Source organism: Perna viridis, chromosome 4 (assembly GCF_037379345.1).
Source record: "Perna viridis isolate PV_CMFRI_1.1 ecotype Kerala chromosome 4, ASM3737934v1, whole genome shotgun sequence".
Lineage (NCBI taxonomy): Eukaryota > Metazoa > Mollusca > Bivalvia > Mytilida > Mytilidae > Perna > Perna viridis.
In genome coordinates, this window is record NC_142448.1 from 27,432,158 (window position 1) to 27,504,246 (window position 72,089).

General features: G+C 31.0%; 2 protein-coding genes across 8 annotated transcripts; one reads left to right on the plus strand and one right to left on the minus strand.

The window, feature by feature from the left end:
- Window positions 1–3,593: 3,593 nt before the first annotated feature.
- On the minus strand, window positions 3,594–40,680 carry LOC148619567 (putative E3 ubiquitin-protein ligase HERC4). Of its 6 annotated transcripts, XR_015921615.1 has the most exons (30): window positions 40,515–40,666; window positions 38,149–38,404; window positions 37,561–37,723; window positions 34,212–34,288; window positions 32,050–32,239; window positions 31,170–31,201; window positions 29,274–29,365; window positions 28,693–28,823; window positions 27,620–27,866; window positions 26,350–26,415; window positions 24,915–25,045; window positions 24,106–24,162; window positions 22,514–22,622; window positions 21,887–22,076; window positions 21,069–21,118; window positions 20,470–20,529; window positions 19,038–19,229; window positions 18,460–18,549; window positions 17,727–17,894; window positions 16,818–16,865; window positions 15,864–15,959; window positions 15,232–15,350; window positions 14,438–14,485; window positions 13,206–13,272; window positions 12,541–12,623; window positions 11,799–11,907; window positions 10,632–10,706; window positions 8,828–8,930; window positions 7,082–7,282; window positions 6,071–6,306 (listed from the first exon to the last, which is right to left on the minus strand). XR_015921615.1 is itself a non-coding variant. In XM_088579630.1 (29 exons), the coding sequence occupies exons 2-29, from the start codon at window positions 38,384–38,386 to the stop codon at window positions 6,098–6,100; spliced, it is 3,231 nt and encodes a 1,076-aa protein (XP_088435756.1). In that variant the 5' UTR covers window positions 38,387–38,404; window positions 40,515–40,666; the 3' UTR covers window positions 3,594–6,097. The 6 variants fall into 6 exon arrangements, 4 of the variants coding, with proteins under 4 accessions (XP_088435756.1, XP_088435755.1, XP_088435758.1 ...); XM_088579630.1 differs by lacking the exon at window positions 7,082–7,282 and having other exon boundaries at window positions 3,594–6,306; window positions 19,038–19,220; XM_088579629.1 differs by lacking the exon at window positions 7,082–7,282 and having other exon boundaries at window positions 3,594–6,306.
- A 233-nt stretch (window positions 40,681–40,913) lies between these two features.
- LOC148619568 (uncharacterized) lies at window positions 40,914–53,204 on the plus strand. Of its 2 annotated transcripts, none has more exons than XM_088579634.1 (7): window positions 40,914–41,172; window positions 43,717–44,404; window positions 46,011–46,199; window positions 49,012–49,116; window positions 50,372–50,539; window positions 51,454–51,579; window positions 51,980–53,204. In XM_088579634.1, the coding sequence occupies exons 2-7, from the start codon at window positions 43,730–43,732 to the stop codon at window positions 52,262–52,264; spliced, it is 1,548 nt and encodes a 515-aa protein (XP_088435760.1). In that variant the 5' UTR covers window positions 40,914–41,172; window positions 43,717–43,729; the 3' UTR covers window positions 52,265–53,204. The 2 variants fall into 2 exon arrangements, with proteins under 2 accessions (XP_088435760.1, XP_088435759.1); XM_088579633.1 differs by having other exon boundaries at window positions 41,033–41,172; window positions 50,372–50,548; window positions 51,980–52,412.
- Window positions 53,205–72,089: the final 18,885 nt, after the last annotated feature.

Here is a 72,089-nt window from a genome sequence, read left to right on the forward strand (position 1 = left end):
GGTTTAGGTTACAGACCACCAATTCAACCAATGAGCATTTGGAACGTACGCAAAAATAGTCCTACGCAGAAATTACCCCTGTTCCTCATAGTGCTGTGAAAAAAGTTCTCATCTCATTTGAAAAATTTAAACGTTTTCTGAAAGGAAAAACATTTCTGTACATTTTATAGGTGCATTTTGCTTCTTGTGATGTGAAGCCTAATCTCCATAATGATTTCTAAATATACCCCTATCATGTGAAAACACTGGGATTTCCCATGCTATTTATAGACACTTCACTTCCGCTGACCAGTACTGCACTGCAAGTCTGCTAACCCCACATGCCATTCTGAGGATTGTGAGCTGACATATGTAGAATCATGCTGATATATAGTCCTCTGCAGGTTAAAGTTAAGGTAAAGTCCAGAGAAGCTATTGAATATTGTGAAATTAGCATAGAAGCCTATGGGAAGTGGAATTAGTGGTTTTTAGCCTTTAACTTACCTTAACAGATAACTTTCCACTTCCGGTTTAATATCGCGTTAAATGATACACTATATCTTAAAGCATCTTCGGCATGACATGGGTTGTGTCCTTATAGTACAACTTGTAATGTACCGTGGTTTTCAACCCAGCATGGAAAGAATTGGGGTTGAAATTATATACGAATTGTTGGTTTAAACTGGTCTGGAGCTGGCTTGTCAGTTAACTGCTACATGTATATACATGTAGTAGTCAGTTTGTGCAATTGTGCAATGTATGATTATTTTTATTTATGTTTTAACAAGGACTCGGACCGTTTTGAACTGATTTTAGGCATGTTAATTGTTTAATATTTTTTTCCACAGTGGCGATCTTTAAAAGGATTATGATCACGCCAAGTTACTTTCACCACGTCGCATTTTTGTGTCTGTCCCAAGTCAGAAATTTCTGACCTCCGTACGTCTTGTTTTATTTCCACTTCCAGTTCACTTTATATTGTTGGAGTATATAGAGGCAATTTTTTCAATTTTTTACCTGCGTATTATGTTTTTTTTTTGTTTTTGTTTTTTGTGGGGAGGGGGGGGGAAGCTGCAGCTTTTCAGGTTTTTGACACGAACGACCTTTACTTAGGGGTTCCTACTTTGTGTAATCTGAAACTCAAAATATATTGAACTGTAAGTTTTCTTAGTGTTTTATAGATATTGAAGATACACACCTCCTGTTAAAGAGAAATTGTCCTATATTTTCTGCGTGTTGAACTTAGCCAATGTTTGCAACTTAATGTTGTTTACGGTAACTACTTTGTATAATCTGTAACGCAGAAAATATAGAAACAATATTATCTAAACTTTGCACAAAGTTAATGTACATATTGAAGATGTGCACCTTCCACTGCAGTGAAATTTAACAAATGCTTTTCTCCATTTTCAGCACATTGAACTCGGCCATTTTCGCCGCTGCATAGTGTGGATGGTACCTATTTTTTGTAATCTTAACTCAAAAATAGGACCAATATTACTTAAAACTTCCATTGTTTAAACTACGGAGGTAAGTAAGCATGTTAGAGACACACTTTTATTTCTTTATTTTGCTATATATCAAATCATTAATTTAATACATTATATATAGAATTATTAATTGTTAATTTGTTATATCAATGATTTTTAGTTTGTTATATCATATTGATATGTAATCATAAATTATACTTCAGTGACTTGTTTAATGGACAAATGCTCCCTCCCTGACCCGGTGGGGAACGCGTTCATTTTTATATGTATTTCTAGTAATCCAAAGACATAGGGGATAATACTAATCACGGAAGCGTATAAGAGACAAGCTTTTCTTTTCTTTAAAGATATTTTTCCAAATTTGCTGCCACCATTTATTACATATATTATTATAAATGTAGTAAGTCAACTTGCATTAGAATATTTTGTATCATAAAACAATTTACAGAGATAATTTTTGATTGGTGAGAAAGTACTGAATGTTGCAGAGGTCAGTAGCAAGAGGGAGGGCAAGGGGTGTGAAAAATATTATGTTGTTGACATCCTAGTCAGGTGATGGTGTAAGGGGTATTATAAAATCCTGACTACATGCAAAAAGAAATAAAAAATTAAAAAAAACTTTTCTTTTCTTAATTTATTATATCAAACAACGAATTTGTATTATCAAATTACTAATTTGTTAGTTCACATTACTAATATGTTATTTCAAATTACTAATTTGTTACATCAAATTCCTGATTTTTTTTATCAAATTACTTATTTGTTATGGTTATCAAATTAATGATTCGTTATATCAAATTAATAATTGCTTTTACCAAATTACTAGTTTGCTATATCTAAATATTAATTTGCTATATCAAGTTATTAATTTGTTATAACAAATTGTGTTTCTCTGAAACTACTGGACAAAATTCAATGAAAGTTAGCATGAATGTTCCTTATAAATAACTGCTTCAACTTTTGATACATCTAAATCACGGGCCAAATTACTTAAGATAGGATATGGGTTAAAAAAGCCGACCCAAAGGGCCATATTAGCTTTTTAAATCAATATGTGTCCATTGTCCATCCGGCCATCATTTGCTGTCGAAAACTTTTTCAAATATCTTCCCCACTTCGTCCATTGAAATCAAACTTGACTTCATGGCTTTCTATGGTGCCCTATGTCGAGTTTTGATTTGGCAAAAAACATTGCAGCCATTACTAAATATAGGATAAAGGGGTAAAATACCAGATTTTTGCAAACAAATAGAAAAAAAACATATTGAAAGCTGACCCCAACTTTGAATACCACGGACTGGCTCCCCTGGGCAATTTGCATGGAATTACACCAGGGTTTACCTTATTGAACATTGAACATTGTCAATGAACATGACACATGATTCATGTCAACATTTACTGAATTCTGCTGAGTAGTTTCAGAAAAGAAGTAACAGTTAATGCAAAACATGTTGAAAACCAGAGGACAGACAGACAGACAAAAATGGTGATTCACATGATTTAGATCAAACCTTAAGCTAGTAAAATTACCAACATTTCTACCTGAAAATATATGTAATGCAGTCTTGGATAGGTCTTATAGTGATATAAAGATCTAAGAGAAATCATAATCAGTATACCAGGCATAGTATATACAATATCTTAATTTAACTGGAAAATGATTTGATATATAATGTAAAGTGGCGGATCCAGGTTATTGTCTGGACATCAGGAAAATGCCTTTTTCTGGCCCCATTTTGGCCCTTATTCCTTCAGGTTTCATTAAGTCTTATCCTCCGAAATCAACCCCAGTCAGACTTTTGTGGTATACCAGTAATATTTTGTGGAACAATGTTAAAAGCATACATATGCTTTTATGTGAGCTATATACCAGTAGGTAAAATTCTATGAAATGCAAGTTTTGGCTCTAATTCCATGTGGTTTGGGCCATAACCACAAAATCAAAAGCAACCTTCCAATTGTGGTTTGGAATCCTGTAAAATTTGACAAGATCAACCAACTAATATTCAAATTATCCTATGACCAAATGTCTACAGAGAATGACGACAGCGCCATATCATTATTCAACTATAAATTTGTGCTGTGGTATATAAACATTCCACTCTAAATCAAAAGAACAAAAACCTGATTTCATTTTTATTCAAGTTGAATTTGAATAAAATAAATATTCATTGCAATAATACACTGGAGCAGAAAACCAAACATACATCTGTAGATAAGTAAGAAAACAGAAGTAATCATAAATGATTTTTAAGTACCAGTCCATATAAAAATCAGACACCATCATGGCAGAAGTGATTGGTGGTGTAAAAAAACCCACCAAACAAATAATGCTTTTTTTATCTACATATGCTTAAGTTTTACATAACGATAGTACTTTCTATATTCAGATCTGCATTTTTGAGAAAACCATACATAAATCTTCCCCTTATACCAAGCAAATCAAACAAAATCAAGAACAGTAACTCTTTAAAAGTTATTACCACTTTTAACGTTTCCATTATTTTACATGTTAAAAAAGTAATTTTCAAAGTCTCACTGTGAATTCCCAGGACAAATGACATCTTAAAGTTGCATACCGTTGCGAGGCTTGGAAAATATGGCTTCCAAAATCATTATGCTAATGGTACGATGATAGTAGAAACTCTTCACAAAATTTACTTGAATAAATAATACTGAAAATCCACATTTTTACCTGTTCTGCTAACTGACAGCATGGAGGCAAATTACTCACACATGTAAACAATATTCATACACTTTTGTAGTTAATTACATATATGATTTTAAAGTACACATTCTCAGCTTCATTTTGACTATTTTTAATCATAATACACACAAATAATGCACTTACAATGCATATGTCTAGGTTCAGTGTGTTTTTGGTACTACATAGGGGGGGTGGCCATTTGACCCGGAAGTGGTTAGTGAGACCTATACACAATCTATTTTATTTTTATCTTAGAAGTGCAACAGCCCAATGACAAACTATGACTGGTTATCTGGCCTGTAACGATTTCTGAACTAGAAATAAAAGTAAATATGGTGGATTTTTGACTTGCATGAATCACCTCATATCTGATTTTTGTAGAGACTACTACTTACAGTAATTACTGACAATGAAATTACCATAACAATGCTTTAGTATTTAGATAAAACTTAACAACACATGCAGTGAATAAAAAATAACAATAAAATCTCGCATTAGACCACTTTAAAAATAACGCTTAGCCAATACAGAATACAACTTACCTTTCCACAATGGCATAACAGTAGATTGTAATTTGAATATCTCAATTAGTACAATAGATACTTATTCAAAATGTCACAAAATACCATACAAGTGCTTTTATTTTGGTGAAGACACAATTTGCGCTTAGCGGTAAATCTTGTAATGCAAAAAAAAACAACATCATATATTACCAAAAAAAAAAAAAAAAAAAATTAGGATTACTTCTCATTATGTGTATGTATAAAATAAATTACTTTATGCTAAAAAAGAATCACCCTTATCAACAACAAAAAAAAAAAAAAAAAAAAAAAGAAATGAAATTTTCCACATGCTAAAAAATAACTTTTATGGTATTTAGCACTCAAGTTTTGGTTTGATTTTGATATTGTCAGAATCTTTTATTTTGTATATCAGTGATTTAGTCATTTAAATGAACATTTAGTTTTAGACTACTTGGTCACTCAAAATTGTTGATGTGTGATGGCACTTTATTCAAAATTCTAAAAAAAGATCTGATCACAATCACTCCTAATGTTTTGAAAGATATTTTTGAATATCTTGTCATGTACAAGAAATACAAAAAAATCCTTCCACAAGATAGAGGAAAAAAGTATAGATTACTAATAAATAGCTTACATAGATATGGTCCAGCTGAACTCATAACTTCTTAGATTTACATGTATATTAAATGTATATTATGCCACCAGTACTTACCTTTAAGTACATGTATCTCATCCATATGTCTGACAGTTTTCAAATGATGTCAACTAAACTTTCAGAAATCAAAGAAGAATAGTCTATTAAGATAACAAGAAAGGTTCCTGTAGGTTTGACAGTAGAATTAAGGCATTGTCACTGTCTCATGTGAGATTTGTTCTTTACAATTATTTAGTATTTTTCACAGAAAATATAGTTATTTTAACCAAAAACCTGATCTTGTGGGAGTCTCCCCCTAATGTGGGGAGGTTAATAGGTATGGTTTGAATGTTTCATGAAACATTGTGAAAATGATTTTATAAATCACACTGTGTGAACAAATTGTGTAATATCCTCCAAATTGCACAAACAATTACACCTTTAAATTAGGCCAAACATACCTATATGCATGTTTGATGTTCCATTAGCATGGGTAGGTAGGTAGGAATAAAGTTTTATCTTAAGGACTGACACCCCAAGTACTGAAAGTTCACTACAAATTGAGAATACAAGAGATTTAAATCATGGTCAGAAAATAAAATAAATTGTATTAAATAGCCAGTGAAATATTAAGTATGGACCTTTTTAATGTGCAGGTATGGGACAGCAAACAAGCATACTTTTAGTTTAGGCCTTATCAGTCTCATCCGAACTTCAGTTTAATAAAAACATGATAGTCATGACACATTTATTGCACACAATATCACACTATACCAAACCCTTGTGTATGTTCTATTGCTAACAATAATTTGTCTTTGAGAGTCTGTTTCTCTTTATACATAGGGAGATCTAGAATGTTAAAACATGTGTGAGCCACTGGAAGATACTTCACCCCACCCTGTGTTGGTTGTATTATCAGTTTAATAGTCTCCATTCCTAATATAGGAATTCTATCACTTCCTGTCAAAAATACTGAAAAATATGAAAATAAGACAAAATAATCAAAATTTTTAATTACAAAATAATTTTTTAGGATAAATATTTAACAGCTTCAAATACAAAAAAAACCTCTAAATTAAACAAGAAATATTCACAAAAATACATCCTGATCCAAGTGCTCATGTCATATTCTTTATTTGGATAGTTACAGTGACCTGTTATAAACCATTTTCATTCACACACACACACACACACACACACACACACACACACACATCTGTAATGCCTAAACATCCTTCTATTCTTTATTAAATCAGTTTACACAGAGTTATGCCAACAAATAAAACCCTAAGTTTAACTTTATCACTTCAGTCAGGATTTTTCTCTATGTACAACTATAAATGATACATATCCTTCTAGTAAACCTTCTCCAAGGGCCATTTAGTGATTTAGGGAGGAGTTGGGATTACATGTACATGGAATTTGGAAAACCAGACTGACTGATTCCTTTCTGTCCAAAGCTTTGGAAAGTTTAAAATATATGACCTACTTTAATGGACTACTAAACTCATACATTGTGAGTTTTGCATATCTCGAAAGAAGGCTAAAACTTAAGGAACTCATCAATTCTTTCTGAGTAACTTGTTTGTTGGTAGGCATGGTAACATATTTGAATTATATTTGTATTATGATCAGAGTATCCTAGATGGTCAGATGATTAACATTACAACTGTTTATGAATAAATATACTCTACATTCAGTTTACTTTTATGTTGCTGGAGTATATGGGGCAACTGTTTTGCTATACCTGTTCTTAATGTTGTTTTGAGGCCAGCTGTAACCTGCCTTGTGGTGTGAGGGTTTCCTAATCATTCATTGAAGACACGTGGGCGGCCTTGAGCTGACATATTTTATCTCAGCAGAGCAGTGTTCTCCCCAGAATTCTTGGATAGCGCTGTATTCAGCATGTGTGACACAGCATAAGATAGTCCCTTGTCTTTAAGTGCCACTTCATATTTTATGTATTTTTAAAAAAAAAATATCTGTGTATTCAAAATGTTCTTTGTTGTTTATGTTTATATATGAATTATTCATATTTTACCACTGCAGTCGTAATGACTTCAATAGTTTTTTATTTGTTATGTTTAAACAAATACATGTATTATAAGTAATTCTTCATAAACATTTCCCCTTATTCATACACACCCAGTGCCCAGTGTTCTTCATTGATGTTTTTCATGCAAATTTTTGTTGACAGCAGACCCATTGGAAATTACAACTTTCTATTTGTTGTGGGGCCTTTTATGAATGAGATATTCACTTGATTAAGATCATTCTCTATCAAACCCTTCTTCTAGTCTTTCTGACTTTCCATATATTCATAGATTTAGGATTATCTAACAGGTACATGTTGCCAAAATTTCAGGTAGTCAAAAGCATAAATCTTATTCATGTTATTTAAGGTCGACACATTAGTTGTTTTGTTTTGTTTTTTTTATTACTATTATGTTAAAATTCAGGACTGAACTTTCATCACACCTGTGGTACTATTTATAGACTTGGGAATTTTACTATCTATTTCTTAACTGATTTTCCCACCAAAAACATGTGCGGATGATACACGACAACATGGCAATGTAAACAAGCCCGCCATTTCCCTCTTTTCAAAGAAGAAAGTGGAAGTATCTGATGGAATAAATAATGTTTTGGAATTTAATACATTCTTTTATAAACTTAACCAGTTTCTTAATGTTGAAAACATCTTGTGGTTGTGCAACATTCAACCTTGCATTTATAAATAGCCTACTGCTATTTGTTGAGCTAATTATCTTGTAGGATGCCATACATGACCTCAGGGCACACACACTTCCTGTCATTATTGAATTTTTAATCCTCATGTTAAACTTCACAGCACAGTGCTGTACACAGGTCAATAGCTCAGCGCTCAAACTTGATAGCGCTTTAAGGGCCTGGGGAGAAATTGAAGTGTTGTAGTCTCCTTGACATATTCTCCGCAATCATATTTGTTAAATATATTCTACATTCAGTGTCATTACAATATTTTTACACTTGAGAGAGTAGAAGAGTGCATAAATATTGTATATTTTATATAAGATACAAGTCTGTCATTATACTCAATACTTCTACATACTGTTTCTATATTAAACTTTTTTCAATGGGTTGAATGTGAAGAAAATACACCTCATCATGGCAGAAATTATAAATTGATAACTTATTTGAAAAAAAAATTATCCCAGCTCTTAACTACCTCATATATACACAGGTATATACATTTTGTTTCTTATAAATTCTCTAATTACATTAATGTTAGTTTCATCAACATTTGATAGAAAAATGTTAAATTCCTTAATAAATAGTTTGTATGAGTGGCGACTACAATAGTCAGGAAAGAAACTCGAATACACTAAATACCTCAGGGTAAATAATAAGACTTGATAAAATCATTTCAAAAGAAAAATGGGAGGTTCCTTCAACACAATTGTTGGTCCTTTCTATAAAAGGCTTGTAAATCATCTTTCTATGAAAAACTTACATAGGAATTTTTTCTTTTCCTCCAGTGAGAGATCATGGAAAACATCCCAGAAAAACTTGATTGTTTGATGATATCTATGGTATTCACCTTTGTATTCTGTATTCTGAAAAAAAAAACAAAACAACAAATCATACCACCATGAAGCATAAACTGTCTAATAGTTGATAAATAATGCAAAACAATCCTTGTCGCGTTGTTTTTTAGTCGTTGGTGAAAATAAATCCATAAGTAAAATAATACAATTCAGATTGGTTATATTTGATGCTTTGATCTAAGCTATGTAAAGATCTACCTATAAGTACTTTCTTGCTGCGAAATCGTAGCTCTTGATCTTTTTTTTTTTTGATTTTGCGATATAACGTTAAGAAAATACAAAAAAATAGTTAGAGCTACGTTTTGCAGCTAAGTACTTTCTGGATGTCATATTTTGTACTATTAAGATATAATACAATGCTCACCATGTGCTGCTTGATATGACAACAGAAGTTAAATCCTGAAAAGCTGGTGCAGTATGGTTACTATATTTATAACTATATGAAAGCAGTACCCAAAAATAAAAAATCTAGATATGTAAGATTCTGCATATCATAGTATCTAAGGAATTGCAACCTAATGGTAAAATTGTATTGAAATCCCTAGATTTCTAATATCTACAAACTTTTTAAAATTGCACAATGACTCAAAATATTATTATATCAATGTAGATAGAACTTCCTACATAGTAAAACTAGATAACAACAAACACCCATACAACAAATTTATGCTTACAGTGAGTTTTCTAAAAAAAATCCCTGACATACCGGTAAATCATTAACAACACATTAATATTAGGAAAGCATTGACCTTTAGTGTGAGTAAAGCATAAAGGACATGTTTTTCTTTTCAAGAAGTAGACATCATGCCATTTATCATATTTGCAAATTTGATTAGGATATTTTCATCAGTTGGAGCTGTCCATGGACATTCCAGATATCTGTAAAGTTATCATTCAAATAGTTCCAGGTTTGGCATAGAAAGCAGGGTTTCACAACAAATTTCTTTAACAGGAGGTAGCTTTTTTTTCAAAATGTCTGAGTAGTTCCTATCAATTAACACTGATGTCTTTTTTTTATAGGTTACGTTTTTGACATACATTTGTAGATTGTGATGTTGTGGTCTGCCTTGACTAAAGTTTTTTGTTCAAGTGTCTGTATGATGAATTTTAACACATTTAAGAGCAAGCTGCTTGTTTATAAATAATTAGGTTATAGTGATTTTGATTTCATCAAATTTTCTGATACTGCAAAGTACATCCAGTAACCAATAATTAAATGTATTTGTTGGGTATAGTAAGTTTTTATTGCTCAAAAGGAAAATTTGCCACATGCATATCAAAAGGTTGAAATGACTAATTTAAGGACGATATGTTTTCATAACAATAAAATAGTTAACATGGTTTAGAAATTATTGTGTATTAGACAGACAAGCTACTGTTTAGGAGAAACTTGTTCCTGCTTTAGACCAAATAAAAAATTTTTTTTACCAGAAATGAATCTAAAGTTTCATTAATAAAGTCTAAAAATATTTACCAGAAATGAATCTAAAGTTTCATTAATAAAGTCTAGGTTAATTTTCCCTTTGACATATTGTGCACACAATTAAAATATTTAATACATTGTTATGAAAATATTGTCTTTGTCACATAGTCTTTGCCATGGTCACTTTGTCAAATTAACATTTTCTACTTCTCTACACATCTCTTACTATGAATTTGTTATATCAAATAATGAACTTTGCTATGATGATACTCTGTTCTGTATATTACCTTTTCAAGAACATGAAAATCATAACTTTCATTTCCCACAACCATTGATTGTAATTCTATGGGTTGGAAAAGCTCCTACAACAGATATGGTATAGATACATTCAAACTGAAATTGTTAAGTGATAAATGAAAATCCATCCCATTTGTGCGTTTCCTGTACTAGCCTAAACAATATTAAGTTGTTGTCAGCAAATCTGGAAAAAGAGTTTTTCAGTGCTGGACTTGGATCAGGTATATTAAAATCTTCATTTCCAGTTTGCCTTCTTCATTAAAAGTTGTTTTGTAAATCTGCAAAGTTTTTGCTACATTTTCTTCCATGTATTCTGTGCATTTTTTCAATTTTTTTCTCTGCTTCAGGAGGGGTGAGTGGTATACACCAAATTAATGAGATCATAGATTTTTTTCTGGAGACATTTCAGGAATCAGAACCGAAGTTGTTAACAAATAACAACATTGAGCCATATTTTATTTTTGAGAACAGTTTTATATGAAATAAACAATGACATTTTACTGCTACTCAATAGTTCAGAATGCTATTTTCCTGCATTTCATAGTATCTTCAAAAACCATGATTAGCTTTTTATTTTTCTCTCAAAACAGGCTTCATCTGTATGTGGTGTGTTCTACACATTAATTGCAAACCAAATTCTAGCAAATTGACAAAAAAAACCAAAAAAACAATTCTATTGAAAATATAATTGGCAGAAATTGTTATGAAAGAACTAGTGAGAAAATAGAGTCAGTTTGCCAACAGAAAACACATTTTTAAGCCTTAAGAAGTAAATGTTTTAAAATTATTCCTAGTAATTGAAACTTGTGGGAAATATTTTTGAAGGCAAAATCTATGATTCTCCTGAAAGGTATAAGAACTATTCATTGCAGATGTAATAATTTGCTGTATTTTCAAAAGTTTGTGGGTTTTTGAATTCATAAATGCTTCTTAAACCATGAATTTCTAATGATTTCTTTTAATAGCAATTTAAATCTGCACATGCCACATAAAAAAAACCCCATAAAAATTGGTATTTTATTAGCTGAAGTACCTATCATAATATGACATGGAAGACTAAATGAACCTTTGAGTAATACTTACCAACACTTTACTATCACAGTCTTTAAGAAATAATATTACATGAAAGACTAAATGAACCTTTGAGTAATACTTACCAACACTTTACTATCACAGACTTTAAGAAAACCATCATTAAAGGCTTTATATTGTTTTTCTATTGACTCATTGAAGACATAGTTTATATACAAGTCTAAGTATTCTTTCCTGAAAGGCAATACATGAACAATATTTAATCCTTCACAATATTGATATCAACAATATAATAATGTTGACTTGAATTGAACGACCTACAGATGAAACAAGAAATCATTTAAAGTATAAGGCTTTGCATATTCCCTTATAAGATCAATCTCTATCCTGTATTTATTGTATTCAACACACAGTTATTGTGTCTTCATGCTGCACAGGTCATCATTTCTGAAATTTTATACTTCAATAGTAAGTTTCTGTATCCATCAAGATTATATTCATTTAAATTTAAATATAGAACAAAGTAGTGCATGCCCGAAATGTCATGCGATGTCAGCCACTTAGTTTGGTCAATAGAACACTAACTGCCAACTTTTATATAAATATAAAAGGGATGTTATTCAAAATTTATTGATAAAGAAAAGTGGTCTTTTAATGTGGTTTTGTAGGCAGAATATTGTTTTACTACACTTAAAAAAATTTAATCAGAACATATAATGATCAAATATAATTTCTTGAAACTTTCTAAATTTTCAATTCAGCTTTTTTTCAACACTGACAATTTCTAAAGCTGTTAAAACTATCTGTTGAAAGTTATAAAAGCATATAATTGATTAAATTACTAACACATTATTTGCAATACATTACCTATTACTTTTAGTGACTGTTTTCTTAGCACCATCTTTAATTAGTTCAATGTGCTTAACTTCTCCAAAACTTTCTACTGATATCTATAAATGGGGGGAAAAAAATGAAATTTGATGTCTCAACTTCCAGCACTTGCAGTATATACTTGTAAGACAACACTATTTGGAATGAAGTTAAATTCAACACTACATTTTTCATGTATCACCTTTGTCGTAAGAAAAACAGAAAAAAATGCCTGGGTGAATACTTCAAATGTATGATCAATTTGAACCTTTCTTAAAATACACTGGAAAGAGAAGATTAGGTGCACATCTTCAATAACAGCTTCAATACAACTCTGGGGAGTTCCAGGCATACCATAAGTGTGATCGATGAATGGATAGACAGACAAATAAACAAATAGAAGGATAGGTGAATGAACCAATTCTTATACCCCTTTCACCTTACAAAACAAAGAAAAAATGAAGTGTTAGTATTCCAGCTTGGCACAGACTTGTTACAAATAGTGCAGACAATCTTAACTGGTATAACCTAAAGATATAAGATTATTCCATCACAATTCATCCAAAAATAATAATTCCATCTTCTTAGTTAATAATCATATAAAAACCTAATTTGTTCTCCTACATCAAAATAACATATAACTATTTAGCTTCAGAGATTACCTCAAAATTCTGACAGAACACATCCTCAAAATCATCCTCATTGTATTCCATCATCTGCTCCAGACCTCTGGAGAATAGAACATAATGATAATGGTGATTTCAATGGAATTTGTGTAGGTTTTGTAAGCATCAGGCAAAATGAGAAAAATCAGAAACAAGCATGTAAAAAAAAATAAAAATCTGACAATATAATTTCATTCAAGGATGTTTTTCTAAATTACTGGATTTTCTCAGAATTTTTCCATAGAATGTTAGAAAAATGAGATTTTTGACAGATATATCTGCCTTTGAAATGTTAATTTTCAATGCATTTCAATGAATTTATAATTCAATTTAACAAAGTGATATGGAATATGTTGTCTTTTTTCTTTGACTCTGATGGTGCAAATAGTCAAATTAAACTTTCAAAAAATTAAGATTTTTCTTCATACCATGTTTCATCAACTGCCTGATTCTTGCAGAGACTGACACTTAATGATATACACACTGGTAGTTGTACATTCACAGTTGTAAAATGATTGTTGTTCCATGAATATTGGGAAATATTGATTTGAGTAGAATTTTATATTGCATGAACTTGAGCGTGCAATATATATTCTAGGACAGATAATATTTCCCAGCATTAATGCAATAACTCTTTTTATAGCAAATGCTAAAAACTTACTATATATGTGTCTTTGTAGTTGACAACATAATGATGGGAATATATTGCACACTTACCTTACCTTGCTTTCTATTGGGAAAATATACTGTTATATGATAATTGTAGTCATGGAGTTTTTCATTATGATACAAATTTAATGTACAGAGTAGTATTTAATACTACATGACCTTGTGAGTAAAATGTATATACCACAAGGTATAAAATAGATGACCTTGTGAGTAAAACATATATACCACAAGGTATAATATAGATGACCTTGTGAGTAAAACGTATATACCACAAGGTATAAAATAGAACTTCCAAAGTATCCATTTTCCTGTTTCATGTAAATAATATCAGTTTTGAAAGACTGTGATAATAGTAGACAATCAACACTGTGTCACATACCAAAATGTGATTAAAATATGTAAAGACATTGTTTCTGCAAGACTTAAAAAAATAAAGTTGAATATTTGACTCATGAATGTTGTATCTGCTTTTTGAAGTGACCATCAAATACAAGACAAAAATTTTACATTAGTCTCCACATCCCATTAAACAGACAAACAAAACACAGATTAAAATTTACCTTCCTAACTCTGGCATAAGTTCCTTTAAATCTTCTATATCTAGTTGCCTAAAAGACAGAAAAAAATAAATACAAGTGAATATTTAAATGAATTAGCAACTGAGACATATTCTATAGCAACCCAAGTAATAACAGAAAAAATATTTAATTACGGCAGATAGTAAATATATTGAGTAAAAGTTCTAGTGTTCAAGGCAATATCGAGTCGTTTATTTTAAAGTTGTGGACTAGGCACAGTAATACATAGATAAGTATTTGATTTTTTTTAAAACAAAAGCACATGCTATCAATGCAAATGACCAACTCATCACAATTTATATCATAATATTTACACACATACATAGTTATCACCAGGTAGTATATTTTGAATTACAGCATATATGATTTTTCAGTAGTCAAAAGACAATTAAAAGTGTAAATTCAAACTTAACATGGATCAGTGGCATTTACCCTAATTTTTGCTGCTTTATTTTAGAGGAACAACTTGATTTTTAAAACAATCATTTCAGTTTCAATAGATGCTACAAAATAAAAAAAAAAACATTTTTGTAAGTTTTGCTAAATGAAGTGTTTTAAATTTTTACATTAATGTAAAATACAAGCATATCTTTTTGGTTAAAGTTACTTTATTTATCTGTGAAAAATACTTGATTTTAACATCAAAAATTTGTTTTTCATGACACATTATCAATAGGGAAGTATCTCCCATGGGTTCAGTTCCAAAAGTTTACAGGTATGACCCTCTTCAAAATCTCTGGATCATTGGACTATACATGTAAGTAATATCAAAGTACCTTCTCAGTAATTTCTTGTAGAGTGCTAGGGGAAAATTTAATACTATGATTGTTGAGTTGTAAATTGCTAATCCACACAAACATCCAATTAGATAGAACATCACAGGCTCTTCAAACGACTATAATGAAAAATATATATTTAATTATAAACAATATAAAAAGAAACAATTTATTTATAATAGTGTATAATATACATGTCCATCATCATATAGATTTTTTATCATCATCTGTGAGGGATTTAATTCTAGTATTCAGGTGTTTACAAATTTCATTCCCATGATTAAGTGCATTTTTATTGACTTCATTTGAACACAACAGTTTTCAAAAGCAATCCCCTCAATGTCTTATGTTTTCAGTCATATCCCATAATTGGCTCTTACCACAGTAGTTCAATAGGAATGACAATAAGTAAAATTGGAGGTATGAAAAGTCAAAGTTGGTAAGTTCATTATAATGGAAAAGGAAAGCAGTCAATAAATGGATCTTTAATATTACTGTAAGCATTGTGACCCTCAAACTTAACTCTCAGTGAAACCTAAGATAAAGACCTTAATGTAAGTAATAAATTTTAGAGAGTAAATGTAGCTTATAAGAAACTTGTATTACTTCTCTATAATCATCTTTGTACTCACATCAGGATTAAACCAGTCCAGTCTAGAGTCTTGATAGTGTTTAAACATTCCATACTTAGGATCGAGTATTTCTCTCAATATCAGCAAGAAAAACTCCTGTAATACATGTATAATGAATTAATTCAACAAACATAAACCTAGAAAGTAAGGTATTTATAGGTACAAAATGTAAAGAAATTAAAAGTTTTTCTTGTTTCTTGTAAATTTTTAATCTGGAATTTAAGAATACAAACTGCATTTAAGGGGAGAGTCTATCATACAACTTTATTTACCTTTCTACGAGAAAGCTTAACTCTGAACAGCAACTTATGATCCATGTGTTAATTTTAATACTCCAAATTAACTAAGAATATAGATTATAAAATTTTCTTACTTCGATGCTTGTGAATATTTATAGAGAAGCAGAGGTTTAATGTTTAATTTATTTGGTTCTTAATATGTGCATTTATTATGGATATGTTGTCAATGTCTTCTTTGGTTTTCTTGATAGAATCATTAGAAACTTGAGAATTATATCCTGATGACAAATATTTTTTTATCAGCAACTTAATTGTTTTCAATCTGCCTGATATTTTGTAACTCAAGACACTGCTGTAATACTATAAAATGTTGGCAATTTTCAATGACAGTGTTATGTTAAATTGACTGTGACATTGCCAATAAATAGAATAAATTCAGTTTGACAGAACATCATATCTCACCCTATCAGACTTACTATGATATTTTTGTCATGTCTTAAAATTGTTGCTATTCTTTAATAATTCCATAACTTTGTACTTCTTCAAATGTTCTTCTTTTCATAAATAACATTAGTAGTTTCCATTGACAATGTAACAACTGTGCTAAAGCAGATCAATTGAATAAGACTTCAAAACAGCCATTATTATAGATTCATTCATATCATGTAACCATCATATCAATACTCCTCAAGGACAACATATAGTTATTTAATACCTTTCTAAGACCACCCTCGTCTATTGCCTCTTCTCCAATAAACACAACCTGCAACACATAAACAGGTAGTAGACACATGTGAGATTTCAGAGCAAGATATTTCACTTGTCCTTGGTATTACCAAACCAATTTTATAAACAAATGGAAAATAGGATTTGTAAACCCATATTTTGGAAACTTGTTGGCGTAACAGTTGTAAAAGAAAATATAGTCCAGTTTTAATCAATTTTAGGACATGATGAACACAAATCTTACCCTGACCTATCCATTTCAATATCACATTGAATTCCTGTCGTAAACTTTAACGGAATATTTTATAGGACAGAAATAATCAATGTTGTCATTTTGTTCATAAAGAACTTGCTGTGATATAAATTTTAATTTTTCTCTCCTACTATTAAAGCTAAATGTAATTTACTACCATATTAAGCAGTTATATGATTCTAAGTTTTGCCTATGAGTGGTGGAGCTATCTGTACTCAAATCACATTTTCCTTTATTGATAATGCACCATTAAGTTGTTAAATTGCTGATGTCACGATCAACAGGAACATGTGGGACTTCCTATAAAACTTAGGTACTGTTAGAGTACTATTGTTCATGCGGTACCAATTTTCGTGGTTTTTGTTGGTAAACCAAACCACAAACTTTGGTTCCCAACAAAAAGGAAAATCTAATTAAAGATGTATACTGAAAACCTAAAAACTATGAATTCAAGAATTTGTGAACTTGTGTTTCTAATCCATGAAAATTGGTATCCAGGAATTAAGGTACTTTTACAGTGTGTCTGTCTTAAATAATTGCATCCTAACTGAATATATCAACCAACAGAAAGACTTTGAGTCATTCATGTTTTTTTGACAAAGGATCTACATAAGTAGGACATCGCTCATGCTCTGTCCGTATTACCTTGAGTGGTTTTTTAAGATCACCACTTCCCTTGGTAGCTAACTGTTGTATTGTATCTCTGACTAAGTTATCTCTGGTTATATGGAGAATCAACAAGGGGCTCACTGGGTCTATGTTTGGTAAGAAGAAACTCTGTATATTTCTTCTCTCAGCCTCTTCCAACGCAGACTACAAATCAATATAGAAAAGTAACATAGGGTTATTGTATTTGGGAATACAGCCCCTAGTAATATTTTGTATAGTAGAAGCTTGCAAATGCTATTTGTCAAGCAAATGATATTATTCTTTTATATTCATGCAATAATCCTACTTATGTATTAAATTTTCAATGATGTCATGAATTCAAAGCTATTTTTTGCACTAGTGCAATAATTGATTATACTAATGCTTGGTTGCATTGTAGTGTAAAAATATAAAATAAATACAATGTTTATATGTTTTATTTTCATTCCAAGAACTACCTGTAGCCTCTTGGTTATGAAGATGAATAAAACAAAAATGACGAATAATAAATTTTCTGAATACTGATCCACACAAGATCAAATTGTGATTTTTTTTCAATAATACATCACAATATCTCACAGACTGACACAAAAGAGTATATGTTTTTTGTCATAATGAAATAATTTAGCCGAAATTAATTGTTCAGTGCAATGCATCATTGTTCATAAATGCATTATAATATAATTTATAAGCTCCTTTATATCTAAATCATCCTACAACCCAAACATACCCTCATTTGCATGAATGCATCTGTTTCCAACAGCATTGACTTGGCAGGTCCATCAAACACAAAGGGGTAATCACAGAAATGCATTGGTGGCTATCACAATAAGGAAAATAATAATGAGTGATTAAAGTCAATAAATATTTTTTAACACTGTAACATTTAAGTACCATAAAGGTATTAAAATTTCATGGTATACTAATTTTAGTGCTGGACATTTAAATATAAATCATAGTACCTGTGAAATTAATTTTTAACACAATGAAACACTGACAATTTTTTTCAAAACTGCAAAAATTTATCACTTGTCACAAAGCTTTTTTCTTGTAATAATATTAAAAAATTCACACTTTGTTAATATAGAACATCCCCAAATTATCTTCTCTTGAAAGAGGCTTGTTCTTTTCAAATCATTTGAAGGTAATTTTTTACATCATTTCCATCACAATTTGCTCACTGAGAACAAACTTCTGTATCATTTTGCAAGATGACAGAAAAAAAGCCCTGCGTAATAGGTACAATATACCTCTTCCATTCATTTACATTTCTTTACCATCTTGAGTATGTAGTAATTATAAACTTACAGAATTCATCATTCTTGATTGTTGAACCCAAGCAACATAATCCTGACGAATGTTGACTTTATTCCGTAATTCAGGAATGTAGAAATGATTATATGGAATTATCTGTGAGTTTTGTTCATTTACTCTGTTCAGTTTCTTCATTATTTCCATAGCTAACTTGATATGTATATTTCTTTCAAACATCTGAAAAGGCTATTGTAAAGCTGATACCTTGTTTTTGCATACATTACAGAAATTACTTTAATGAACTTCTTTATTTTGGTCTATGAAGAAATAACATCAACCATGTGGTGCACATTACCTTCAAATTAATTTATTTTCAAGTGTACACCATGATCACTGAATTTATTTCAAAAGACAGAGAGCATATATCAGTTATTTCTTATAATTAAATTGAATAAGTTAATCCTCAAAAAAGGTTCATGATGTCAAAGTTATGTAGAATATTATGTCTATGACATGAGTGAAAAATGTGTTTACCATGAATTGATGGAAAAAGATGATAAAAATTCTAATAATTGATGACGATGTATGAAAATTCACAACTAGTTTCAAAAAGCGTCACTTTAGTAGTAGATCTCCCTGATATAATATGAAACTTGATGAAGAGGTTCTATTTATAAAGTTAACTGTTGTAATTGTCTACACATATGTTGAACCTTATTTATACAGCAATATTTGAGCAACCAAACTGTGTTGATTGTATATGTATTGGTGATATACAGTATATAGAACTTTGGCCCTGCCTACTTTATTTTCTTTTGCATGAAATACCTGTTCATCGCAGTGTCACCATCAGGGGCCACAAGTAGGGAAGAAATGTAAAAAAAATAAAAATGTAACTTGATTTACAATGATAAGGATTACAGTATAAAGAAAATAACTGTATATTGACTAGAAATAAAAACAATATACGAATTCGGCTTGAATCGAAAAAAAAAAAACGCTCGTTGAGCCTTGCATTTTATACCAATTCTAAACCTCATCCATATATTGTTTTTATTTTTAGTCAATACACATTTATTTTCTATACAAAAGAATGTTTCCATACTAGTCCATTCAGTGGCTGGCCATCCCCAACCAGGGTAACTTACTGGCCTAATACAGAAGTAAAAGTCCTCATAAAGAATTCACTTGTACTGGTGAGTTTATTTGTTTTAAAATGATTTTTAGTAAAAATAAAATTAACTGGAGGCAATTAAATAAGAAATTATTTATATTTGCTTTCATTTAAAAAAAAATAAGAAGAGAAATTGTTGAGGTTTGACATACCTCTCTGTGATTTTGAACTCACTTGTACTGGTGAGTTTATTTGTTTTAAAATGATTTTTAGTAAAAAAAAATTAACTGGAGGCAATTAAATTAGAAATTATTTATATTTGCTTTCATTTTTAAAAAAAATAAGAAGAGAAATTGTTGAGGTTTGACATACCTCTCTGTGATTTTGAGGTTGAGGTAGCTGGAGAAAATATATCACAGTCTGTTTATATAACTGGAAAAAAAAATAGATATTAGAAATTAATTCTGACTTGTAACGAATTGCATGAGAAAAGATTTCTTTATGTAAATTAAGATAAAATGACTTCAGCTAAGGAATATTTAAGACCATATCTTAAAAAACTGCAAAGAGAAAAAGAAAAAAAAAAAACTGATTTTTTTCAAATTTTAAGTTTTGACATTTATGATAATGAAAATTTTAAGAACTGTTCTAAATAACAATTCAACATAACCTGTATTTTATGGTACTAAACAACTGTCCAAATTTCAAAAATATCCATTAATCCTTCTCAAGTTATCACATAAAACCTTACCACTTTCAGGTATGGGTATTAAAATAAGAATATGTAAGCTTTCCAACCATGTGTTACTGTTTACATAATTCTTAGGTGAAGTGTTACTTAAAATAACTCACAGTATGGCAAGTTATCGCAATGAAATAGGAAATATCAAAACTGTTTTTTTTTTATTTCCTCTGCCTTGAACATGGTCAAATAATTGTGAAATAGTGTGGATTAGTTTTATTTAACTTACATTCAAAATTCTGCTGAAGTATCTTGCTTTTAAACTTCCCCACCAATAATCTAAAAAAATGCATCTATTAGACATATACATGTACCAGGTATTCAAATTACAGAATACATTTACTGCAGATGAAACATTAGTACTCATATATCAACATCATTTCTTCTGATTTAATGGTTCAATTTTTGATATTGGCAAATAAACCTGAAGTGCAAACAATGGAAGGATAAAAAAAAAAAAAAACGCTCAAGTCCAAATACCTGATACATGGCCAGAACATAAAAACAGGAAACAAAGACCATTCACATACACAATGTAGCAAACCGTATTAAATAATCTACATATAAAATCTGAAAATAAGGAGATAAGACATAATATGAAAAACTTAAGCACTAGCTAAAACTAGGAGTGACATCAGGTGCTCTGAAAAGGTAAGCATGTCCTGCTTGACTAATTAGAAAAAAATTAGGAACAAATTACGGTAGATAGCAGCCTTTTGATGAAATTCTGAATAAAGAAGTTTTAAAGGTTAATCTTGTTTCCATTTCTGTTCATGGTGAGTTTTCTAACTTAGTTGTTTAGTTTCTACAAATTAAAATATATTAAAACTGACATGAAAGGACTAAAGACAATTTCTGGTTTAGACAAGTTTCCAGTGTTACTGAGGGTTAAGACAATTTCTGGTTTAGACAGGTTTCCACCGTTACTTAAGGTTAACTCTGAGATGGATTTCATTGCATAAGTAACAGCCATGAATATTACAGGCATTTTAACTTGAACTATTCATAAATTCTACAAAATATTTTTTTCTCTGACTCAGGCCTTACCTAATACTTTGGATCCGGGTTTATCAAGATTTAAAATACTGTTAGCAAAGGGACCCAACAATGTACTGTAGTGTTTAGGTTCCTCAAACATGTGGAATTCTGGTAGTATAAGATAGACTCTCAAGGCCTCCACGTCAGGTGGTGATTCTGGTAAGGACGGTATTAATACTGTATCTAAACAATTGGTTATCTGCAACAATAAAGGGTGAAAAACGATGTATAATTGATTAAATAATAAGCAAAGAAGATTCAGTATTTCTAATTTGTTAACAAATGACAATGTACAACTCATCTTGCAAAAGCACCAATAACAAAATATCATATTCTGTGAGATTAAACCTGAGAATTGCACCAGGAATCCTTGTTGTATGAATAGAAAAGCATGCTCTAACAGCTAACAAATTCTTTAACCAAGTTTGAAAGAAATACATTTAAAAAAAATGGAAGTGCTATTCAATGACAACTCAATTTTAATATTTTTACCCAAGTTCCCCTTGGTCACCCTAAATGGATTTCTGTGGAAATTAATCCAAAGTAACACTTCAATCTAGATTGAAGAAAATGACACATAAATATATTGTAAAAAGCATAAAAGCAAACACAAAATCTGTTCACTTTGAATTTTACCTTTTGTATGGAAGCAACATTTGTAACTTGAGACAGCTCACCGAAAAATGATCGAACATTTTCCATGTTTATCCCATGTTTCTTTGGTGAGGTAGAAAAATGTTCATTTCTGGAGGAAAAAAAAAAACAAGGCATGCATTTAAATTAAAATATGTATTAAATTCTTGTAGTTTGATTGAACATACATGTAGTAAAAATATCCAGTATTCCTATACACTTGTAGGCAGGGCTAAAACAAGGACTTTGAAAAGAACTATGTTATTAAAAAATCAATGCTTTGTTTCATATTTGAAGTGATAAAGAAGCACATCTTCTGTAAATTTATTTGGTAGACAATAAAATTTATAAAAATAGTAACAAAATATGTTTATATTTAATTGTTATATATTTTAGTTTTGTTACAAGTTGTGAAAGACATTACTTTCAACTTATGAAAATATATGAAATCAATATAGTAGGCAAAAACCTCTGTTATACATGTACATCTTCTCACACAGTCAAATTTACATTGGTACAGTCGAACCTTGATGTGTTGAACTCAGATTAGTGAAATCTCGGATAACACAAACTAATAAAAAAGTCCCAGCAAAACTTCCCTTACTGTAATACAATTTTACCTGGAATGACTCAAACTCGGATGAATCACAACCTCCGATAACACATAATCAATCAGTTCCCTAGATAAGACTTCAAGGTTAATTAACAGTGATGTCGCGAAATAAACTAATTAGTGGGAAAACTGATTGCTTTATTACAAGCCATGATCGAAGTGGGTTTTTACATTGACAAGCGTGGCTTCTGAAATTAATTTGTTGATACTCTTTATGGCCTGATTTATGTATTTATTTAATTCAAAATTGTGTGTGTAGTGAAAAAAAACTAATTTTATTAATTACAGATTGGAATTCACACTAACAGTGATATTAGATACTTTGATATTTTGATAACTTAAAAAAAAAAGTACCAATGGATTGTAATGGTACCTGACTATTTAACAAAACTTAAAACATGTTTCACTAGTGAATTTGAATTTTATCGTAATAATGTAGAGCACATGGTTTGATGACACTCTTGATTGTGAGTCAAACAAAGCAGCATGTTATGAAATACGTTTTCGATTGTAGAAAATATAAAAAATAAATTTCACAAGAACACTCAGTGTCGTTCAGTATTTTAAACATGATATACAACATACAAAATAAAATATCTTCCAATATGAAACGCAATACATTACGAAGTACTGTGTAAAGTGAAGTACATGTACATGTACAAGCACAACAAATGATGTATATGAAGAAACAATCATTGACCAAACTACTAGTATTTCCGGTTTATCCTCGACCTCAGATTACTCGAACCTCGGATATCTCAAACATTTTTGCATGGTCCCTTTGACTTCCACTTAACGAGGTTTGATTGTAATTCCAATACACCATCCACTTGTTGAACTTGGGGTGTAACATGAAAAGATAGCCTACATAGTCTCTGATAAATTATGGATATAACAGCCCCCTAAACAAATATTCTTAGCTTTTAAAACTATGTCATGGTTAAGAATCATATATTTATATTTTGGTTTTAGCATCACTTACGATGACAGAAAGGAAGCATTGAGACAAGCGGCAGCAGAAAATATCTTCTCCATCTCTCTGTAAATTATAGTTAATAAGTACAATACAAACAAAAGATTATTAATTTAATTTATCATTGATAAAAAGTAAAAACAACTACTAAACAAATAGATATACTTACCATTAAAATGAAAGAAAAATAAATGTTTCACTTCAGTATTTTAATAATCCATATAACATCAACTTGATGCTTATTCCATTTCCAACTGGCTTTACTTATTTTGCATATATCGCTAGTTATTGTTAAAACTTGAAGACCATTCAAAGTTATAAATAATTTCTTAGTTAATAGGACCATTGTTCATGAAACCCAATTAGGAAGGGAGAGTTTTCTTTTTACTTTTTTGCCCCCTTAAAAAGTGACTTGGGTGCTCTTCACTTTTTATCATAGACAAAAAAATTTTTTTTTATTAAAATGCCAAAAAAAAAAAAAAAAGGCAAAAGGCACCCTAACAAAGTGATGTTAGCACTGGAGGTTTTTGAAAATAGTAACAGACATACACGGTCAATTTCAAAGATTTGAAGTAAAATAAAACTGCAATCATGTTTAAACTGAGTTTTAATCTTTAATACTTTCAAAGAAATGACCTGTAGATAAATAGTCTAACTACACACTCATTTACTAATTTTGTTTTATTTTCCTCTTCATAATTTTTTAAACCTGTCCAAAAATTAATAAATTTGTAAAAAGCCAAAAAAAGGGTTTAAGAACCAAAAAAATATTTTCAGTTGCCCTGAACAGGGAGATCATAACTAAAATATCTACTCACATTTCTAACTCGTGAGGAAGACTGTCTTTAGCATTTAAAACATTCATTTTTTCAAGGAGTTTGTCTGTGACATTCAAAACTTTTCTCATTATGCCATCTTCTCGAAAATCTATTGGCTTTGACTTTAATGGCTGAAAATAGAAAAATAACAATAAGAGAAAGTTGATCTAGTGATCACAGATACCCCTGATTTTCAAAGATTTTAAGTTGAAAAAGGCAATAATTCCTGATTGGTAACTGTGAAAACATAATGTTAAATACACTGGTTAGTTATCATCTGGAAACTGTAAGTCTGGCAGACAAATGTACAGACATAAAACTCACTGGCTCAATAATAAACAGGAAAGCGAAAACCAATGAATAAAATCTCACTTAAAAAAAAAAAAAAAAAAAATCCACAGACTTTAAGAGTGCATTACACATTATTAATTTCAGTAGAATTTACAAAAAAAGCTTATTTCTGTTAAATTACTTGTGTGTTCACTTCATGTAAATCTTCAAAAGTTAAGCAATATAAACATGAAAAATCAGTCAAAAGTTGTATTTTTCTGTTATTCAAATTATAAAAAAAGTTTCAATACGACTTTCAGCCTTTCAGAAAAATATTACATCAAACAAACAAAATAAACATTTAAGAAAGATTTTGTAGGTAAATAATTGATACACAAACTTTATAGAGTAACACTATAAGTATAATGATAACCTGTGAATATAAAACATGAGTTGTACACAAACTTGTTAGTGTCAGTCTTGGTTAGAATCAGGCAGTGGGTGAAACATGGTATGGAAAAACCCCATCATTTTGAAAATTCAATTTGACTATTTGCACCATCAGGATCCATGAAAAAAGGAAAGATTTTCCATATCATTTTGGTAAATTGAGTTATTTCATTGAAATGCATTGAAAATGAGCATTTCAAGAGCAGATAACCCTGTCAAAAACCTCATTTTTCTAACATTCTATTGAAAAATTTCTGAGCAAGTCCAGTGATCAAAAGATCAAATAATGGCCTTTTCACAAATAAAAAAAAAGCATCCTTGAGTGAAATTATATTGTCAGATGGGTCAGGTGGGTTTTTGAGATGCATATTTCTGATTTTTTCCATTTGCCTGATTCTTAGAAAAACAAATATAACAACAGAAAAATAACAAGATATAAACAGTGCTTTTCTTCGTAAACCTCACAATTTTGAAGCTATAAAATAAGATGAATTTGAAATGTGTATGCTGAATCAAAAATGAACCGGTGGACAGCACATTAACAATCAATAGCTACAGTATTATCACCAACACAATCAAAGGGAGGTAACTTGAAATAGATCTGAAGTTATATTAATTCAATCTAAGTACACACAAACCGACCCATAAAAATTTAATAGTGCTTAAAACCAAATCATTATTACAGTGAACATTAAACTGTCAGCTACTTTTATACCTTAACAACTCTGGGTGTAGCCATCTTCGCTTTAATAGGTTTCTTTTGTGGCCCTCTAGGTGTCCTCTAGTAATAAACTTTGTTCATAAGTAGAAATTTTGACCCAATAAATTAAATACATAATTTTCAATTGGTTTTTATTTTTTGTGTGTAAACCAAAAAGTATTTCTCATGCTTTATAATACAAGAGGTTCCCAAGACCCTCAATTGCTCACCTGGATGAATTTTGCATTTCAAATTTAACAAAACGTTGTCCAACAATTTTGACTCAAGAAGTCTTTAATAGGACTTATCATAAGAATCATTTCAACAATTGAAAGTTTCTTTTAATCTGTCTTAGTTTTCAAGATATTGACTGAAAACTAAAAAAAAAATGTCTCTTACAAGGAGTCGTCTGACAACTTTTATCCCTAAAGACTTTTGTAATCCTAATAATAAGGATCATTTCATCTATGAAAATTTGGCTAAACTTAACAGTTTAGGAGATATATGCCAAAAACTACTGTCTGACCCCTATCTTCTATTTTTAGTAACAGCTGCCATGTTTTTTGACTGATAAAAAATCCTCACATCAGTTCCATGCAGGATACACCAAGGAACATTCATACCACATTTGGTTCTCATTAATCAAATAATGCCAGAGGAGAAGATTTTTGTCTGACCCCTCTGTTCTATTTATAGTAACGGTGGCCATTTGTTTCAACGGATCAAAAATCACCACCTCAGTTCTATGCAAGATACCCCAAGAAACATTCATACCAATATTTAGATAATATGCAGGTGCATTTGTTAATGTTTCAAATATTTAAGTCATTACTAATTAGATAGTTTCAATTTAACAAAGTATTGATTGATGTTCAAGCATGTTCCAAAGTCAGCATGATGAAGGCATCAAGGAAAATTTAATGAAAATGAATTATCTGAAAGTCTTAAAAAGCAAACATAGCATTTTCAATGCTCACAAATCAACACAAAGTGAATGAAAAATATCCAAAAACTAACATAACTTGTAGGAAGCAAGCAATTTTTAATGATAAAGTCTCACTGATAAAGTTTCACTCACACAGGCATTGAAAAAAATCCGGAAATCAATGATCTTCAATTTCTTAATGGTCCCTAAGAATTCCAGCTACTGAAGTTTGACTGTACTTCTTTTTTTCTAATTTTAAATTCATGAAAGGAAGTCTAAGACTTACAACAATTTAAGTTTGCAGGACTACACCAGTTAATATTATTAACATTTAGATATACCATTAGATTACTGTATTACCTCAGTGGCAACTTTATCAGCCAGGACAATACATTTATTTCCACCAGAGTAGATCCTATTAACCATATGTGTAACTCCATCAAGATCCATTGCTGAAGATTTGGTTCCACTCCATGGAATAAAGGAGCAAGGCACAGCGAAGGGACTGGTCTTCTTGTCAGTGTTACCTAGACCAAGCTGACCACAGGAACCAGATCCAAAAGAGTAAATTCTACCAGTTTCAGGCACGTAAGTTAAGGAGTGTCTCCTAAAACACAGAACATAAACTTGAAAAAAAGTTTCATTGTCATTGTGGTAAGTACTTTACTTGAGAACTAAAGCAACTCATCACATAAAATCAACATGTACGAACTGAGCAAAGGATTCTAAAGACACACCTGTCTGACAATTTATACCAATAAATTATGTCAATAAATTCTGTATAAAAAACTCTTACTCTTTATAGACTGTAACTTGTACACAGGTAACCTTGACCCTTAACATTTAACCTACCAGTACTTCCAATCTAATTAATAGTAGTTTACTAATTGTTTCATGTAACAACACTCCATGTTACTTTCTGTTAAGATGACCAATACAATATCTTCCTTGTTTCCATCTTGGTGGTTATTTAGTTCATTTTTTTCCCTTACATTTAAGGGGGATGGATAAGGCTTTATTAAACTAGTCGAATCCCACTGTAGATTTCTTGTACCTGTCCACAGACAAGAGATGTTGGTAATTGATGTGTCTTTGTGTCATTATATTACTTTTTAGTTTGATTTTAAAGAATTGTCATCCTTATTTTACCTCTGATTTTGATACTTTTGATCCTTTCAAAGCTTACTTAAAAGTGAGTGTACACTTGTTGAATACCTCTGAAAGTATTCATTATATTTAGATAATATGCAGGTGCATTTGTTAATGTTTCAAATTTTTGTTTGCAGTTTTCATCTTGAAATGATGCTTTCAAAATCATGAATCTTGAAATCTGAATGTCATTAGAACAGAGAGTACAATGAAGTGTTGCTAGATCTCACATGCAGTGACTGGATGGTATAGTTAGTAGATTTTTTCTCATCAGCCTGACCTACCTGCCACATGCAATCTGTGTGACAACAGTTCCCATCATGTCCATAACTCTACGAGGCAATATTTCATTATTGACAGTATTATGACCCAACTGGCCATGACTGCCACATCCAAATGTAAAAACGCCACCATCCTGGTACAATGAACAAGAAAACGAATAGATACCCTATTACCATGAAATAGCATAATGCAAAAGTATTAATTTTGTTGTAGTTAATGTTTGTAAACATGTCAATATTTAGAATATATAATCATGATATAAAAATGATTTTAGTGGGTACAGTTTTCCTACTTTGTCCATCATTAGAAAAGCAATATTTAAATCAGGTGAAAAATGTCCTTTTTAGGTCAAACAATAACCACAACTGACACTACATTGCACAATTCAAAGATGTAGTATTTTGGAATAAAATCCTTTAAATGCATTTTTGAAAACATTCAGGCTCTTTAATACAACACATTAATATATATTTATAATTCTGGTGGCACTGCTAAAAAGGATCATTCAAACCATATGATGACAGTCTGTAAAAAGGGAACAGTCAACTGACTGGTTTAATGAGATATTTTCAGCATATTTTACCTGTGTCAATGAACAAGTGTGATCTTCTCCACAGGTAACATAAACAATTTTCTGTTGCCGTAGTGATTTACACTGTGTTGGGTGGGGACGATCTGCAATATTCCAGAAACATATTCTGTTATTTTAAAGTATTTTCATGCGGAAGGTATACTTTAAACATGTATAAGAATATACATATAGAAGCAAATGTTTAATGAGACATGTCAATTTAACAAAACAATGAAACCTGTGTAAACTTATCATGTTTTGGACTGGACATTTGTTCTGTTTAATCCAGGAAATCAAAGAAACCCTAGTTTCAAACATAAGTCTTGCTAACCACTTCTAAGTCAAATGGCCACCCCCTATATTGTACCAAAAACACACTGAACCTAGACCTATGCATTGCTTGTGCATTATATGTGTGTATTCTGATTAAAAGCAGTGCATTTTAAAGTCATATATGTAATTCACTACAAAAGTGTAGGAATATTGTTTACATGTGTGACTAATTTGCCTCCATGCTGTCAGTTGTGGAATTTCAGAATTATTTATTCAAGTAAATTTTGTGAAGGATTTCTGCAATCCGTGTACCATAAGCATATTTTGAAAGCCTTATTTTCCAAGCTTCACAACTTGGTATGCAACTTTAAGGTGTCACTTGTCCTGGGAATTCACAGTGAAACTTTGAAAATTACTTTTTGAGCATATAAAGTAATGGAAATGTTAGAAGTGGTTAGTGAGACCATACATAATAAAAAGATAACAACTAGACAGAGAAAATAGACTTACACAACAAAGAACATGAAATAAGACATACACAACAAAGAATATGAAATAACCAAAATTAGATGAGTTCCATCAACCCAAGTTCAAAACACACAAAAATGATATGAAAGTGTCTGATGTAGGCAGATTTTTTTTCAGGAATCGATTTAGACATGCATTACTGAACAAGACAATATCTTAGTTACATGTACATCTGTAAGTAACTCAACATTAAAGAAACAGTTTCAAATAAACTAGGATTGCCATAATGCACTTTTTGACCAATATGTTGTGCCTATCTATACATTGAAGACAGATGTATTTTGTTCATCATAATTTTCCTTTTTTGTACTAATGTACTGGACAGGAGAAAAGCATTTGGGCTATTATGTCCAGAAAGGTAAAGAACACTTACCCAACCATCACACATGGTCTGTGCTCCTAATTTCTTTTTTATTTTGTAAAGTCTAGGGTGTTTATTTACTTTAAGTTTGATGTGTGTATTTTATTTGATTTTTATATGTTTTTTTTTTTGTCTTTCTATGCCTGGTTTTAATTCTTAATTTCCTAGATACTTGTTCTGTGCCTGGTTTTAATTCTTAATTTCCTACATACTTGTTCTGTGCCTGGTTTAAATTTTAATTTCCTAAATACTTGTTCCGTGCTTGGTTTTAATTCTTAATTTCCTAGATATTTGTTGTGCGCCTGGTTTTAATTCTTGATTTCCTAGATACTTGTTCTGTGCCTGGTTTTAATTTTTAAATTCTTAGACACTTGTTCTGTGCCTGGTTTTAATTCTTAATTTCCAAGATACTTGTGCTGTGCCTGGCTTTAATTCTTAATTTCCTAGACACTTGTTCTGTGTCTGGTTTTAATTCTTAATTTCCAAGATACTTGTGCTGTGCCTGGCTTTAATTCTTAATTTCCTAGACACTTGTTCTGTGCCTGGTTTTAATTCTTAATTTCCAAGATACTTGTGCTGTGCCTGGTTTTAATTCTTAATTTCCTAGACACTTGTTCTGTGCCTGGTTTTAATTCTTAATTTCCCAGACACTTGATTTCATTATATAATTCATTCAATATTTTATGCAAATAAATATAAGAAGTGCTCTACTTTACCCTTAGGTCATACTTATCATCATCACTTACCATTTTCATCATTTAAACCCAGCTGTCCAAAACTGAAAGCATACAAAATTTACAATGAAACCCCATTATTTTACATGTATCAATCAGTTCAAAAACTACAACAAAGTAATATTTTACAAGGTCTAACCTTAAACATGAGTAAAATTAACAATTAAAATAATTTTTCAAAGCTTATTTCATTGACAGAGGATTAACATTTCAGGCTTGAGTAGTTTTTCAATCATAATAAATTAAAAGTTAAATTGAAACTCTAAGGTCTTCCTCATAGCAGTGACATAGTTTTTCCTTGTATTAAAATGTCAAAATACAAAGGTGTTAACTCTCAAAAAGTTAAATGTGGGAGATCTCCATCTTCAAATTTTCTTAAAGCAGGAGACTCGTCAAAATTTTCATTTTCGCAACATGTTTTATGTTTTGAAACAGGCCTTATTTGAACTTTATTTCAATTTCAATATGACAATTACTAATCCCCTAAAAGAAGACATGCAAAGTTTCCTTTTATCAAATTTATAGTTAGTTAGTGAACTTTTTCAGACTTAAAGTCAATTTGTTTTAACATTAATAGTAGAAATTTCTCACAATTTTAAGCCAAAATATCAAGGGAGACAGCAGAAATGTCCAAATGCAGCTAATTTTCCTGCCTTGACACAGGTATGTAAGCAGGAGATTGATTTTTTATGAAATATAAAAACAGGAGATTTAACATCTATGCAAAATATTTTAAATTTCTATATCATACTTACTGTTAATACATTGAAAAATTGATTGAAAGTGTATTTAGTTTTTCAAGACATGTCTTTTCCCTTGTTATTTTTTATATTTATAATATTTTTTGCATTTAGATTTTTTTTACTCACCATTTTTTCATCTAATAACCTACCTGTTTCTACCCCATCCAAACAGTGCACCAGATTGTGACAGTATAAAACAGTGATTTCCACCTGTAATAATCTGTGACACTGGAATGCCCCTAATACTGACAAGTTGTTGTGGTGTATCAACATACTGCATAGAACTCCCAGAACCTAGCTGTCCATAGTTGTTAGCTCCCCAGGAAAACACAATGCCATCTGAAAGAGAAAAAAATTGTAAAAGTTGTTAACACTTTTACAATCTATTTTTATTATTTAAAAAAGACAGCAATCATATCTCACCTATTGTTAATATTACAGAAAAAATATTTTTCAAGGCTTAATTTTTCATACAGGTCAATCAAATACAGTGTAGTTTATAGGCAATTTACAAAATGACTTTCAGGCTCTTAACAAAACACAAGTACATGTCCTTAAATTTGAATTTGAATATACATGTAGTGGTATGTCATGCCTTTCACAGTGTTAAATACACTTTTATTTATTTTTCATCTTAATGAAACAAAATTTTTAAGATGTAAACCATGCAAGTTTTGCTAAAAATACAAAACTACTACAAGTAAACTGAGATCTGACTCTGTGCTTCTATGCAAAACTAGCAAAGATCTTTACTCCATAGTACAAGTAAACTGAGATCTGACTCTGTGCTTCTATGCAAAACTAGCAAAGATCTTTACTCTGTAGTACATGTAAACTGAGATCTAAATCTCTGTGCTTCCATAAAAAACTAGCAAAGATCTTTACTCCGTAATACAAGTAAACTTAGATCTGACTCTCTGTGCTTCTATACAAAACTAGTAAAGATCTTTACTCCGTAGTACAAGTAAACTTAGATCTGACTCTCTGTGCTTCTATACAAAACTAGCAAAGATCTTTACTCCGTAGTACATGTAAACTGAGATCTGACTCTCTGTGCTTCTATACAAAACTAGCAAAGATCTTTACTCCGTAGTACATGTAAACTGAGATCTAAATCTCTGTGCTTCCATAAAAAACTAGCAAAGATCTTTACTCCGTAATACAAGTAAACTTAGATCTGACTCTCTGTGCTTCTATACAAAACTAGCAAAGATCTTTACTCCGTAGTACATGTAAACTGAGATCTAAATCTCTGTGCTTCCATAAAAAACTAGCAAAGATCTTTACTCCGTAATACAAGTAAACTTAGATCTGACTCTCTGTGCTTCTATACAAAACTAGTAAAGATCTTTACTCCGTAGTACAAGTAAACTTAGATCTGACTCTCTGTGCTTCTATACAAAACTAGCAAAGATCTTTACTCCGTAATACATGTAAACTTAGATCTGACTCTCTGTGCTTCTATACAAAACTAGCAAGATCTAAAGATCTTTACTCCGTAGTACATGTTAACTGAGATCTGACTCTCTGTGCTTCTATACAAAACTAGCAAAGATCTTTACTCCGTAGTACATGTAAACTGAGATCTGACTCTGTGCTTCTATACAAAACTAGCAAAGATCTGTACTTCGTAGCCCATGTAAACTTAGATCTGACTCTCTGTGCTTCCATAAAAAACTAGCAAAGATCTTTACTCCATAGTACAAGTAAACTTAGATCTGACTCTCTGTGCTTCTATACAAAACTAGTAAAGATCTTTACTCCTTAGTACAAGTAAACTTAGATCTGACTCTCTGTGCTTCTATACAAAACTAGCAAAGATCTTTACTCCGTAGTACATGTAAACTGAGATCTGACTCTCTGTGCTTCTATACAAAACTAGCGAAGATCTTTACTCCGTAGTACATGTAAACTGAGATCTAAATCTCTGTGCTTCTATACAAAACTAGCAAAGATCTTTACTCCGTAGTACATGTAAACTTAGATCTGACTCTCTGTGCTTCTATACAAAACTAGTAAAGATCTTTACTCCGTAGTACAAGTAAACTTAGATCTGACTCTCTGTGCTTCTATACAAAACTAGTAAAGATCTTTACTCCTTAGTACAAGTAAACTTAGATCTGACTCTCTGTGCTTCTATACAAAACTAGTAAAGATCTTTACTCCGTAGTACAAGTAAACTTAGATCTGACTCTCTGTGCTTCTAAAGTCAAATCAATATTGATTACCATTTTGAGGACTTTGTCCTCTATCAATTGCAACAGAAGTATATTTAGTTACTAATATATGTATATTTCTTTGTATTACTTACCATTTGTTAATGCAAGTGAGTGGTTGTTCCCTGAACATATCTGTATAATATGATGAACAACTAATGCCTTGATTACTCTGAAAACACAAGAAATATAAATGTTTAGTTATAAGAGACAGAGTGCAATAGAGACTACTGTACTAAGTTATAACTTAAACAATCAGCAAATGTCAGAAAGATGAATCTGTGTTATCTGGATTTAGGATATTTGTCAAGAAAATGGTATTTAACCTCAGTCTTCTGTATAAACATGTACATTTATTATAAGTTTGTCTGTTTTTTTCTATTGACTTAGTAATAACCAGAACATATTATTATTTTCCAAGGATATTGTTTGTGGGTTGATAACTAATCATCAAAGAGAAAAAAACATAAATGCAATATTTCCCAACATTAACTGAATATAAAAAAATCACTTTTATAGAACATATTGGGTCTATTGACCACTTACTGGTTCCCTGTTAATGGCAAGTTAGTGTATGGCCTCAGAGATTTGTTTAAACTGGTGCTTGTGTAGTGAATATTTCAATAGATTCAAAAACCCAAATCAAAATGCCAATTGGATCATTGACTATTTATCAGAACAACCCCATCAATGATTTAACTGTATGTACATGTATATTATTCCACCATTTGATCTTTGCTGACATTTCTCTTTAATAATTTTTATCATTACTTGAGTGTGCTGCATAATCAGAAGCCATTTTTAGAATTTTTTTCTATTACATGTGATTGCTAAGTCATACTATAACATGAAGTTGCACACATTGTCATGTACATGTATACCCTACTCATACAAGAAGTTGATATTGGACGGCAACCAAAATTGCTTGCAAAATATGCCCAATTGATAAACATCATTAAACCAAATATAAAATCAATCCATTGTGAAGAAATGGAAATTTTTGTTAGGTAAAGTTTCTCTATCATTACATATAGTGAAACATGGTAATTTGTCCCATAAAAACAGGAAGTTGTTAATGAACAAAACCGCACACAAGATATGCCCCACTTATATAAAGCCACACACCAAATTTGGACGTAATAATGGACAGACAAGTGAATCCAATATATCACCCACTCGTCGAGTAGGAGGTATAAAATATAGGACATTTAATGGGATATGATACCCCACCAAAGTTGTGTTGTATTTAATATCAATGGACACATGCTTAATAGCAAATTATCACATAGACTCAAAGTCAAATTTTCTCTTGACTCCATAATATCAAAAGAACTCCCACCTTTTTCCCGCATTCCAAGATAGATTAGTCTAATTAATACAAATAAAAAAAATTATTTGATCAATCCACATCCCAAGAAAGATAACTCTAATTCATTGAGTAATAAAAATTGGTGGGATAAAATAACTAAAAATGAAATTTAAGGGTAGTCAGGTCAGTTTTTGATTTAATTCTACATGAAATTTATGTATTTTTTTTATATCTCAGGGATGCTATGACTTAAAATTTTTCTAGATACACAGATTTGTCTGTAGTCGCAGGAAAATTGGTGGTGAAAGTTAATGATGAACTTTGAACTTTATCCAGAATAGACTCCATAATACCAAAAAAGAACTAACTTTCATATTCCAAGAAAGATAACTCCCATTCATCAAAATATTAGGGGATTAAAGGTGTAAAACCACTATTAAAAGTCCAATTACTTTCTATGTTGAATTAAGTGATTTTCAAGGTCTAAATCTTTTTTAAAGTTTGTTGAAATGAACTTAAACAGGTTTCATCATAGAGGGAATTCTTTAAAGACTCTCTCATAAAATTTGCAGCATACTTTTAATGGCTTCTAAGAAAGAATGGTGAAGTGAAAGTAGACAGGTACTAAAAATACCACTTTTCTTTTGGAAAATTGACAAATCAATGGGTTTAAGATCTAGACTCAAACAAATTATTCTCTACATCAGAGTTCAAAACTGTTGTATTCAGTGTGTACCTGACATGATAAGCTTTCAGATGATACCCAGTTTGCATATACTGTCTAAATCACAAAAAATACACAATGCATCCTAGGAACTACTTTGTTTTTTACTACTTTCTGGTATGTGCAGTCGACTGGTTCCCCTTAATAGTGGTATTATACCTAAACTAACTTTAGAAAAAAAAAATGGCTGTTTGTTTGCATAAATAATCTGATCACACTGAAATTCACACTTGATCTGTATTTTATGATATCAAATAATTATTCAAAGTTTAAAAAAATCTTTCAATATCTTCTATAGTTACTATCTGGAAACATTCCAGGGATTGACAGATGGACATACTGATGGACACTCAACTCCCAATACTTTAGGTGGGTAATATATAATGCCTTGCCACTTTGTGTGGAGAGGTACAAAAAACTTATTAACTAGAACAAAGTTGAAATCTACATGTGGTACATGTATATAAGTATAGTAATCATTTGATACACTCAGGGTATCATCATAGTGTCAAAAAGGCATCTAAAAATATTTATTTATATATATTTTTAATATCCTAGCTAAATGATTTGAGGGTATACGGTGATCGTAATGTCTATCCTTCCATCACATTTTTGTTTCATGGATGATAATTAAAGAATCACTCAACCAAACCTAGCACATAAAGTACAAGTTAAGTTTGATTATACTGAATGTAGAAATCACCCATCAGATGTTTTGGAAATCAAATCAAAATAATTAAAACATGCATTATGAATTTTTAATATACTGCAACAAATGATTTTTTCAGGATAAAAACATTTAAATAATGCAACAGATACTACTTTGTTCAAGATTGACATGCTAAGCACAATAATAATTATGCCAGAGAATAACAGCCAAAAGTAAGTCATGTTATCCAATTCAGAACAGTATTCTGTCTCAGAGCCAATCTCTTGTCACTCTATTATCTCCTATATTAGTATATGTAGCAAGTTCGGCAGAAATAATGTGACTACCAATTTTAAAGTCTGGTATGGCCTGTTATCAAACCCATGACCTCCTGCATTCAGACAAGCTCATTTCAATAAGACCACCAAGGCAGTACAAAGTGGAATGTCCCAATATTAAACTCAAATAAAATACACCTATTATGAAAAAAATAACCAACTTTTCAGAAAGTTGTAATGAGTTGTAACTCATTATATTTTAAGAAAGAATAATATATGTCAAATGAAAAAAGCAATCATTGTTTTGTTTTTTCATTACATATCACCATAACATACTTGATTACACAATCTAACTAAAATACAAAAAGACATATCAACGGGTCCATTCAGTCACTAATTGCAGTGCCTGAATAAAACAAATGATAGTTCTAATTATAATTAGATTTGATTACAACGCTCATTTAAAGGTGATATGTTAACTTACTTTGGCTGTTTAGCCAATGTTTCATCCACCTGACCTCTACCTAACTGGCCACAACTGTTATCACCCCAACTGAAGACCTCTCCAGCTTCTGTCAGGGCCAGACTATGCTGAGACCCAGCAGCTACACTGATTACCTTCTGGCTTTTAACAGCAGTTACTTTAGCTACAAAAATAAAGAAAATCTAATCAATTTCAAACAAGCTCATTTTAATTTTTTTTTATACTTTGCAAAATAGCATTGAAGCATAAAAGGAGTTCAATTCAAGGGCCTAAATGAGGGACAGGATAACTGTTGTGTCAGTATTGTATTGGGAAGAGGCACTGCGATCAATACATGAGAACAACAGTTTATCTAGCTTAAAATTTGCTCTTAATAAAAATAACAACCAAAAGATTGTTGTATAAAAGGAACTGTCCAAATATAACAGTAAAATCATATACTACATTTATACTGCAATCATTCTATTTGAAAAACCAAAATGCACGATATATGATCACTGACAGTATTTAACACTTTGTCTCCACCTACTTTCCTACTCTTGCATGAACTTATTTGTTTATCATAGCATCCCTATTGGGGGTACTGACCTAATTTGTTTTTGTCTTGGTGACCTATTTGTCCATAGTCATTACATCCACATGCATAGCATGCACCATCAGATGTTGCTACTAAAGTGTGGCCTTCACTACAACTTATATCAACAATATTCTTCAATTCATTTTCTATTTTCAACACTAATTCTTTTGGTGACAAGATAATTGCACCATCATCATCTGTGAACAATTGTCCAAAATCTGCTGATCCCCAACAAAATAAGGTAGTCATATTACCCAATCATTTGCTCTGAAGATAGAAAAATATTTTACACAATTACATTTTTTTATTATACAGTATTAACAAATGTATGTATGCTTTGCATTTTTGTAAATATGTATGCATATTTTATAATAAGTTCTGACAAAGTTTGCTACCTACATTTAGAAAGAAGATAAGGTAGAATATCTTTTTAAAGGAAGAAATGGCAACTAATGCAAGTCCCTAAGTGCATTTTTTTTTATGAAAGTCCAATTACAATACATAACATACTGAGGAAAAATAAAACCACTACCTAATCACTTAAAAAAATTCGTGTATTTTGCTCAGTCATAATTACTACTTAAGTCAATTTTAAGTAAATACATGGACATAAATGGCTTCCAAATTCATAAATCAATGATAAATGGAACTTAAACAAGAGTCTCCCAGGAGCCTGAAACGCTCACCTGGTTAAATTTCGCCTTTCAAGGGCAATAAATTTAACAAGATGTTGTCCAACAATTTTGACTCAATAAGACTTTGGTAGGACTTATCATAAGGATCATTTAAACAACTGAAATTTTTTTCTATCTATTATAGTTTTCAAGATATTGGCTGGACTAACAAAACCTGGCATTTTTCATCTTTCAAGGGCAGTAACTCCTACACGGAGTCGTATGACAACTTTGATCCCCGGAGACTTTTGTAGGCCTTATAATAATGATCATTTCAGCAATTGAAAGAATATGGCTAAACCTTATGGTCTGGAGATAAGCAAAAAAACTACTTTCTGACCCCTATGTTCTATTTTTAGTAATGGCAGCCATGTTTTTTGACAGAACAAAAATCCCAACAAAAATTATATGCAGGATACCCCCAAGGAATATTCAATCTAAGTTTGGTTCTAATTTCAAATTTGAAACTGATAGATCTCATCATGCTGAACACTTTTACCCAGTCAAAATTAAGCTAAACCTAATGATTTTGGAGATATATATGTGAAAAACTACTGTCTGACCCCTATGTTCCATTTTTAGTAACAGTAGCCATGTCTTTCGACGGATCAAAAATCCCCTCAACAGTTTTAGGCAAGATACCCCAAGAAACATTCATACCTAGTTTGGTCAAGTAGTTTCAGAGGAGAAGAGTTTTGAAAAAATGTTAACGACGACAACGGACGCCAAGTGATGGCAATAGCTCACTTGGCCTAGGGCCAGGTGAGCTAAAAAATGTACAAGCTCCAGACTGAACAGGCTAACTTACTGGTGTGTATACATGTTTGTACTGCAAATAAGCCTACAGAATCAGACCTACAATTTGAGGTCAGCAATGACTATATAAGTCAATTAAAATTCCTGTTAATTGTAGGTACCTTTACATAAACTTATATTAAAGGGATGGAGTGTTAGCAACATTCTAAATAGGAAGTGGTCTGAATAAAGAATTTTTCAAAATTGTTCTGTTTGAAATGACATTATTCAGTAGTCAATGTTTGACTTCTTTGTGTAGAATTCTTTCAACAGGTTGAGGCATCATCCATAGCAACAAGGTTGTGAATCAATGAGTCAACCCCTGTTAAAACTACAATTTTCTCGTCATTCATTGAAGACCAATGGGTGGCCTTGAGCTGACATTTTCATCCTGGTGGGGTTGTTTTGTCATTGACATATATATAATACCTATTCTCCGTATATAATATTAAGCTTTATGAACCACGTGTATTTCTTAATACCAGTATTACAACTGGACCTACATGTAAAATATGATTGACAAGAAATTCTAGATGAAAATCTATATTTCAACTGAGGATAGTTTCTTTCAATGTATGGCTCTTACTACATATATTAGCATGAGGCTTAACAAAACCAACACTGTCCCTAAAAGGCAGAGTATAAAATCATGCATAGATAATATTTATGATGTTGACATCACTCATTTGTATGGTTTGGACAAGGAAAAGTTCTTACTCTAAGGATACTGAATTAAAATTCAAGAGAGGTGCTTCAAAATTCAACATTTTTTTTTCAATAATAAAAAGCATGCATGAACACAATACCAAAATAGTTTTCAAATGTATCAAAGAAAATTCCATGTTTTAAAGTGACAGCTGTGCGGTAACTTTTAAAATGATTTAATGACAATCAGATATTGTCTTTACCTCTGAGACAAAAAAGATGTTGGAGTATTTTTTGGCTATGAAGACATTCTGATTAGTGTGGGAATTTGATTTAGTTCCTTGGTACATTGAAAGTTCCAGAATAAACACGGATTTTGACTTGGATTTCAACTGTTACTGACAAGAAGGCAAAACAAAAATCCGGAACCAGTTTAGCTGTCAAAATTAATGATGTTATTTCGTGCTTCACTTACAAGTTTTACCTTTTAAAACTATGATACCAAGCAGCTCTCATTGAAATAATCAATGTTATTTGAAGTATATTAGTTTTTTAAAATGCAATTTTTGTACTCAAAATCTCACACTTTTGCTTGTGTTGTTGAAACAATTATCATATGGTGTCGGGAAAAACACATGGGTTTTAGATCTGCCATTAAAAGTGGAAACTTTGGATTCCCTGGGTTTTCGAGTTTTGGAATTTCCTGGAATTTTTAAAGAGATCGAAAGGAATGGATGTCAGCAATTTTCAGCACATTAAGACATTGTGATTTTGTTTTATCAGATTACCGTATAAAACTAAAGTGACAATGGATACCAGTTTTGATATGTAGATTGTAAAATGTGATAGTTACACATGCAACAAGTGGCATATAATGGTCATTCATTTATAAACATCTGACTTTTGAGTTATTGATTCTTAGTAAGTCGGATAGTATGGTAGATTACATTGATTGTCATTTATAGTACTAGTCCCTGTACATCCTTTAAGCTGTATATCAAATGTTTACTGTATCATACAAGACTTTATAGATTAATAAGAAATTTGGTTACATTGTGGTGAATACATAGAATAACCTGAGATTTTATCTAATCTTTAAAACAATAGATATGGGCAGTTTTCTTTCACTGTCAAAGACATCAGATTTGTGCCTTTGATTTCTTTGTTACATGTATGTCAAGTTTTACACTAAAATTATTTAATTCATTTAGAAGATTGCTTGTTGTCAAAATTAAGTTTCTTGGGATTTTTTTTAAAATTATGTTTTAAGCCTGATTTACATTTAATTCTTGAAAGGGGAAAAGTGCAAAATTCAGGCAAAAATGATAAAATTATGGTGTCAAACACCTCATTATAAGTTTTCTTGATATGAACCCCCTTTTATATTTTTTTTTATCAGGCCCTGTGTAGGATGTGTTGTCCTTTTCATTCAAATTTTATTGTTTTTTTTTGGTTTGTTTGTTAGTTTTTTTTTATTGAACATTTTGGCTACTCAAACATCAAAGATGGCTGAAAAGAGAGAAATTGAAATAGATGAAATGATGAATTTTGTAAATCGCTTTACCCTACAATTGTCTCAACAGGATTAAAGGTATTCAATGATACAATGTTGGAGTTATTTTCTTTTTTTTTCTGTAAATTGACAATTTTGTAGTTTTTGACATACTATGTACAACTTATGAAAATAACAAAATGAAAGGAACTACATTGTACTTGTATAACTGTGAAAAATTACACTGTAGTAGGGCTACTATAATTAAAAAGAATTATAGTGATTGATCATTTTTCTTCAAAACTGATTTAGATTTTCACATTTGTTGGCTCGTACAATGTATCTTTCACATTATTTCTCAAAGGACTTGATAGAATTGATTCAAAAGGTTACTACTATTAATTTTTGGACAGGTTAACAGATCAATAAATTCAAATTCAAATTATTTTATTGATGTAAAATCCAACAAACGATTGTCATCAGAACAATCCAAATGTTACACAACATATGATAAACAGGTTTATATTATAAATGTGTATTATTTAATCGTATAGTTCTTATACATGTTAACCAGGCTGTGGATGATGCTGTTATAAAAACTTATATAATAAGCTTACTCAGAAATGATTGTAGACATTTCAAATATACCTTTAACATAAATCTCCATTAAAATCATTACTTGAGAGGATAAAACTAAACTAATTTTGAATGGAAACTAGGGACTATATCAGTTATTTCCATATAAACTTTAGCATGGACTATTTCTGGTTTACTCAACACTGACTTATTGATAGTATTGTAAGAGTTATCTCCCTGAGAAATTGAGATTTTTTTTTTTTTGAAAGTTAGAGCTACTTGTATGATGTAGAAAAAAATTATAGATAATTTATTATTTTATTGTACAGTATATGTGTAATACTCGGAAGTGTGATGGTCATGCTGTTCTGCGACGGTCAGCACTGTAGTACGCTGTGTGTAAAAAGCTAATACATGGAAGTGCATTCGTTTATATTGAGCAAAGATGTGGAAGTGCGTCGGTATCCCATTCAACGTTGCCACAAAATTGTACATGCATAAGTGCTTGTAAATGGAAGATATTACTTGATTCTACTTCCTTTCTGCATCACTAGCCTTTATACAATCATATTTACCAAAAGATACGTCAGAATGCAAAATCAAAATATGGGATCCTGGATTGATTATCCAGTTAAGTAAATTTTAAGTAAATTTTGGCGGGACATTTACTTGAAATTGTAGATTTTTTCGGTAACTGTTTTAGTATTCCTTAGTGATAGTATACTAAAATGTAGAAGTAAACTTAATATTAATTTTGCTTTTATGATTACCTAAATAATTGACATTGAAAGGAATGAAAGTAAAGTTCTTTCTAGTTGCATGTAGACAAGTATCCTACATGTACCTGTAGAATCTTTTTGTTAATTTATTGAGGTATTTTAAGGTTTTCATATATTTAAGATATTAACGGAAAAACTTGAGAGTTAAAAAATTTCTGCAAAGAACAAAAAGAAATTTCAAAATGCACCTCCATATAATGGCCAATGTATTTCCACATTGTTATAGGCAGTCAACAATAATTACTAACCATCACAGTTCAGTGTGATCACAAATGCACTTCATTGTATTACCATTGCACTTTTGCGCAATCATCGCACCTCCGCGTCCCATTGCGGTTCCGAGTCTTACATATGTAAATCAGATAGCTTTAACTTGGAGACAAAATACATGGAATAGTAGACTTAATTTGACCAATATTTCACATGTAGGGCTATTTTATGATTTTAAAAATTTTGTTTTATGACTTGTGGTCACAATATTGAAAAAAATACATAAAAATAACATTTATTTACTAACAATTGTACTGAATGGAAATATTGCCTTTCAATGGATAACTGAAGAAAAATATTAAAAAAAAATACAGTAGATAACATCGAATAGTGTTTTCTATATTACAGATAAAACATCAAAATGTCATCCCTTGAAGACGAAGAACAAACAATTCATGTGTCTAAAAGACAGCTATCTGAACTTGAAACAAGGGCAAATGCTGCAACAGATTTTATTCAGCACTTCCAAAATATTGATAAAGAACTTAAAAAGGAAAAAGCGAAAGTTAAAAAATTTACAAAGATGCTTATTGATGGTCATAAAGTAATCGAGCGACTGACGTCTGTGAGATGTGCAAGTGCAGGGGATCTGTCTTCAGTAGATTCTAAATCTCTCATGCAGTCTTTAGTGGCACCATCGATAGAAATTGATGGTAGTTCAGGTTCATCAATCTGTTTTCCATTTGGTGATGAAACTCCGTCACCTGAGCCTTTTCCTTGTTCAGATAAAAAACTTACACCTATTTCACCAAAGACCATTGGTGGTGGTTATGGTAGCAGAGCTACTGTTACTGTCTCACGTTCAGACTCCAACAGTTCCACAAGTTTAGGGAATGTTTCACTCCCCTACAAGAGGAGTGCATCAATCAACATTAGTATAGGGAATGGCAAATCAAACAATGTATTTTCTGATGTAGTTGATGAAAAAGGAGTATCAGAATCTGTTTTCCTGAACCTTGTCAGAGAACTTAAAAGAACAAAGTACTGTCTAAATCAGCTGATGTTGGAGAAAGGACTTACTTTGGAAGAATTTATGGTAACATACATTTATATATACATTTAAAATTTTGAAATGTTAAGGAGTATGATAGCAGCTCATATTGATAAAATTTGTTCTCCATACATGGAAAGGGAATTATGTTGTGCACATTTCCAGCAGAAAATTTTTTTTTTATCTTGTCTGTCAGGTTGTCTGCTCATCTTTTCAACTTAAATGTTTATTTTTGTGCTTTATTTTGGTCAAATTAACTTTGTATGTAAATTTGTTTTTTAAATTTAGATTCTTGAGGTCTACCACAGCAAAAAAAAGGGGACATTGATTTTTGTTTGAGAACTTAATTTGATATTCATTTTTTACTTATGTACTGAAAGATATCATGTCTGTTTGGGAAAGGCAAGAAATACAAATACATGTATTGTTGGAGTTTAATTGAAAATTATTGGTACTGTTATTAAACTGTTATTTAGCAATTTGATTAAAATAAAACCTTCTATGTTACTCACCTAATGTCTGTTCCAGTGTTCTCCCCATAAATTTTAAATAGCACAGTGCTTACTGACAAAATATAGCTCTTATGGCCTTCTTCCAAAATTATAGCACACTGCCCATAGTGCATTTTAACTAAATTTAATTACTGATAATCATAGCACTGCAAAATACAGAACTACAATGGCTTGGGGAGAACACTGTGTTCTAGGATGTAATTAAAAGCAATCGTCATTTAAATTGTATAACCATGTAAGATCTGTCATGAAGTTACTTTTGAATTATTTCCCCTGATAAATGTTCTTTACTTTATATTGTCATTCCATATATTCCATAGGCCCTATTTTGCTATTGCAAAATGTTTGGTAAATTAAGCGTCTGAAACCAAGAATTTACTTTTTAGCATATTGGAATTTATTCAGAATTTACACAAAGTATTTGTGGTCATAATATGGCATTATACTGTTGTCAGTGTCACTATCAGCACCAAGGTATCGTACTACAAAAGGAAGTCTGGGATGGATTTTTGGGGGTTGTGACATGAACTTGAAGGGCCAAAATGCAACTTTACATGATTTCCTTACAGCAATTTGAAAAAAGTGAATTTATCTGTTAAGAAAATGACTTATAAGGTGTCATACCACATAAGGAAGACACACAAGAACTAAAAGGGGCCAGAAACAATTATTTTCAATATTTCTAGAATATAACTTGTATCTCGTGATAATTTATTGCTAAGTACCATTTTCCATTTTCCAAATGGAAGTCTGGGATATATTTCAGGGGTTATGACTTGAACCATTGAGGAATTAGGGACAAAATAAAGAGCCACTTTGATTCTAGTCAAATTGTTATCATGTGTCAAAAATTTAATCACAGTTAAAAATTAAGAGCTGTCTCAAGCTTGAATGGTATGTCCATGTTAGGGTTCATCTGACATCTGTGGTTGTATCCAGCTGTTCCATTTGAAACATATATATATTCCATTTTACTCAACCTAAACACCAATTCTTACCTCTTCATCAAATTATTTAATTTTTTTCAGGTTTAAAAAATTATTGAAATTATCATAATTTACAAGAGTATCAGTGCCAATGTAAACATTACCTTCTTAAGCATATGTAAATGGAAACATTTTTTTTCTCCATATTTTCAGAAAGGAAAAGTTGATAAGGCAACTCTTGAAGATATGGCAGCTAATATTGAAGACCTGAAGAAAGAAAATGAAAATTACCAAAACAAGATATCAGAACTAAATAATTCTCTCAGCTTCTACAAAAAATTAGTGAAAGAAGAAAGAGAGGGTTTGACTTTTCAGTCAGATTCAAAGAGTATTGGTACTAAGGTAGGTTAGTTTCTCCTATCTAGTACAAGTTGTAGATACAGTTTCTCCTATCTAGTCCAGTAAAAGTTGTAGATACAGTTTCTCTTATCTAGTACAAGTTGCAGATACAGTTTCTCCTATCTAGTCCAGTAAAAGTTGTAGATACAGTTTCTCCTATCTAGTACAAGTTGTAGATACAGTTTCTCCTATCTAGTACAAGTTGTAGATACAGTTTCTCCTATCTAGTCCAGTAAAAGTTGTAGATACAGTTTCTCTTATCTAGTACAAGTTGCAGATACAGTTTCTCCTATCTAGTCCAGTACAAGTTGTAGATACAGTTTCTCCTATCTAGTACAAGTTGTAGATACAGTTTCTCCTATCTAGTACAAGTTGTAGATACAGTTTCTCCTATCTAGTCCAGTAAAAGTTGTAGATACAGTTTCTCTTATCTAGTACAAGTTGTAGATATAGTTTCTCTTATCTAGTACAAGTTGCAGATACAGTTTCTCCTATCTAGTCCAGTAAAAGTTGTAGATACAGTTTCTCCTATCTAGTACAAGTTGTAGATACAGTTTCTCCTATCTAGTCCAGTAAAAGTTGTAGATACAGTTTCTCTTATCTAGTACAAGTTGTAGATATAGTTTCTCTTATCTAGTACAAGTTGTAGATACAGTTTCTCCTATCTAGTCCAGTAAAAGTTGTAGATACAGTTTCTCTTATCTAGTACAGTACAAGTTGTAGATACAGTTTCTCCTGTCTAGTACAAGTTGTAGATATAGTTTCTTCTATCTAGTACAGTACAAGTTGTAGATACAGTTTCTCCTATCTAGTACAGTACAAGTTGTAGATACAGTTTCTCCTATCTAGTACAAGTTATAGGTACAGTTTCTCTTATCTAGTACAAGTTGTAGATACAGTTTCTCCTATCTAGTACAGTACAAGTTGTAGAGACAGTTTATCTTATCTAGTACAAGTTGTAGATATAGTTTCTCCTATCTAATACAAGTTGTAGATACAGTTTCTCCTATCTAGTACAAGTTGTAGATACAGTTTCTCCTATCTAGTCCAGTAAAAGTTGTAGATACAGTTTCTCTTATCTAGTACAAGTTTTAGATATAGTTTCTCTTATCTAGTACAAGTTGCAGATACAGTTTCTCCTATCTAGTCCAGTAAAAGTTGTAGATACAGTTTCTCCTATCTAGTACAAGTTGTAGATACAGTTTCTCCTATCTAGTCCAGTAAAAGTTGTAGATACAGTTTCTCTTATCTAGTACAAGTTGTAGATATAGTTTCTCTTATCTAGTACAAGTTGTAGATACAGTTTCTCCTATCTAGTCCAGTAAAAGTTGTAGATACAGTTTCTCTTATCTAGTACAGTACAAGTTGTAGATACAGTTTCTCCTGTCTAGTACAAGTTGTAGATATAGTTTCTCCTATCTAGTACAGTACAAGTTGTAGATACAGTTTCTCCTATCTAGTACAAGTTATAGGTACAGTTTCTCTTATCTAGTACAAGTTGTAGATACAGTTTCTCCTATCTAGTACAGTACAAGTTGTAGATACAGTTTCTCCTATCTAGTACAGTACAAGTTGTAGAGACAGTTTATCTTATCTAGTACAAGTTGTAGATATAGTTTCTCCTATCTAATACAAGTTGTAGATACAGTTTCTCCTATCTAGTACAGTACAAGTTGTAGATACAGTTTCTCCTATCTAGTACAAGTTGTAGATACAGTTTCTCCTATCTAGTACAGTACAAGTTGTAGATACAGTTTCTCCTATCTAGTACAGAACAAGTTATAGATGGAGATTCTTCATTTTGTAAAATTAGGTCCTGTATTTGTTTTTAGTTTGCAGTCTTTATAAAAATCAGGATGTGATTTATGCATGTCATAAACCCACCAAAGTCAGTTTTATTTCTTGTTCAGAAACAGTTACTAATCACATAACTTATCTTGGTTTTTCATTTGGTAGTTGCACTTTTGAGATAAAAATTATATACATGTAGATTGTACATGTAATTGGCATTTTGAAAGAGTTGTCATTCTTGATTTTGTAAGATTTGGTTGATTTTTGTTTGAGAAAAATGTCAGATTTTCCCAAAAGTACAGTTCTAAATACAGAAATGAATATGTTACATGTATGTAGAAATATAGCATATGTAGACTGAAAAGGCATCGTTTGTTAATTGGATTTTTATACATCATGAATCACTTTACCATTAGTAGTGTCTGAATTTTATGTGAGGAATGGTACTTAAATATTGAATACAAAACTATAGGACTAGGGTGTATTTGTCCATGTTAAATTGTTCTAATGTACTGGTACATACACAGGAAGCCTGCATAGTGCAGTGTAATAGATATGATATACCTTTGCTGTGACAGCGATTTAAACTTTAATAATGAACCATTTTCTATAATTTTCAGAATTTCAATGGGCCATTCCTTCACATAAATAATCACTATATCCATCCTTGTTATATTAGTAAATATTTCTTATTTTATGCAACATTATTAGTTTGAATGTGATGTACAACAAATGACCCCCATCTAATTCCAATCAGTATCTGTGATAGAGAGATTATGAATTGACCTTTTAATTAAGCTTCTCCATCAGTATAAACAAGTATTATCTTTAAAATAGATAGCCAACACAGTAAAATTTTGTTCTTTTTACTTACAAATTTCTACATTTCATTCAAGAAAATAACACATGACACAAAATTTCAATTTTTATATATTACTAAATTTATTTAATCTTTTTAATGCCAGTAATTTCATTGTTCTATGTTTGTTCTCACTATAGTTTTAATTATTTTTTTATTTCATAGAGTAAGTCACTAGATGCTCTGAAATCTGAAGAAGAATTAGATGTACTAAAGATTCAAAATTCTCAACTTAAGAACCAACTGATGACTATGGAAGAAGAAAAGAATGTAAGGGATTATGATCTGTAATCTCTGTAGCTTAGAAGTACTTTAATATTAAACAGGTGAAACATTTAATGTTTCCAAAGGAACATAAGTATATACCCCAAGTTAGCTTCAGAGCTGCATAGTCCAATGTTTCACTTCATTCCTTTTGGCGTCATGACTCTGCAGGAGTGGAAATTGATAAGCCGGAAACCCCTTTTCAACCATCTTGCAGAACATTAGTATATAGGAAAGAAGATTTTCATTTTACCATTTTTGGACCTCTTTACCATTTATACCATTTAGATTTCTTTTGGATCTTACAAAATCATAAATGCACAATTTTTGCATAGGTATAAGCTTATCTGATTGATTTCCATGTTTATTAAGTTTTTTGCTGTCTTCATTTGTATGCTATGTCAGTTACACATTGTTTTAAATGGAAGATGATACATGTATTTTGTTAACAAAATTCACAATACACTTGGTTGGAAATTGTTGACAAGGGGTTTGGTCTAGTGATTTCCAGTATTTTCTTTATGATCAATCAAAACTTTGTAGCATAATGTGAGGAGGCATTCCTTGCATCTATTTATCTATTTATTTCCTTAAGATTTAGTGTTTATTTTTTAAATGTATTGTTTTGATGGTAGTACTTCTTATAGAAGTGTAATGATTCAACGATTAACGGTCAGTAGCGATTGTTGGTCAGAACAATGCCTGTATTGTATTGTCTGTCCTGAATTACAATGCTACTTATTTTCTTAGCCTATCTCCAAATGGTTTCTGTTTTACTTGTGTTGAATAGCTTAAAGTCATTGACATGCAAAAAAAAAGAGGGGTAATGCAAATTGTAAATACCTTTACACAATCAAAACCAGTCTAAGAGTACTTTTGGCTTCCTGCATAATGGCTAAATATTGACTGTCTGCTGCAAGGCAATTCTTGCCAATATTGTTTGAAACCATTGGAAGTACATGTACAGAGTATTGAAATTTCATGTTTTATACAGAATGACAGCAGTTTTGAAGATGATACAGGAAATGTCACAGTGAGACTGATAGGGCAAGATATGATCTTTTGTGGAGACATTTAAAACTGGCTTATCGTTGGTGTCATGGTTATTTCCATGCAACATTGTCATATTTTTTAGTATCACAGTAGTAGCCTGAGATAGAAAATATCAGGCAGTAAGAACAAGAAAAAATCGAATAGTTGCTAATAAACCCAAGGAGCAGGTTAACAACTACAATTTATTTAAATATATTATATTTTATAGATGATACTCGACAACTATGCTAAATGTATACAGGCCATCAATGAGCTGGAACATAATTTAAATGAGGACCAATTGAAGAAACAAAGTGATCTTTTAAAGAGGGAGGTAGAAAAGCTACAAAGGGAGATAAAAAATCTACAGAATGACAATGAAAAGTTGGTGTCATCTGTAAGTCATGTAAGAATGCTTTCTTTATTACTAATTTTATTCAGTTTATTTCTCCGTAATAACTACTTTGTAGTTCATCTTTCCTTTACTGAATTACTTGATCTCATACTTGTCTTAACTCCTACTTTTTATATGCCCATCTTGGGATGTATGAAAGTATATCATTGAACATATGTCTGTCAATCTGTCCTTTTGTTTGCCATTCAAATTTCTCACAACTAAACAAAAATGCTTCCACCAATTTCCATGAAAGTTTGAAAATTGTTTATTTTGTTGATCTGAGCACCCTTTTGATTTTCATAAATTTCCAATTTTAATTTTTTAATTGGCATGTCATGAACTGATGGCAAAGTTCCTTATTTTATAAAAACTTTGATATAGATATTTTATATACTTTTAGCATTAATAGTTTATTGGTCAAGGTCATCCATACAAATTCATATAAAACACTTGTGCACATGTATATATTAAAAAAGTCCTGATAAATTAAAATGAAACCAATTAAAAATTTAAAGGTGGTGCAAGCCAATTATATTTTAATTTCTTGCTATTAAGTTTAGTCTTTGCCAGTGGGACTTAAGAAATAGGGATTTGAGTCAGAAAACTGAAACAGTTCATATTCATTATCTTTATTTTAATTATTTAAATGCATTAAAACTCGTTGAAGATTTTGACATAAAAAACATCAAAAGGAAATTTAGGAATGGAAGTTGAACAGATGTTGATTCAATTGATTTTATTACCTCCCAATCACCTGAGAGTGAGAATCTTTTTCCTACAATTAAACTTTGCAATTTGTTGCAATTATATCAGATGTGATCAGGTTGAAATATGGAACTTTTTACTAACCCCCCCCCCCCCCCCACACACACTATGATTAATAGAATGAAAATGCAAAAAATGGATATTTGCAGCATGCCCAGTTTAGAGAGAAATGGAAAGAAGAGCATGCTAAATTAGTGAAAGCAGAGGCTGAACTGAAGGAAGATAAGACCAAACAACAGAGAATGGAGGCAGAGATTAATCTATTGAAAGCTAAGGTATTTCTTAGATACACAATCTGCATGCATTTATCGTAAATATCAATTATTAATTGTTAGTTCAGATGTTGTAAATCTGCATCCATTGATTATTCATTATATTCAGTTTTTAATTCAATTTATAAGTTTATGGTGTATATTAAATTCATTAAATACAATCTGTTATTTCAGTGTTAATGGTATGGTCTTGAATATTGTTTGTGTTGACGATTTCATGGGATACAATTAAGTCAGAGTTGGTCCATAGTATACCATTTTATTGCTAAAAACACATCATTTAAACCTTAGAATTTGCATTCACATTCAAATGATTTTTTTATTTTCTTTTATGAATTATGTCCTTTTAGGTTATCTGTAAACAATTGGCATATCCCCATTTGAATATTTTACATTTATTTAGGTGAAACACCTTTACAAGCAGATTGATCCAGAGAAATCAAAGTCCCAGAAACCAGACAAAATCCAAGCCCCTGTCAAACCAACCAAGAAACAGTCATTACCTGTGGAATCCACATCAACTTTTGTTGGATCTGAACACCTAGCCCACACATCACTGACAGGGGTTAAGGCAAAGAGTGTAGATCATGTCAAGAACATTATGTCATCCTATGAATGTGAACGATGTCAAGCACAGTTTGAGGATGAAATGGAACATTTACGCCATATAAACAAATGTTTAGATTAATTTGTTACTCATGTGATTGAAATATAATGTGTTTAAAGGAGATAGTAGCTGTTCTAGGCAGATTTTGATCATTGTAAATATGAATGAAAGATGTAGTTTTTAACTTTGAGGAAAGTTTTTCAGGGCACATTTTATAGAGTTTAAAACTTTGAACAGTCTTTTATTATAATGTAGGAGTTTAGTCTTACATGTTTCTTATTAATGACTCCCTGGGTATTATGTGCAATGCTAAAAGTATGATCTGCTTAAATATAGTAGAGTGGAACTCATTCCTATTGTTAAAGAGCACCTATTTAACAGGAGTATGCTTGAACTGATAAAGTGTGTAAGCCATTAAACTCTTTGTCAACCTTTTGTTGACCTGACCTGGTTTTAATAAGAATAGAATTCTCGAATAGAAGTTGGTGGTATACATGACTAATTTACATTTTTGGATTTGAGTGATTTTTTTAAACCATTTTATTGCAAATTTGAGTTAAAAAAGAGAGTCTGTTGGCACTTCATTGTGGAGGCAATGAAAATTAGTGTTGATGGAAAGTTCCCAAATGTCATGAGCTGGGTGTGCACAGATTTTTTAGGTGTATGTTTCAGTTGTGGGTGAATAGAGCCAAGTTCATGAGTGATAATTTTCAAGAAAAAAAATTTCTGTATTAAAGGAAGTTTGGGTATGGGTGAAGAATGTGGAAATCTGATGCATTGTTACCTTGTCATATTATCTACACAATGTATACTTACACTGTACATTGTAATTCGTTTGTTTCTTTGACTTCATAGTCTTGTATTACCATTTTATTTTTATTTTTGAGTAGCCCTTTACTAAAGCACCTTTCTGAATGGCCTTATAAAATTTTAGAGGGAAATTGTCTGTATTGTACTGTGAATTAAGAATTTCTTATCAAGGGAAAAAAAAATACTCTTAATTAAAATGCTGATAAAATCAGATGAAATTTTTGATTCATTTTTTTTACCTGTTTTGTATTAGTTAATGTTCTTATGAAGAAGTTTCATAATTTTCAGTACAGTATATATATATTTGAGACTGTTGCACAACTATGCAAAGTTAACCATGGACTTCATATGCATATAATCTGAAAGAGATTCTTTTCTTAGAAGTTGGAACTGTTGATTGAAGTACCTATCCATATAAAATTCAGACACAGCCAATAGTGGAGTTGATTCATGGTGCAAAAACAAACAAACCCACCAAACAGGTCAACATAAGTCATTTTTTTACATCACTATAGTCCCTTCTATAAACTGATCTGTATTTTATATTGCCTTGTCTCCCACTTAAACTAACCAAATCAAGAACAACTCTTGCAAAATGCCAGTCTGTATATATATATAAAACTAAGACTGTTCATAAATAAGAATTTTGTGGGTTTTTTTACATGTATGAATCACCTCCTGTCTGATTTTTATAAAGAATGCTACTTAGCAGTGTTTTTTTTACACTAAGTATTGTAAACTCTTTTGAAAACATTAGGAAACGGGTGATAAATCAATATTTGACAAACTAGTAAAAGAAGGGATGTGTGCATAATAAGTCTACAGTTAAAATGGATAGGTTGTGATTTCTGGGAACACATGGAATAGATCAATAGACAAAAGTTACTTTCCTAATGCAGGATATAAAGGCAGCAAGTGTCTGTTTTGTTGTTGTAATTTATGGCTGAAAGCCGAATTTAAGACTTCAATGAGTGAGTCAGTATGATGTAATTGTAATGTTGATAGCTTCAAGTTTGTATTTTTGTTACTTTTAACTCATTATCTTATTAACTTAGATGTTTTAGTTTGCAATATGAACAATTCCTGAGTAAAAATTTTAAGTCTTAACTTACAGTTTTCCTGATGTTAAAGAGATTTCTTTTTTATTCAGAGTGGAAATAAGGATTTTTTAGTTTTGAAGTGAACCAGGATGTACTGGTATTCAGTTTAAAATTTTTACCCCTTGTAAATACCATTTCTATACCAATGACATTATATCTTTAGTAGCAAAAACTTTATACAGAAAAAATGGCTTCTTTTATTGAAGGATAATGTTATTTGAGTTTTTTTAAAAAATATACTTATATACTAATACATACAGTAAATTCAAATGTTTTGTTGATCATATTAAATGTTTTGTTTGTTCTTTTTGTTACTGGCACAACTATTATAATAAACGATCTAAAAATGACCCATATATCTGTTCTAAAGGCTTTTTGTTAATTTTACCACCTGTTACATTACTTGGCATTAGAATATATTTTAACATAGTAATTGTTCAGACTTTTAACCTGCTTTTTACTTACCTATGCATTATCACAGTGTAGTATTTTACTTTGAAATCCAATTTTGTTGTATATACAAGAATAATTACAGCTCAGAAAAACATAATTTGACTTCAAAACTATTTTAACATTAAATCCTCAATCCTTTCCATTTGTAAAATTTAACTATGAACATCCAATTTGAGGGTTTTAATTGTATATACATTTGCATTTTTGTTATTTTTTGGCCAATGGCTTGAAATTATATACCTAAAACCTTATAGACACCTATGTGTATGTACAAATGTTCACTGGAAAAATTGTAGTAAATGTTTTTCATATGTTTTGGGGCCTCCATGAAACTAATTGTAAATATAAAGATCATATCCTAATTATCTGTTCATAGGGCTCCAATTAAGAAAAGTTTATGGATTTTATATGATTTTGGAAACATAATTATTTATGTTTTTTTATGCACAAAAAACCAACAAAAAACAAATTTTCCCAAGTTGGTCGTAATCATATGTTACCATATGCTTTAAAACATATGTTGCTATTCTTCTTGTGTAGTTGGTCAATTTTAATATTTTTCAACTTGATTTCTGGTGTGACCTCTAACAGAATAAGTGGGTAAAAGGAAGTAGTGACATTCTACTGTGGAAGTCCTTTCATTCGTGGACATCAATTTTCGTGGATTGCAGACAAATCGTTGGTTGGAGAATTTTTAAATTCCTAAATTTGTGCTTTGACATTTCCCACAGTACAAATAAACACAAATTATGTATTTCGTCAACCACAAAATCCACGAAAATTGGTATCCCACGAATATTAGTACTTTCACAGTAGATCATAGAATTATACTGATCCATGAATTGTTTGTTGGTTCAGTGTTCAGCCAGACTGAATTCAACATAACCAAGGGAATCAGATTAAGGAGGTCAGCCATTTTTTGTCAGATTATCAGACTCCCTTAGTTTTTATCCATTTTATACCAGGAATATTTTTTGCCCAGTGACCCCCACTTTTCTTTTCATAATTTCATTGAACATACCCTAAAATGTTTTATTGGAAGTTTTTATAAAATCCTTATTATTTCTAAAGTGTTTTAAATAGATAAAACCTACTAAGACAAAATCTATGGAAAATCTAGAGAAATCCTTTTCCTGCCAAAAAATCTAAGTGTTTAGATCTCAAAAATGAGCACACTGATCCATCGTTTTTTTCTTTTTCTTTTGCTCTAGCATGAAAGATCTTTAAATATTTTACAACCCTTTGAAATCCTTCTTATTCTTATTTCAGTGATGATTTTTTTTCGCTTTTTAGTGGAACTCCACTATTTCAAATCTGGATTTTACTGTTACGATTCTTTTTTTTTACTGTATATTTACTTTCAATTTCTGCTTTGTTTGTAGACCTTGTAAATTCATCCCTGATAATTAGAGCAGCAAACTTCCTAAAGTAATAGGGTATGTAAGTCTCGTCACGTGACTCAGTGATTTTATGAGAATCGGTCCTCGTCTACTATTCAAATGCATGGAGATTCGTCATTAACACATCAATGGGTTCAATATTAAAAGCAAATTTTTTTTGTGTGTATACAAACTGATAAAAAATGACAAATATCTAGTTCTACATTATAAAAATGTTAAGAAAAGCATAAAATAGAAGATTTTGCATTGTGATTGCAGCATTTCGATTTCCTGGAAGTAAACAATAAAATGCAGATAGGTCTTCGGATTTCAATATGTTCAACATCAGAAATTCCGGAAGGGAAACTGAAACCAGAACAAGACTTACAAACCCTATTCAGTGTTATGGTTAATTTTTATAAAGTTGTTAGTATTATTGATATGGTATTATAGCCACACATTGTTTTGAAATTTGTCTTTAAAAATGTTAAGAAATAGTGATATATGTCTGAATAGAAATGTCTAATTTTTCGCATTAAATGCCATCTGTTTCATTATGTAAAATACTGACCTAATCATTATAACAATTTCACTGTGTATAAAGGCAAAGATATGTAATAGAAAAGAAAAAAGAATTGAGTTGCCAAGCTGAGGTTAACACTCAGTGAGCTGTTTTACTCATTATATAAAATATAGACACAATTATTTTCTAACACCATTTTAGCTCACCTTGACTAAAGGTCCTGATGAGTTATGCCATCACTTTGCATCAGTTGTCTGTTGTCCATAATTTTTCACATTTTGCTAAGCTACATAAAATTTCCTCGACCAATTTTAACCCAACTTGGCAGAAATGATATATTTAAGAGCTTCTACAAAAGAAAAACATTTTGTTCCATTTGATAAAACAAGATGTCTTCCAGGGCATCTGATTATCATAGCTTCTGATTGACCAAGTTTTCAAAATCAACTCCTGTGAAATCACAGGTCCCAATTTTTGAAACTTGATAGGTTTAATGCTTATTACAAATGATTCAATTTTTTGTATGGCTCAGATGGCTCAGGGGGTGGCACCAGCCACTCACATTTGACATTGATGACCAAACTTTGCAGAAAAATTAAATGGACAACTTGAACATGAGATTAAACTTTGGTTTTACTTGATTAAACAAAATGGCTCCAGAGGCTATTTAAGCTTCTGATTGGCCAATTTTCAAAGATCAACTCCTCTGAAACCACAGGTGCCAATGTTTTAAAGTTGATATATTTAATAAATTCAATGTATTCTTCAAAAGATCCACTTTTTGTGTGGCTCAGTTAGTGGCTGTGACCACTACAAAGTTACCATTAAAACCCTAAGGGGAAACACATTTTGGCACATATCTTTGCTTTTATGTGTTTCAGCGGGTTCAGTGGATTGCAGGAATGGTGTGAATATAGGGAACTCTCTTTACCTTTTGTTTAACTGATCAAATGATATGACCACATGATATCAAATTCTCCAGATGAGGGATTCAAGCTCTTTAAAGCCTCTAGTATATTTTATCACAAAATTTGCTTGCTTAGATGTACTTACAATGAAAGTTTTTTTGTACAATGTAGATTATACCAAATTTGCTAATTGACGAATGAAAAAAAAAAAGTAACATTTAAATGGAATAAAGATTTATGGCTCTGGCATTTCAGATATTTATAACCTAATTTTAGCTTCACTATAAATTCTTTTCTGACATGATTTTGTGCAAAGACACGAAAAAAAAAAAAACAACACAAAAACCTCGTAGTTTGAGGTTTAGAAGGTTCATTTCACAATGTATTTTTCAAGAATTCATATGCTTCTGGATTTTGATGGAAATTTCATGAATTCATATGAACACAGTAAGCCTTTGTAGTTTATCATGTTTGTGAAATCACATCAGTATTTACATCATATTTTATTATTTATAAAGTATATCACTATACATTTATATAGTTACCAGAATTGTATCTATTTATGGGCATTGTTTCAATTGTATATATACATGTATATATTATGTAAATAAGGATATAAATGTTATATATATGTTGTTTATCCTAGTGCAATGTAAAACATTCAGAAAGGAGATGGCTATTCTTACAAAGACATGGAGCTCTAAGCAGTATTATAGGCATAGCTTCATTTTATTTCAAGAAGCCAAGGGTTCTACATGTTTCCAAAAGAAACTAACCTAAATAAAATACCTTTTCTTTTCTGTGCTATGAAAGGCTTCCACATTGATTTGGCTCTGGCTAAGCCACTGAATTATTATACTCTCTTTTATAGACAGTGTTTCAATGGCATCGTAGAAATTTGCTGTACATTTGTATAATGTTATGACGCTGTTTTTTTCCATTCCCCAGTTTGATTTTCACAAAACAAGCTTCGTATGGTTCCACTGATCAATATGACTTTTTACTGCTATATTCCATATTACATAATGGAGGTTGGACTGCATGTTCTTTTTTTAACATAAAAAAACTTGTTTAAATTTGGAACATTTTTAGTATTTACAAGGTACGTCTATGGAAGCATATTCCTTAATACTCCCTGTAATTGTGGATATTGTTTCTTTTTTGATAAATATCAAATTGCAAATTTGAAAGATTTTCGACCATTTTCATTCAATTAGAAACTTATGCTGTAATAAAAATTTTAATTTAAACACAATCTAGATTTAGAACTTGTTCCAGCTGTTCAGTTCGACTTCTGCAGTAATATCAAGCTGCACCACGTGAAGTATTTTATTACTTTAGTGAAGTAGCTTATGAATGCCTTCTTTATTGGAATAGCCCAATGAGCACTTTGTGTTGTATTTCTTGTCAGTATGCTGGCTTTTGAAGCTGAACTGTATTGATTCATAGTCTTTAAGACTTCTAAAGATTTTTAAGTTGCAGGGAATTTGTGCATGTTCTACGTAGTAGAGTTTTACAATGGGGGTACAGTGGAACTTGTGTAATATAAACAACTGAAGACTTCTTTTGCAAAGACAGTTGGTCATGGTTTCCTAAAAGTGTATGGTTACTGATATAATGACAGTACAGATTCCTGAATTATTTACAGTTTCATTTCATCAGGTCTCATTGTACCAGAGAATTTAAGAAATTATTTGTAAAATGTGCAGGAAAAGGTCGAACGTTTCACCAGTAGCTCTGGAATATGTATTGAATGTACTTGAAATGTGTATATATTCAAATGATACCAAAATAGCAAGCAGCTTAACGAAGGGAGATAACTTGACGTGGTCTCCTTACTTATAGATGATGGTGTTTTGCTTGAATTTAATAAAGACAAAGCCTCACACTTATAGGTTGATTGGAGGTGTGTTAACCAGGTAATTATTAATCTTTGTAAAGGAATTTTTTATGCTGTGCTTTAAAACCCCATTTCATAATATATGTACTATTTTGAATGATTATTGGTCAAATCTTCTCAAGATAAATGTTATTTTACTGTTGTATCTTTCCAGAAACTATAAAGGCAGCAGAATCTGAAAATCTTTTTATACAATCTGGTGTTGTACACTACAATGTGTAAGTCATAATTACTTACTCAAACAAAGAAAACTTATTTTCTTTTTGCAAATATTTATGACAGTTTATGTTTGTTGAGGTATAACTTCTATTTTATCTGTTTTTTTTTAACTCTGGAATTTTATATACCAGATCAAAATGATTGACCTACATGTATATGGAGTATATTAAATTCTAAGAATTTATATCTTTTCCAGATTTTATTCTTAATTTTTAACTGATTAATTGGTTGGAAAATGTTCTCATACATTAAAATGATTTTATGTTTGTTTACAAGATTTATCCAATGGTTAATGAGTGTTTATCAATACGCATTTGTTACTGTAGTGTAAAACAATAATAGATGTTTAGTGGCTTATTATAGTGAAATGCAATGCTAAACAAAGAAATGGGTAGAAACAATTTAAATTTAAATGACACAAAATGTACAATTAAAACACAAAAAGTTAATAATGAAATATTTTACCTTTAATTTTTTATGATGAAATTGGAATTTAATTTAATTTAACTTTTTATGTTTTATAGCACATGCAATGACCAGGTGATAAAGTTTTTTTTTATAAATTTAATCAAATGAAAATCACCTGATGAACTGCCTTTGATAGTGAACTGGACAATAGATAAAGATACTAAAATTATTACAGACAGATTTAAACATCTATGAAGTTATGTTAAAATTTAAGTCTCCTTGTCAATTGTCCAGTTAACTACAAAAGGTAGTTCATTAGATGATTGCCATTTAATTAAGTCAATACCATCTCTGTTCCATTAACATTATCAATGTTTGTTTTGGAACTGCACAATTTGTACTATTTCCATGTGTGGCTTTCCTTTTTCTTACGGTGTTAGGTAACTCTAAAATCAATTATTGGTTTTACCTAGGAACTTAGTTTTAGATACACGAGACATTCACCTGCAGCTTTATTTACTCCTAAAATCTTGCTCTAAAAATTTGAAGTAAGCCTGATTATAGTTTATAATAAATATTTCATTAATTCAGATTACTATGTACCAAGTTATTGCCCTTATTATGAAATATAAGATACATCGGAGGTCCAGTTGTGTATAGATTTTGTTGAATTAATGTATGCATTTATTTTTTTAAATTATATAATTTTAGACCTAAAATATGATTTTAATATTTTTGAATTCAGCGCAAATACAAATGCAATAATTACAAGAATTCTTATCTATGGTGATTAAATCTAGTCACATTCTTCCAGAAGAAAATTAAAATCAATTCATTATTTTAAGAAAAGACTGCCATAGGTAACAAGGTGATGGAATACTTATATTACAATGTAAATTATATTATATGATTATTATTGTTAAGTAATGTATGCTTTTTATAATTTTATTTTGTTGAGCTGTTTATTTTTTTATCAAATAAAGGAAAGAAGAGTAGTGGGTAATGTTTTACTTTTTATGTATTACATATATGCAGCCACACATGAGAATGATATGGTTTGCAACTTATGATAATCATATGAATCGAGTACCATAATTATGATAATCATATGTTTTAAATCATATGATTATTGCATGATTATCTTTGATGGTTGTTAGCCAAAATTTACATATGAAAATCATATGTAAATTATCATATGATTATCAGATGAATCGAGCACCATATGATTATCATAGGTGGACATTTGGCTGTGTACCACCAAGGAAATGCCATTAATACTTTCAGGTCCATTTTGTCTCTAAACAGGTACTAGACAGGGAAATTTCAATTAATATTGTTTTATACCAAGAAAGAAACTATAGGTTACATCGCATCTACCCCCAAAGAACTTGAGATAAAGGATACTACAGACACTGAAGTCAGCCTCATATCTAGACCGACACGTTGAGATCGATGGTAAAGGGAAACTAATTACCAAACTTTACAACGAACGTAATGACTTCTCATTCAGAATTGTCAACTTTCCTTTCATATGTGGCAACATCCCTTCAACACTTGCTTGTGGAGTTTTCATATTATAACTCAGACGTTATGCCAGAGACTGCCGAAACTACGTAGACTTATTTATATCACGCTTGACTTCTTACAATTAGGCTTCTGGAACAGGGTTATGTTGCTACAAGATTGAAGGCATCACTACAAAAGTTTTATGTTCGTCATTATGAAAACGTGGATCCTATGTGTATCCATCTGCACCATGAAAACGTGTCATATTTTTCCTTTCCTCTTTCGTCTACCCCGGACTTGACTTTTCATGAGCAACTCGGCGGGTGTTTCTAAAAAAGCAGAGGATGCTTACCCTACCGGTGCACCTGGTCTAGCAGCCAGGTTTTAGTGAGTTCGAGTTGCTTATTTACTTTTGTCACTTTGTATGTTTTATTTTAGTTTCTTTATAGTCTTTTGGTTTGTCTGTTTTCCATGTCTAGTCTTTGTCCCTGGATTACATTCTTTTGATTAGAGTCTTGGTTCCCTTGATTACTCTTAGAAACAAAAAAAAATTGTTCACGTTAAGGAATAAAGATTTTAATGCTGTTGCATTTAGAAAACAATGCGGAGTTTATCTTAGATATAATTTTATAAATTCAACAGGAAATTCGGTTCGAATTAATAAATACAAAAAGATGGAAGACAGTTTCTAGATATCGTTAGACGCATAAAAATTTTATAAATACATGCTGGGGATTCAGCAGCACAGCCCGGGATGTGGGGAACAAACAGTACAAGGATACATGTTGAGAGGATAATTGGATAAGCGAAGACTTATAATATTCTTTAAACACCATTGATTTGTATGTTATATAATTTCAAACAATGTATAATACCAAAACATACATAATATACTTTAAAACCTTCCACAATTTTTAGCACTAATGGCAATCTGCTGAATATGTAGTCACAGAAAAAATATCGAGTATGGCTCCTTTGAAATACTCCTTGTTAAATGTTTGAAATTTCTCTAATACTTTACCTCAAAGAAGTCATTGTGTCTTTGTCAGCTAGTACCCTTAAAAGTTTACACTACTAATTCACACCACTTTTAACCGGTTTATCACATTTGTCCTTGATAATGATAATCATGATTGTTGTTGGGAGATATCGGCAAAACATACCAAGACGTCCATAATGGAACAAATCAAATACGTCAAAATCTGACCTTGAAAAAGGTGTGCTCCAGAAGGGTAAGTATATCCTGCTTTGATAGTGGCACCCATCATATTGATAGTGAAAACAATCAGGAAATAGATTTAATAATGCGGATCCCAACAGGCGTCATAAAGGTGTCCAAGCAAGAAACAAGTCACAAATTCAACAAAGTATCATGATGTAAATAAGGCATATAATGCGGAAATGAATAACGTTACATTTTAAAAATTCGTACGTTCTGTTACCTTCCAAATCGCTAAACTATGATTAAGCGATTCTTATTTTATCCAAACTTTCCTGGTTATCTGGTTTTTTTTGTCGCTTTTTATGTCTTTTTGTCTTTTACAGTTTTGAAAGAAATTTCCTCAAGACATTTGACAGATTTATATATATATATATATATATATATATATATATATATATATATATATATATATATATATATATATATATATATATATAAATTTGGGCAGATCAATTCTTTCTTTAAAAGTAAAAGGATTCATAATTATGTTTATACCTGGGAAATTTTGAATAGCAAAACAATTTTGATCTAGTTTTATTTCTATTGTACTATTGTTAAATCAATCGCATCTTTTAATTTTTTAATTGAAGTCATATACTTTTTTTACAAAGCAATTCACCAAATTTAGTCTAGTCTTCATTAAATTTTGATTTAAAAATATGATATTTAAAATGCATGCACTTTAACTAATTCCCTTTTTCTCCCAGTAACTCCTGCCCCTCTTATTTTTAACACTCTGTTCTAAATTCTTGTGAATTTCAAAATCCATATATTTTAGACATGCCGTATCTCTATAATTGGACAAATATATAAATGAATAATTAAGGAGCTCATGCAAAATGTGGTTCATGGTTGGAAAGCTTGCATATTTTAATTCTGATATTGTGTTTAAAATGTTATAGTAAACAGAAATTAACATGTAGCTTTTCATATAACCCTTGTTTTTAGGAGGTAAGAATTACATAGAATGTATTGAATTCAAAATTAAAGGAGATAACTCTGTAAATGACACTAAAGTACAAATGTACAATAGAAACTATTGGATTTTCAATGTGGATTATCTCCCAAGAGCAGACAGATTGGAATGAATAATTATACATTTCATCCTATAGATCTATAAAGCAACTTAATAATAAAAATTAAAATGTGTAGCCTTTTTAGGGGATGTATCATATACTATGGCACGCTCACTGACTGTTACTGGTTAAATTATACTAAGGGGTTGGATGTTCTAAATTTTCCACTCGTGAGTAGTGTTTTATTTTGGTATAAATACTCAGATAAGGTATTTATAATGTTCATTTTTCCATAAACTTTTCATTTTTCGTACTGGCATTTTGCAAGTTAGAATTTTTAGCAAGTTTCATTTTAATTTTTTTATTATTTTGATTTTGAATATCATTGAGTCAGTTTAATTGATTTAATGCTAAGGGACCTTGTAATAGTGAGTACTTATAACGAACTTTAATGGCCATTTTGTGAATGAATAGTTATACATTTCCTATAGATCTATAAAGCAACTTAATAATAAAAATTAAAATGTGTAGCCTTTTTAGGGGATGTATCATATACTATGGCACGCGAAATTAACCAAAACCCCGTTATCTATAGGATAACACCGTTGTCCATGAGTTAACAGACCGTTATCTATGGGTTAACAAACTGTAACTCTCAATACCACCTGTGATCGATAATTAAATTCGGCTGACCCATAGATAACGGAAAATCAATTATCAATACCGTTTGCTATTGAAACACCCGCCGAGTTGCTCATAAAAAGTCAAGTCCGGTGTAGACAAACGAGGGAAGGAAAACTATGACCTGTTGAATAAATCAGTTTTGTTGGTGCAGATGGATACACCATAACGATCCACGAGTTCATGATAACGACTAAAACACATATCAATTTCATAATTGTTACCGTGGTAGTTTTCATTTTTTTAATCATTTAAAGGTACGTATCTCATTTATTTATTTATTTATTATTGTTTTTTTTAATTTTTATTTTTGTATTATTCTAAAAAAAATAACACATATAGAAAGGAGTCAATAAAACCCACTTATCTTTACATAACTAAATGCCAGCACATGTGTATACAGAAATAGTGACCTAGTCTTGGAAGTTAATGTGAGTTTTGAAATGCCAGCGCGAAGCTATAACATTTTCGCTCTGTCGGCGTTGGAATGAAGGCCTACTGTGTTTCCTACGTAAGCGTTTAATATATATCTCACTTTTGAGATCATTGTCAGTTCTTTATTTGTATTCTTAAACTACATTTATGTGTTCTGTTTTTTTTTTATTTTGTTGTTGTTGATGTGTGTGTGTGTGTGTGTGTGTGTGTGTGTGTGTGTGTGTGTGTGTTTAAAGGCCGGATTTCGATAAACTTTATTTCATAGCTAAAAACAAAAACAAATATTGAAGTTAGTTTAAAAAAATAGATAGAAAGAATTTTTTTGTCCGTGTGCCTGCCATGCCTTTTGTCCATGTTTTTGCTTTTTTAAAGTCTTTTTGTTTTGATTCGTATGTTGTTTGTTTTGTTTTTGTTTTTGTTTTTGTTTTTTGTTTTGTTTATGTTTTTCTATTTTCATCGAACATTTTGATCAGAAGTAACATAATTTTGTATTTTCTTTTAAAGAATTACGACCTTATGTATTTAGTAATACTTTTTCATCTAAGTGTTCAAGTTGAAGTACCGTAGGACGACATATATGTTATTTTTAATTTCATGCTTGAACATTAATTGACCTCTAAGAATTAAATGTATGCAATAATATGAAATCTTGCTGAATTCGGATTTGATTAGGGAGCCGTTAATTGTTAAGCCTCATTTACCAAATCATGAAAATGTGATTCAATTTATACATAATGACTGTGGTAGAAGCTGTTTCATAACCAAAATATCATATGTTGTGAGTAAATCATCGGTTTATTTGATGGGATATACACTGTACAGCATATCGAAATTTGAATATCAGTATGATTTGTATTTTTGTATTTAATACAGTGATTTAAATCGTATACTGTCAAAGGCTCATAGAATAAAACAACAAAAACTTAAATATAAATGAACTAGCTACTTTCTTTTGTAAAATAAATAGAAATCGTTAAAAAGAAATGATTTATTATTATTATATAGATAACAGTTTTTTATCGAATGTTCCCAGTGTAATAAAATTCGATAATTCACACAGTGAAATAAATTCGGTAATTTCACTCTCGGACTTTCTCCCGCCAAAACGTCACAACTTTGATATCAATCCGCCAAACACATAATTTAAATTTCATGTTGGAAATATCGATAAATTGTATAGAAAATCTATATAGGATAATCAAGTGGTTATCGTGAATAACCAAAACATGTTCGCTCGTGCCAAGAACGTTTAAGGATTTAACTCTTGCGCGGAACAAGTTCCGCATACTCGTTAAATCTTTGCGTTCTTCGCCACTCGTGATAATATTTTGGTTATTCACTCTTTCCAACTTTCAATTTTGCAGTTGCAATTCTTAGTAACAGACAAAACACTCTCTGCTTTTAGAAAGCAAAATTTTGAAAATGAATGCATTACAGAATTGTGTGTACCAACATAAAAAAAACATGATTCAAATATAACAAACAGAATATATCCGCAGATATGCATTTGTTTTATTCTAATAAATCATGAATATATTCTAAAGTATCAAATTATTTTCAAAAAGCGTTTTTAAACAGGCGTGCAATAGAAACTTAATGCATGTAAAATGTAGTGACATGGATTATTTATCGAATACAAAAATGATCAGTTTTGACCGATAAGGAAATAGAAATAGAAAATAGAATATTTTTGTGGAAAAAAAATCCTACGTATTAAAAGTATGTGGTATAAATAGCGACCCCGATCAGTCCATGCATTAAGGTTATATAACCAAATATAATGTGACCAAGTGGGGCTCGATAGCAACTAATGGCCTAAAGAAAACATGAATATGGAATTACTTTTAATTCAGATTCAGAAGACATTAAAAAGATCTACAAAATAAGAACAAAATGACATATAAATACGCATATGAAACAATTAAACTATCATATATATGCAAATTATAGAACATTATTGCAAATATTTAAAAAAAAAATAACATCAATCAGATTGCATTTGCATGTTCTAAACAGATTGAACACATAAATAGAGCACAACTCAACAATCAAGCAGTTAAATGAAATACCCACAGTTAACTATAATACTACACAAAATGACCATTAAAGTTCGTTATAAGTACTCACTATCACAAGGTACCTTAGCATCAAATCAATTAAACTGACTCAATGATATTCAAAATCAAAATAATAAAAAAATTAAAATGAAACTTGCTAAAAATTCTAACTTGCAAAATGCCAGTACGAAAAATGAAAAGTTTATGGAAAAATGAACATTATAAATACCTTATCTGAGTATTTATACCAAAATAAAACACTACTCACGAGTGGAAAATTTAGAACATCCAACCCTTTAGTATAATTTAACCAGTAAAGTCAGTGAGCAGTCACGTTATGGTGTATCTATCTGCACCATGAAAACTGATTTATTGTCTACCCCGGACTTGAATTTTTATGAGCAACTCGGCGGGTGTTTCTAGAAAAGCAGAGGACGCTTACCCTACCGGTGCACCTGGTCCATGCTCCCAGTTTTTAGTGGAGTCCGGGTTGCTCATTTACTTTTGTTACTTTGTATGTATAATTTTAGTTACTTTATGTTCTTTGTTGTGTATGTCTGTTTTCCATATCTGGTCTTTGTCCCTGGATTACATTCTTTTGATTACCGCTATAATCTTGGTTCCCTTGATTACTCTTATTTATCCATTTATATCCATTATTTACACAGTTTGATATATATCGATGTACAAAAGTTTAGCCCATTTTCTACATGTATCCTAAAATATACAATTTATCTACATTTAAAAGTTACATAGGCAGCAATTATTAAGACGGTTTCTATCCTTATCTTTCATAGATATCAAGTCAGAGGGAAAAATTAAGTCTAGTAGACTAGAATTCAGAATAAAATTGTATTTCGGCTTAATCCAAAAATTAATTAAGAAATAATTCATGGAGAGGGTAAATTTGTACTCATTTTAACATGCCAAACTCATGTTAAATTGAGTACACATCTACCTCCGGAAGGAATTATTTCTTTTCTAATATGACAAATACGGTCACATTTGTGACAAAAATTTCCCTAGGCGTAGCCAGGCTGTTCCGTTTAACCTCCTCCGTATGGAAGTTGGATTAATTAAGAAATAAACCACATATCTAAGTAAACCATCTATTGAATCAGTATCAGTTTCAGTATCAGTATTGTATCCGTTTAATCATCGCGTTAACGTTTTTAAATGAGTGTTTTGTCTCAAAGCGACAGCAAAAAAAAGAGACAATGCGCAAGTGCTAAAGGTGGGGTTGTACCGACATATACTTTTTGACGTCATGAAGACGTCATATTAGCATTGCATATAAGAAATACTCAAAACCTCAACCCAAATAAAAAGAGGAAGCCAAATCTGTCACCAATAGGTTCTACCATGTGCAGTACAAGGAATGAAGCTATAAGGGTTTTAGGGATTTTGAAATTTGTTCCACTGCAAATTCTGATAATTGATGTAACTCAGAGTCAGACAAGTCTGACTACTAGGTTAGTGAGAAAACTGTACCCACGGGAACCTTTGGTCTACTAGCAGTGATGATGAACAGCCCATATAGATCTCCCTGTTATAATTATTTCCTGTAGTCCGGTGATTTACTCACTTCATTTGTTACTTCGGTGATAAAACATTGTCTACAACAGGCATGATGTGTATATTGGAGCACATTTTAATGATTTGATCGATGAGGCTTTAAGGTAAAACGTTTCCTAATAAAAAAGCTAGATTTGATTTCATATTATTGCATATATATATCGTCAGGAGAAACTCGTTCCAAAATGCGGCCATTCCCGTAGATTGGTAGAATTGAAATGGATATAGAAGTTACAAACAGTTTTTGGTCTTAACGACAATATGATGGGAATTTGTAACATCTCACGAACAGATTCGGTAAACATTTTCGATAAAGCTTTTAAACCAAGAGGTTTCATGGACGAAGAGTTACTGTAAATCGAAATAAACAGAAACATCGAAATAACTATACTACGGTTTCAAACTTATCATATTTTTAGAAACAATGGACGCATCTAATCTTTTTAACCAAAGAATGTTCAATACCAGTCACTAAATTACACACTATTCTAGTGGATGAAAATGAAATTTCGTTCAGTAGTTCAGAATATGAATCAGTTCAAATTATAATTGCATACTGTTTTAGTAACACCTTTAGTAATGTGGGTGTTACTTTGGCTCTAAACAACGATGACTTCAATAATTATACTAAAGATATATACCATGTAAAACTGTCTTTGAATAAAGCTAATATTGATAATAAAGAATATCCATTTCTTGATTTTAGTATCCTGATCGACAATGGTAAACTTAATACTAAAATTTACGATTAAGGGTGGGGGGGGGGGTTGATTTTTCAAATATAGATATACTTGTAAAGATTTAATATCTGCAGGCATCTGCCACCCTTTGTTTTACGGCAATATTCTACACATGGCGCGGAAACCTCGATACAACCCAATAAGTTAATTAAACCGTTGAATAGGCTCATCCATAAGGTTATGGTTTTTATATTGTTGTCAAATCGTTATGGATAGCATTTTTGGGTATTAACATTGGTTCGCTCATAGGGTCTTTACATACACTGTAGAAATTAAAACGTTATATTTTAAAGCAGTTTGTGGCATGACATGGATTGTGTTCTCATTGTATGACTTTTGATTTACCGTGATTCTCAACTCCGCATCGGAAGAATTGGGATTGATTTTACATACGATGGGGACATAACTGTGTAGGTATAAACTGGTCTGGAGCTGCCATGTCAGTTAACGGCTAGTAGTCATTAGTTGGTACATTTATATTAAGTTTCTTTTACTCCGTTGTAACAAAGGATTGATTTAATTGTGTAATGTTTTTTTTTCAACAGTGGCTAGATTTAAAGGGGGGTTGTGATCACGCCAAAGTACTTTAATCTCGCCGAATGTTTTGCTGCTGTCCCAAATCACGAATTTTTGCCTCTACATTTCTTGTTTCGTTTTCACCTTTAGTTTACTTTTTATGTTACTTGAGTATATTGGGGTATATTGGGGACAACTCTCTTGCTGTACCTGTGTATAATGATGTTATGGGACCAGCTGCAGTCTGCCCTGTGTGAAGACCAATGAGTGGCCTTGGATGGATATTTCATCCCGGTGGGGTTGTTGTCTCTTTGACATATACACCATACCTTTTCTAGTAATATTACGTTATCCTCCCTGTATCATTTCGATGCGGTGGAGCAGTTTTGCAAAAAGAGTCATCACATTCTGAGATTTATATATAATGTTGATTTGTTGTGACGTATCGTCAATTTGATCCTCTAACCTACATAACATCACCTAGATGAGCCATAGATGTCATAGCGATACGAGTTCGAGTCCCGCAGAGGGAACGACCAAAAACTTGCTTCGCAAATTTGATAGGTTAAACATCGTTGGGAATTTTTCAGGCCCTTCTACGCTGACGTTATCTTCCCTGTATCGATTTGATCCGATGGAGCAGTGTAACAAATTGTGAGACGTATGTATATTAAAAGCTTACGTAGGAAACACAGAAGGCTTTCATTGCAAAGTCTCCAGAGGAGAAATGTTATAACTTCGTGGTGGCAAGAAAAAATACCACTATATTTTCAGTCTTGTTTGTATATCAGTTGTGCTGGCATTCAGTTATATTAAAGATGTATAAATAAGTGGGTTTTATTGACTCATTTCTTTTTGCGTTGTGTATAGAAAATGTAAAAAAAGTAAGATAAAAATGTACTTTTAAATGATAAAATTCTGCATGTAAGATAAAGAATTTTAAAATAAGATGATATTACTTAAAGTTTAAGAAATATCATCTTAGGGTAGGTCATTTCCCGTACACATATTTCCTCGAAACCTATAAAGTTATTTTCACCTTAAAAACCAAATTATACCCAAATCTAAGTATTTTTGGTGGGAAATCAGTCGCAGATGGTCTTGAATGTCCAAAATTTAGATTCAGCATGTCATTTTCATCCTACAAACCAAATTGTACCCAAAATCACAGCATTTTAAAATTATGGCAAGAAATTGGTTGCCATGGCAATGAGCAACGTTTTGTTACCTTTTTTGCATATGATTTTGCTTGGATTAACCACTGTTCAAAATTTTAAATTCCTACGTACCTAAGTTTCCGAGGTATTGCAATGTCCTATATTTTGACATTTTTTATTTGGCAGTCATTTCAAAATGGGCACATTTTCGTAGTTTTGAATACTTTGGGCACAGCCTCAGATGGTCCCGGCTATGTGTGCAAAGTTTCGAAAGAATCAACCGAAGGGTTTATGAGAATTTCTTTGGAAAGATTCGTTGATACGAAGACTGAAGATGACGGGGAAAAATAAAATAAAACAGTAATTAAAGTTAACATTTCGCGAAACGTGGAACAAGTCACGTCCCGTACTCATAACGTAAAAATTTAGATGCGGCATAGTATACTCACCCTGAAACTAAATTATACCGAAATCGGATCATTTTGAAGTTTGGCGGGAAAATCAGTCACCATTGCAACAGAAACTGTCACATGGTCTTGAAATCCCAAAATTTCATGTAAATCGGACCATTTTTAAATTTTGGCGGGAAAATTGGTTGCCAAAACGGCAACTTTCGAATATTCTTCAATGTCAAAATATCAACTCAGCATGTCATTTTTCACACTAAATATAAAATGTCATCCAAACTAGAGTATTTTGAAATTTTGGCGGAAAAATCGGTTGACATGGCAACGGGGAAAATATCGTTTCTGTTTTTTTTTTCTCACATTTCTTGTTTGGCATATCAAGCTGTACCACTGTACCAAATTTCAAGTTCCTATACACTTAAGTTTCTGAGATATTGGTATGTCCTAAATTTTGACCTCTTTTTCCTTATGTCATTACAATGGAAAAAAGAGCACATATGTTGAGACGCAACTAAAGCAGTAAATACATTCAGAGATCTCCAAAAGGCCTTCAAAAATCGTCAACACAAATTTTAGACAGACTGAAGGACTCCGACGATAAGAGTAATAAAATCACGGTAATAGACAGATTGATATTCATGATAAAATAGCTAAATAGTAATGTAACGACACAACGACACATTAATGACCGACATCCCCTGACTGGACAGGCGCGTTTGACTTGAGGTGGGGTTAAAATAGATCTATAATGCCTTTTACATTACAACAAAGATTATCTCTCGGAGTTTTTATCTATGCTTCGGTAAAAAAAATCAGTATTTGGTGGATACTCAGTCTTTAAATAAAAAATCATTAATTGTTTTTTTTCATAAATCACTTGACATTTTTATTGAA

Excerpts from the sequence above, each read along its gene's own strand:
- LOC148619567 (XM_088579629.1), bottom strand. The coding sequence starts at position 38,386 with ATGACTACCTTATTTTGTTGGGGATCAGCAGATTTTGGACAATTGTTC. Across the intron at positions 27,867-28,692 it reads ACACAGATTGCATGTGGCAG|GAGACACTCCTTAACTTACG; the intron begins GTAGGTCAGGCT and ends TCTGTGTTTTAG. Across the intron at positions 10,707-11,798 it reads TCTGTGATAGTAAAGTGTTG|GAGCTTTTCCAACCCATAGA; the intron begins GTAAGTATTACT and ends TATCTGTTGTAG.
- LOC148619568 (XM_088579633.1), top strand. The coding sequence starts at position 43,730 with ATGTCATCCCTTGAAGACGAAGAACAAACAATTCATGTGTCTAAAAGA. Across the intron at positions 46,200-49,011 it reads CAAAGAGTATTGGTACTAAG|AGTAAGTCACTAGATGCTCT; the intron begins GTAGGTTAGTTT and ends TTTATTTCATAG. Across the intron at positions 49,117-50,371 it reads CTATGGAAGAAGAAAAGAAT|ATGATACTCGACAACTATGC; the intron begins GTAAGGGATTAT and ends TATATTTTATAG.